The sequence below is a fragment of the Lactuca serriola genome, chromosome 3, assembly GCF_051521515.1.
Source record: "Lactuca serriola cultivar US96UC23 chromosome 3, Lser_US96UC23_V15, whole genome shotgun sequence".
Classification (NCBI taxonomy): domain Eukaryota; kingdom Viridiplantae; phylum Streptophyta; class Magnoliopsida; order Asterales; family Asteraceae; genus Lactuca; species Lactuca serriola.
Window position 1 is genome coordinate 32,479,465 of NC_136410.1, and position 72,089 is coordinate 32,551,553.

At 39.7% G+C, this 72,089-nt stretch overlaps 1 long non-coding RNA gene and 2 pseudogenes across 3 annotated transcripts; 1 reads left to right on the forward strand and 2 right to left on the reverse strand.

Moving 5' to 3' along the window:
* Positions 1-12,806: 12,806 nt before the first annotated feature.
* On the reverse strand, positions 12,807-18,836 carry LOC145095118 (uncharacterized; annotated as a pseudogene).
* LOC145091816 (uncharacterized) lies at positions 13,266-15,422 on the forward strand. 3 transcript variants are annotated; one of them, XR_013702284.1, is made up of 5 exons: positions 13,266-13,489; positions 13,839-14,179; positions 14,379-14,474; positions 14,546-14,646; positions 15,102-15,422. It is a non-coding gene; the product is annotated as an uncharacterized LOC145091816 (long non-coding RNA). The 3 variants fall into 3 exon arrangements; XR_013702285.1 differs by having other exon boundaries at positions 13,839-14,117; XR_013702283.1 differs by having other exon boundaries at positions 13,839-14,474.
* Positions 18,837-20,446: 1,610 nt separating the features above from the next.
* LOC145095119 (uncharacterized) lies at positions 20,447-22,882 on the reverse strand (annotated as a pseudogene).
* Positions 22,883-72,089: the final 49,207 nt, after the last annotated feature.

Consider the following 72,089-nt stretch of genomic DNA (forward strand, 5'->3'; position numbering starts at 1 on the left):
TACTTCTCCCATAAACGGGAGGTGAACCGAACATCGCGATCTGAAATAATAGACACCAGCACCCCATGGCGAGCAAAGATCTCGCGGATATACAAGTCGGCCAGCTTCTCGGCCGATGAACTCTCCCATATCGCTAAAAAGTGGGTGATCTTGGTCAATCGATCCACAATGACCCATATAGCATCATAGCCCTTCACCGTCCTTGGCAGCGTGGTGATAAAATCCATCGTGATCTGCTCCCATTTCCACATGGGAATCTCCAGAGGCTGCAGTTGACCATGCGGCCTCTGATGCTCGGCCTTGACCATCCTGCAGGTCAAGCACCTCTCAACATACCATGAAATCTCCCTCTTCATGCATGGCCACCAGTAACTCAATCGCAAATTCCGGTACATCTTGGTGGCCCCCATATGAATAGAGAAGCGAGACTTATGAGCCTCCTCCAGAACAATCTGTCTAACCCCACCAGACATCAAAACCCAGACCCGACCGCAACGGGTCAATAATCCCCGACTATCCTATACAAAACGGGTGTTCTTACCTCTAATCTTCTTAAGCTTTCAACTCTCCTGTCGCATACCCTCAGCCTGAGCTTCCATGATCAAGCTCACAAGTGGAGAATCCACTGATATCCTTATACATGTTGCCAGGGTAGAAGATCCGGCTGACTTGTAGCTCAGAGCATCCGTAAACACATTCGCTTTACCAAGATGGTAAAGGATCTCACACTCATAATCCTTGACCACGTCAAGCCACTTACGTTGTCTCATGTTCAGGTTCGGCTGATCCATGATGTGCCTCAGACTCTTGTGGTCCGTGTATATGGTACAACAGACCCCATTGAGGTAATGTCTCCAAATCTTGAGAGCGAATACCACCGCTCCCAACTCCAGATCATGAGTAGGGTATCTCGTCTCGTATGGCTTCAACTGTCGCGACGCATAGCCTATCACCCGTCCTCTCTGCATGAGGACCGGTCCCAGTCCTGTGATGGATGCATCACAGAACATTACAAAATTCTCAACTCCCTACAGGATGGTTAAGACTGGAGCCTCGCAAAGTCGCTGTCTAAGGGTCTTAAATGCCCTCTACTGCTCAGGGCCCCACCGGAAATCCACCCCCTTCCTCGTTAGACGAGTGAGGGGTACTGCAATCTTGGAGAAATATTGTATGAATCTCCGGTAGTACTCTTCCAATCCTAAGAAGCTCCTGATATCTGAGGGAGATTTCGGAACCTCCCATTATATAACCGCCTCGATTTTGGCCGGATCGACCAAAATTCCTTCCTAGTTAACGAGATGTCCGAGGAATTGAACCTCTCGTAACCAAAACTCACACTTCGAGAACTTGGCATAAAGCCGTTCTCGCCTCAAAACTCCCAATAGCCCCTGAAGATGCTCCTCATGCTGCTCTCGGGTCTTGGAGTACACCAAGATATTGTCTATGAACATGATGACCGAGCGATCGAGCATTGGTATGCAGACCCGATTCATCAGGTCCATGAATACCGCCGGTACGTTAGTGAGCCCAAACGACATCACCACAAACTCGTAATAGCCATAACGAGTCCGGAATGCGGTCTTCTCCACGCCCTCCTCCCTAAACCTGACATGATGGTACCCGGACCTCAGGTCTATCTTGGAGAACCAAGATGCTCCCTACAACTGATTAAAAAGATCATCTATCCTTGGGAGTGGATAACGGTTCTTCACCATCAACTAGTTTAACTCCTGGTAGTCAATGCACATCCAGTGTGAACCATCCTTTTTCCTGACGAAGAGAATCGACGCACCCCACGGAGAACTGCTCGGACGAATGAACTGCTTGCCCATCAATTCCTGCACCTGTGATGAAAGCTCCTACATCTCTGGTGGTGTCAATCGGTACGACGTATTGGTGATAGGGGCCACACCTGACACTAGGTCGATCTTAAGCTCGACCTGCCTCTCCGGAGGCACTCCGGGTAACTCTTCCGGAAACATGTCAGCGAACTCCCTGACTACTAGAACCTTTGAAACTAAGGGCTGATCCCTGACCCGCGTATCTACCACATACGCTAGATAACCCGCACACCCGTGCTGAATATACTATCGAGCCTTGACGGATGAGCACAACCCTGAAGCCGATCTGGTGCCCTTGTCAAAAATGACAAGTTCTCCCCCACTTGGGGTTCGAACTACCACTCCCTGACACTCGTAGTCGATCATGGCACCGAAGCGAATAAGCCAGTCCATACCCACGATCACACACACATCCACCATGGGAATCAGAATCAAGTCTATCAGGAAAGATACCTCGAAGATCTCCGACACTTAACCCCGATAGACTGAAGAAGCGGAAATCCCGTGTTCGTTGGCGATAGAGACTCACAATGGACACTCTATCTCTCCTACTGGTAAACCGAACTCCCTACCAAATGTCTGAGAGACAAACGACCAACTCGCCTCCGAGTTGAATAATACCAAAGCAGGTAAGGAGTTCACTAAGAATGTAACTGACATGGTACAACACATATAAGCCTAAAAAAATATAATTAGTAAGATAAGGGATTGAAACATACCAGCAACCACATCCGACGTTGTCCTAGCCTCCTTGACTGTAAGATGGAAGGCGCGTCCCTGAGCCTTCGGAGGCTCCGCTCTACCTTGGCTCACATTCGTAATCCTCAACGTAGCCGGTGCTGGGACCTGCGCCGGCCTAGCAGCAAGCACTGGACTGTTGGCCTTCACGTGGCCAACCTGATCGCAGTGGAAACATATCCTGGAGATGAGTGTGGGGGCGTGTTGGCGGCAATCCCTCTCTAGATGACCCTGTCGGCCACATTTGCGGCATCCTGATGATGACCAACAAACACCCTTATGCGCCTTGTCAAACTTCCCACAAGTACGACCCTTCCGGCCCCCGGATCTGGAATCAGCGGTCTTGAACCACTTCGGCGCCGGCTGCGCCTACACCGGGGCCTGCCTCAGCTCCCTCAGTTGTAGCTTGATCTCCAACTCACGCCGCCTGGTGGCCTCCTGTAGCTCCAACAAAGTGTCATATCTCTGGGTCGAAACAAACTGTCTGTTGTCGGTCTTGAGCATGATTAGATAACGGGTCATCTGAGCCTGCTCTGAAGCAAACTCTAGGTAGAAAATCGCCCTCTCAATGAACATATGGGTGATCTCCGTCACCGACTCCGAATCCTGCCGCAGATCCAATAATTCCTACGCCAGTCTCTCCCGCTCAACCCACGGGACATAACGGACACAGAACATATCTCGAAATCGATCCCAAGTAACCTTAGCTCGCTGCTCATCCAAATATGATCCAGTAACCAACCTCCACCAATTCTTCGCTTCGGACCTCAGCAGGTTCAAAGTGTACCTAACCTTCTAGTTAGTAGGGCAGGAGCATGTGAAGAAATAGCCCTCTACATCAGACAGCCAACTCATCGATACAATCGGATCCTGAGTCCCGTCAAAAGTAGGGGGCTTCATGTTGTCGAAGTCTCGGTACTGCAAAGCCCGACTAGCTCCTCCCCATGCCGTTGTTACAACTATTGTAGCTGCCACGACAGCCGTCTCAACGATAGCTACATAACACTCATCGAAATACTCAACCATGGTGGTCTTTATAGACCCAAACATCTCAGGCAACTGTGACCAGAACAATACAACAACCTCCTCCTGCAGGATCTATCAAATCTTGGCATCCATCTCGTCCGATCTCATTTGACCGATAGTCTCGGGTATTGCTGGTCCCTCCTGACCACTCCCTCCTGATCCTGACCCGGATCTAGTCACAAATCTCCGTGTAACCACCATGCTGAAAATATACCAAGAAGATATAAGACATTCCATATAATAATCCGGGAACCAACTCCCAACAAAGCCCTAGGGGTTGTGACCTCCTTGCTACGCGTATGGATCATGTGTTTTCAGTAGTACGGGCCCATATTACCTTCCACACATACCCATATTTGTCTCAAGTATCATCATAACGCCCTAACAATATACGTATGCATGGTGCACACTCAATCCTTACCCCTAGAGGAAGGCTAACTATCTCATAACTGGCCTATTGCCCTCACATAACTCAACCATCCATAAAACTTCCACCAACCCTGAAGCTCTCGTGTATGCTTTCCATACATAACGTTGGACCCTATAAACTTTCGAATACCTGATCCTACCCTAAGCCCTTCATTAGATAAGAACAGGAAATAAGGTCAAACCAAACATTCTCAGGCTATAAGATCTTAATTATGTACGGTCGTGATGCATACACTAAGCAACTACAGTAATGATGTCAATTTCATATAAGGAAAACCCTAGGCTATTAGGCATCATATAATCAGACATTTCTATCATGCAATTCCTGAAGATCCCTATCCTAGTACTAGCATGTTGTTCTAACAGATCATAATATCAAATATCTGTATGGTATTTTGGTTCTACTTACTGGCTCCGGCTGATCGTACACTCTGCATCCTCCTTTTGTATTTTGAAAACCATTTGAAAATCATTTTAAAAATCCTTTCCTTGGTTTGAGACTGGATTCACGCAAGCGTTCCTCCAATTCACTCAAACCAAGGCTCTGATACCAACTTGTAACATTTATAAAATTCAAGCAAATTTAAAACCTTTTAAAACATTCAAAAACCAATATTGATTGAAAATTTGTTTTCAAAATAGTTCCATATCAGAGTATCCCATAAACAAAGTCATAAAATGCGAGGAGGTGCACGATCACGTCTTCGCCTTCCCGCGATCATCCGAAGTACTTGAAACAAAATCCAAAACTATAAGCTCGAAGCTTAGTGAGTTCCCCCAAAATACTGATACACAACAAATAGCACATATACAAATAACATGTAATGGGTCCACAACTCTATAGACTGGATTACCCCTGAGCCCACAGTGTGAGTCTGGCTTGCCTTTCGGGCCCACAGCTCACATCTGGCTTGCCCCCAAGCCCACAAAATAAGTTTGGGTTGCTCTCGATCTCACATCTTATGATTGGCTTGCTCCCTCATTCCTTAGAGTGGAATACAAAAGATTAACCCACAGTACGATTCTGGCATGCCCTGCCCGACCCTCAGCTCGTATCTGGAATGCTCATGAGTCCTCAGTATGAGTCTGGCATGCCCTGCCTGACCCTCAGCTCATATTTGGCATACTCTAGGGTTTGTTGGCTACCGCACGAAGCAGTACAACCTCAACCCATCCACACAACATGTCGACATATAACTGCTAAAGGCACATACATATAACTAAATAGTAACGCATGTAGCCCTATAGATCTACCAAACTGACATAGAAACTATCATGCATAACTATCTCATACTCAACATATCATCAACTACTAGGATATCAGATCCAATGGGCCGGTCTTGGTGCCTTCGACCCCTAAGTATAATGAGGACAACTCACCTCGCAAGTAGCTCTGGATGATAAATGTCGAACTCCCCAAATACAGCTCCAAAATCAAACATCCACATCCACCAATGATTCAGTTTCATAAATTCCCAAATTACTAATATACCCCCAGAAGTCAAACCAGTCAACCATTGGTTAAACTAGTCAACCATCTGCTCCACCCTATTAAACCCAAGAGAGGGCCGATCGACCCTTTTAATTATCCAGTATTACGGGCTTAAATTTTGGATTTGCAATATGAACCCTCAAGTTTTCCATAATGGCATAAATAGTCCCTCAAAATGATTTTTCTTGCAACACAATGTTTTTAGGTTGCTAATTTCCACTCTTCATTAGCAAAATAATTACAAATCCCTCAATTACTAAATTCTTATATTATAATCATTTTATTATTATTATTATTAATAATCCTATTTTTTATACTTACAACCTTTAATAAATAATTAAATGGAAAATAGGGTGTTACAACTCTCCCCCACTTGAATCATACTTCGTCCTTAAAGTCACCATTAGCAGACAACCTTGTATATTGCACTCGCATATCTATCTCGGACTCCGAAGTCTATTTTGAAACCTTCCCGATGTTGTCTCGGGACCTTTACTAACTCGATCAACTTGTTGGACTAAGGTCAACTTATTTAGTGGCTCCAAGCGTAGCACTGCCTTCCCTACTCGAACAACAATATCACATGGGTCTTGGTATTGAAGCCCCAACAACCAGACGTCATACATTTCCCATCATACAACAGTTCAAAAGGTGGCATAGCGATATAAGAGTGAACGTTGTTATTGTGGTAAAAACTCTGCTAATGAAAGTTACTAATCCCAATTACCCTCATATTTTGAATCGTGCGTTTACTCAGACCCTCTGCTCATGGGTAGAACGATGTGCTAAACTATAACTAAATATCCATCTCCTCCTGGAACCTTTCCTAAAACTGAGACATGAACCAAATATCCTTAACAGGGACCATAGTAACTGGCACCCCATGCCTAGCTACGACCCCTATAATGTGGATACATTCTTTTTACTTCTAGTATAGGAAGACGAACTTGACCATAGTATGTCAAATGACTCCGACTGTCCCAATCAACATTCTAAATCTTGACTGAAAATCTCTCGCATTTGGCTTTCTCATTCAAAACGCCACTTCCTATGCCTTTCTCAATAGCTCCAATAGAAGAGTACCCGTTGTCACTTGCAAACATAGCTCCCGTAGTATCTCCCTAGCCGCCTTCCTACTAAGAGTATCAATAACTACACTTACTTTAATGCAGTGTTGTAAAAATACCGATTAGGTCCTGATTAATCTCCGATTAATCCCTAGGCACTAATTGACCGATTAGAGAGCGTCTAGCGATTAATCCATGCATACAAAATGACTGAAACAGTAGAACCCGATGAAATTTTAACACTTTGAAGAAGTTATATCTCAATAGAAACTATTTGAGGTATGATTAATGTTGTATTTATCATATTAACCTATTTTGTTATGATATTAGTAGTATTTATGAAGTTTTATATGATATTAGTCATATTTAGTTTTTTTAAAATCTAACAAATTAGCAATTAATGGTCCCCGATTAATCTCCGGCTAGCCAATTAATCCCTTGACCCCAGTCCACCGACTAGCTAACATCGAGCGATTTTTACAAACTTGCTTTAATGGGATAGTAAAGTATCCATCCTTCGAAATTCTTAACCACATTTAGCAACATAGGCCAAATCCTTGCCAAACTCCAATCAGTCTAGAATTTATGCTCTGAAACTTCCGATACAGACCCTCTAAGGCTAACGATCATCCTTACTCCATCATGCACGAAACAGACTAATCCCTTAACCAAGAACTCTAGCATTCCCAATTGAAGCAATATCTTCATCGAAACCTATTCAACATCCGAACAGAGACAATACTTTTGACATTCATCCATATGAAGCCTAACACTCAAACTATCTTTCTAAAAAATCAAAACTTCCACTACATGAACAAGTCATACCCTAAACACTGGCTAGCAATCTTCCATTGATACACTCAACTGACCCTCTTACATTGTTCCTCTTCGCACCTATGGTCTTTTATTTTGAACTGAACCATACAAGAAGGTACCCTCGTCAATCTATTACTACCCAAACAAACTAAATCATTCTAAACACACATCCAATACATGCCAATTATAAACTCACATACCATTCCTTTAGCTCACGACACCTCGCCAGTCTTGTTATCATCCTAATCTGGTCTGACTGGCTCACAATCAGCACCTTAATGGGCCTATACGTATAAAACCATCATCACATTGACCTAAAGGAACTCAACCATCATCCAACATCCCATAACAGTAGTAGCCAAGAACAAAACAAAATATCGAAACCTAGGAACCTAGATCTATCTAGTTTTCGGACCATGCCTCAAATCTCCAAGCCTTGATCAAACAAGAACAAGCAAGGTAACTCTCACCATAATCCGAAACCAGAGCTTATCTAAATGCTTAATACGTGAATCGATGATGAGGACTCAAGCACTTGACGAACACTTACTCGGACAAGCTGCACCCGCTATAGACGAACGAACCCGTGACATTCTTGAATACATAACAGACGTTAATGATACACCATTCTTGAATCGAATCATCCATTTTTGATAGTTGTCTTTTTTTCTCTTCCATGAATGTGTCACTTGATAAGAATAGAAATTTCAAAAACCCTGCAACAGTTGTCTCAAGTCTTCCCTACCATGAGGTTTGTGCAATCCCTAGACTGTTGTATTGGATGCTAACTCTCCCACACTTGGAATCCAATGAACATTTGGTATTTCCCTTGACTGACCGAACCACTTGGAATCCAATGAACATTTGATGTTGCCCTTGATGGATTAAACCCCTAATTATCTTAAATGGGCCATACAGTTCAAATTCTATGTAACTCTACATAATGTGTAACTAGGTGGAACTCTCTTTTCACGAAAATATCACAGATCTTAACAAGGTGAACCCTTGCAAACTCCCATACGACTGGCACATACTCATATGTCTTCCCTTCTACATTGTTGCACATCTCGACCATGAGTCCTTGCGACTATACATATTGATATACCCCGCTTATGAAATCAACTTGTACTAATTATTTTCCCATGCTTGGGTTTGAACTCATACTTGTTTGCGATGACAACCAAACTACACATCAAATATATCCTTAAAATACATCTCCACTATCATAGACAATCCTCACATCGCCATCATGGCCAAGTCGATCGGCCACCTCTAACTTCTGAAGGTGCTCCAAAACTCCCACCACAACATCATCATCTTGTTAAATGTAAGCGATACTAGGAGCAACTCGTTCCCAAGTCAAAATTGGTTTAAGCACCCATACACAACCTAAAATCGAATAGGCATTCGCATAACTAATTCTAAGGCTATGCGACTTAGTCGTACAACTTCCCAAACTTGGGCACACTATAAAGGATACAAAAATGGTTATACATACCTAAACATATGTAATTGGGACATAATAACAACATTAACATGAAGAAAACATACTAGCAATGTCTCGAGGCCCTAATGTGATCATAATTATGACAAGGGCGACATATCTGCACCTCCAATACAAAATCTTTTACGAACATGTCCTTTCCATCTGCACCTACTGCATTTGGACTTGCAGCACATGAACACGTAGGTCCTTCAACCCTTACAAAAGATGTTGTGGTCCTTCTGAATAGGGATGAAAGTGGGTCCAAACCCGGACCCGCAAAAACCCAGAACCGGTTAACGAGATTTTTTAGAACCGGAAACCGGACCGGTATATAGGAACCGGTTCCAGTTCGGTTCTGAGTACGGTACCGGGTAAAGTGGGTCTAAAACCGAAAAACCCGGAAACATCAAAGTGGGTAGTTTGGAACCGGATAAAGTGAGTTTAGAACCGGAAAACCCGGAAAAACCGGAATTTTTTTGGTAATTACTTACTACTTAGTGGGTTGAACTTTGAAAATTTTCATATTGATATCCCGACTTTGGGGGACTGTAACTCATTGAATATGAAACCAAAATTAACAAAATTATAGTCTAAAATTAGGTATAAACTCTAAAATACAATCTGAAAAAAACCGCATGTCAATTCAGCTTTAAATGAATGAGATATGCATGTGTTAATATTTTCATAGAATAAAAAGTACAAAAACAAATAGTTGAAAAGTTGAAAATGTTCAGTTTTGATATCCCGACTTTGGAGGACTGTAAATCATTGAATATTAAACCAAAAATGACAAAATTATAGTTTAAACTCATGTACAAACTGTAAACTACTAGTTGGAAAAAACCAAATGTCAATCCGACTTCAAACGAATTAGATATGCATGTTTTAAAACTTTCACCGAATACAAAAAAACTGAAAAACTAAAAACTTCCAGCTTTAATATCTCGACTTTGGGGGACTGTAAGTCAATGAATATAACACTAAAAATGGCAAATTTATAGTCTAAAATCATGTACAAACTCTAAAATACATGTTGGAAAAAACCGCATGTCAATCGGAGTTAAAACGAATGAGATATGCATCTTTTAAACGTTTCACAAAAACTGGTTCGATCCTAAAAGTGGTTCCGGTTCCTAACACTGGTTCCGGTTTTTAGACCCGGTTTACCCGGCCCCGATGGACCCGGACCCGGATTACCACGAACCTAGATAAAGCCAATTTTTAAACCCAAAACCGGAACCGGTTCTATATATTCTGGTTCTAACGGTTCCGGTTTCGGTCCGATTCCGGTTCCGATCCGTTTTTTCGGTTCTAAATCTCATCCCTACTTCTGACCTCCTGTTCTTAGCATAACAACGTCAAACTTTCTTGATATTTATTAACAGAGTCGGACCTTTTGCCCGTTTCCTCCTTCCCAGTTATGGCTGCAATCCACTCCTCGAACCAAAAAACTAATCTATCAGTGATTTGTGTAATGATACCAGACAACTCTTCTAATAAGGTCAGCGAGACCTCAACAACAATCCAAACATGCAATATTGTGTTGTCCGATCCAACCCTAGAGCCCTCAGCTCCATTTCGTGTAATCAGTATTATGTTTAGAATAAACATATACCTCATCACCACATATTCTTGTTTTAGTATTACACTATCCTCTATCTACTCGCACACTAGTATACCCGATCACAAATCCTAAAAGCATATGGTATCACTGCAGTAATCATTTATAGTATCTCATTGGCACTCAGTCCAGTAGCAGATCTTGCGACACCATTTCTCGTAGACACCATTCCGCAATCAAATGGGGAAACCTTAAGATTACTACAGTTAACAATGAACATATAACCATGTGATCATTAGTACACTCAGTTTCTTGGATCTCCCCTGCGACTTCTCTTGACTCGGGCATAGATCCTGTGCTTTCGATAGCAGGGGCCCTGCTACTATCGTCCACACTGATCCATGCTTGCTCCATGGTCCATCCTAAAGTAGCCAAGTCACTTCTCGCCAAAGACTCTAACGATGTGTCCTACACCAGCACATGCTAACACTGTTCCTAGCTTACTAGGACTCCTACCTCACCCTGCTATTCTACCGAAAAGAAACCCTTATTAATTCCAATTAACTATCTCGCGCATACTATTACATGCAACTAAAATTAAGCAGTCTTTCGACTGGAGATCTCACACTACAATGGTTGCACTCAAACAAGAGTTGCGAGATAGAGCTAAACCAACAATCTAAGGCAACTTAATTTTAGGCACATGCAACTTAACATATTCATCCAATAGCTAATTAATAATAACAAGGATTCCTAAGAGCACAAAGCATTCGACAATTAAGCAGTAAAAAATAACAGGCCATACTAGCATACACATAATTGATCTCATACTTAAAATAATAAAAGTTATGAACACTTTCCCTTTTTACCTATGGCCCCGACTGACTGTACACACTCGCTTGCGATCACCTTATCAAATCATTCAATTACTGTTTATAAATTTATCTTAGAAAAATAACTCTTGAGCCGCAAACTTGAGTTCATAACTCATTAAAGTAAGCCTGATTCTCTCAAGCTGTGTTGTGATACCAACTTGTAACATCCCAAAATTCCCAATAAAATTGAACTTTTTAAAATAACATAAATCATCCATTTAATGTATTTTATTCATACAAAAGACATACTAAACCCCAAGATCAATTTAATTTCTAAACATTATTAGTTATAATTCTAAAATTCATGAAAACATAACCAATTCAATATCAATTCCAAAAACCCGCCTTGTGCCAGTGTGTACAATCATGCCTAACCATCCTGTTACCTGAAATAGTATTTTTAAGGGAAAAAGGGTAAGCACAAAGCTTACTAAATTCCACACATACACATGTATGTCAAAGAACGAATCAGATTCAAACATATTCCTACTAGGAAACATTGGCTAGGCTTGATCCCCATTGCTCAATACATCGATCGATCCCCATTGGGACACACTGGCTAATCCCGATCCCTCGTACCAGAATCCATTGGGACACATTGGCTATACCCAATCCCCCTTGCTTAGGTCGTCAAGCCTTTGGGACACATTGGCTATGCCCGATCCCCATTCAGATGCGCCGACTCCTACCATGCATAAACCTCAATACGTGAGGCAATCCACTACACTCTACCCCGCCTAATAATACCCAAATAAAAAAATACAATACATAGCACACACGAGCTAATGTAAAGAATATATAACATAACACGGTGTAGTGAGAAACTCACCTCCAAACGCAACGCAACCTCCCAAGCAACCCGAAACCCAATCACACTTGTTTTCCCTTCACACTTCCTAATAATAACAAATTGAGTTGAGTTTAGTTACTAAATTGCCTTACTTTAGCAAATATACTAATGAGTAAAATGCCAGATTTCTACATAAAAATTAGGGTATGTTCATAATCTGTTCCCCCTCCCCCCTTCCCCCTTAACCTCCATATTTTTCAAAACTATGTCACATGTAGACAGACTAATTTCTTAGCTTTAAAATTAGTATTCACACACCTCTATCCTATTTTTTCAGCAATTTATGGCGAATTTTATAAAACTGTCTCACATAACAGTTTAATCCGGACCAGTATGGGTAAACGGTCGTTTTTACCCTATCTATCTTTGTATTATATGTCTTGCAACATAATAATAATGATAATGATGATAACATGTTACCCGTGAATGAAAATGAGCTCATGAAAAATAGAATAGTTTCCAACTCAAATATAACAAAATTTCCCTTTTAGTACTATCATACCGATGTGGATATATAAATAATCATATCAATCAAGTACATTATGCATAATATCATACCGATGTGGATATATAAATAATCATATCAATCAAGTACATTATGCATAAGTTGAAATGCCACAATTTGTCATAAGCCAATGCTACTTTTCATGGTCAACCCGACAAGCAAATCTCTAAAATCCCCGATTGGAATGTTCTCTATTATGGCGGCTCTCAAATCTATCTCATATATGTTCTTGTACAATTTTCTTATATTCTTCATATCATTCTCACTTTGACTCATGATTATACGTTCCAAGCTACTCTCATCCTTAGTTTTTCCTTTCATGCTTGCTTCTAGTGCCTTGAAATTAAAGTAAACAACTTAAAAAAACCATAAATATAAAAGATAATAGTTAAGATCATTTGTTGTTATATGTTATTTCATTAGATATTATATATCGAATAAACCAATACTACAAACAAAATGATAATCAGTGACACAATGTTATTATGTCATTTATTGTCACTTACCATTTATTGTCACTAATGTTCCCGCTTTTAAAAGATATCGAAGTGTTTTCCAAAATTTTCATTTCCCTCGTTGCCTCACCCCTTTCTTTTTCATTTCCCCCTGTTTCCAATTTTTTTCATTATCCTCTATTTGCCAAATTTTCAACTGCATCGATTAAACCCTAATTACACACATATATGTCACATATTCAACCTACTTTCTCTCCCAACGATTTTTGGCAGCTTCGTTCTACAATCGACACATCCACTCCAGCTTCTTCTCCGACCGATTTTAGCACCCTAGCTTCGCCGATCAAGGTACTCTCTTCTCGTTCTCTTCGATTTGCTTCAAACCTAACACATCACCTCTTTCTCCCTCTTTCGATTTTAGAACTATAACTTGAAATAGCATTCCATCAGACTTTAAATTTCTAGATGATGTGTCATTTTAACTACCAGCGATGCATTGTTCCTCAAAGCCAAATATTATCATGTTTTCTACATGCATAATTTTCTTTGACTTTTGATAATGGTTTTTTTCTTAGTGTTCTCAATCTAGTTTTTTTAGCAATCGAATATAGATGCATGATTAGTTGTTCTCAGGAAATGAATATTAGGGAAGAGCATTGCTAAGAAGATAACATTTTTGAGCTGTGTTTTTGTGCAGGTTTAGTGAGATATAACTGAGTTCTTATGAGTAAGTAAACTTCTTATTTTCTCCTAAGCCTAGTTTGTTACCAACGAAATAAGGTTAATGACTACTTCTATGTTTCCTGTCTAGCTTTAGTTTTATTTTTCTGATTAAATAACTTGATTCTATGGAAACTATTCATGGCAGGTAAGTGATCTATTGTTGTATGTTGTTTATCAGGACTTCAAAATATCTTGAAGATGATAACCAGATTGTTAACTTTATTCCAGTTTGGAAATAAAAGCCACCCTAAAAGTACATGATTCTTACCATATGGACAATTCCTCGTTTCTTGCTCTGTTAATGAGTTTATTGAGGTTAATTTTGTCATTTATATGCTATATTATAATTTAAATTATGAGATTCTCAATGATATGGAATTAGATACATTAATGTGAATATTTATCAGGTATGGGATCACATTTGTAGTAAGCTTAAGAAAGTTTGTGATACTTTCTTTTTACATTGTAATAATTTCTTATGTATTGGTTTCAATATTATGGTTTCCTTCTGTAGGAATCCTCCATGATGCATAATGATGTTGTTCTTTGTATCAATTTTAGTAGAAATTCAGAGATGCTTTCTTCCCGATCACTAGATGGGAAGATTAGAGTAAGTTTTTTAAACAATTTTACACAATTTATGCACGTGTAATTATAAAATTTGTTTAATTATGATTATAGGTTTAGAGAACAAGAAATGGACAACAGTTGGATATAGCTTGCCAGGTGGCAGGTAGTGCATTCTGTTTTGAAGTAGATCTGCTTACTTGTACAAGATGAAGGTAAGATTTTCTTTAATCTCATCTTAACCAACCTTACATTTAGTATATTCATAATGGTACCTTTTAGTTTGAAATTATTTCGATTTTGATGAATAAAAAGAGATCTTTAATTTTTTTATATAGAACTATGCTTTAGAGAGTGATCACCAACTTTTGGGTTTATGATGATGGTCATATACGTAAGGTCAGAATAATATTAAGGGAAATATCTAGGAAAAATATGTGTGATTTTCACAATGAAAATGAATCATGTAAATTATGGTCAACAAATTCTTGAAAATGGGTATGCTTTTGATATATTTGGACAAGCTACAACAAAGAGATCATGGAAATAGAACCCACAATTTGTCTTTAGCTTTTGAATCCCTTCTATTTGAAAAGGATATCCTCCCATTGGCCTTTATGATTATCAACAATTTTAAGTTAATAATTCTATAAATATATATGAATTACAGGGTAAGAAGATGGCGAAATGAGTATAGATCAAATGGGTTTATTCCAAGCTCCGTTAATCAAGATTCGTCGGCATCATAACTTTGGGTTAATGGATTGGACGAGGTGGCAACACGTTTAGACTTGTTAAACCATTAATCAATATTTATTGGATTGAAATGGGTTCTTTCAAGCTCTACTAATCAAGAATTATGTTTTGGGTATTATTAGGACACCGTTTAAACTTACTAAGCCTCTTGGAAGATAATCTTATGTTGAATAATCAGATTATTGTTGTAAAACGAGTTAATTTTTAATTGAAGTAATATTTTTGTGTTTTTCTATTTATTATAGTAATTATTTTCTTATTATTTTATATTCCATTTAAATTTATAAAAAAAAAATCGCAGCTAAGTTTCATATATAAATGTTTTTGTGATAAAGAATGTTTTTAATTTAGCAATTATATAGTGGCATCAAAAAGTGTTATAGGGACATAAAAAAAGTAACACTAAAACCCAAAAGGCTGCAGCGACACAATCAAGAAGTGTCACTAAAGGCCTTTAGTGGCACTTAGTTTTTGTGCTGCTGATACCCGGGAGGTTTTTAGTGGCATTTTTTCGGTTTTTAGTGACATTTTTTCTGTGCCACTAAATGTCATTTAGTTTGTAATTAGGATTACTTGAAGGGTATTGTTATTCCTACCCTATTTTCAATAATCCTACGCCTTTAATCATTATTTTTTAGATGGTATTGCAGCTTTTGAATAAATGTCACGGAAAAATCAATAAGCTTTTGTTAGAAAAACAAATCCTCAAGACAAGCTTCTCGAACTATGCGAACAGTTTTTTCTTTTTCTTTTTTTACACTTAAATTAATAACCTCTCTATTTTTAAAAAATGACATTGTTTACCCTTATATTTATATTTATATAATTTCTACATATATGTTTATTTATTTTAACAAAAGAACGTCAGACTTTTTTTATGATAAAATTACATACACTTTAAAAATTGTACATAATTAATTTTTGGTGTTTTTTTAATAGGTCACTTAAACTTTAAAAATTGTACATAATTAATTTTTGGTGTTTTTTTAATAGATTACATAAACTTTAAAAATTGTACATAATTAATTTTTGATGTTTTTTAATAGATTACACAAACTTTAAAAATTGTACATCTTTAATTTTTGTTAATACATGTTTTTTTAATTTTAAAAATATTAAATTATTTGTTTTTATTTTTTGTATATAGAGATGTTTAAATTATTTGGAATTAACGTATTTGCTCGAGATAAAGATACTTCTATTAAGAAATCGATATTCATTACGTTGGCACTCGTAAACGGTATTCATTATATGTCGGTATTTTTGAAAGGAAATTATCTAACGCCTCCTACCACAGTATATTGGAATGTCTGTAAAAGTTTGTCTGCATCTACATGACAAACTATATATTTGCCGCGTTTTGATTTATACAATCAATTTAGGTCTCGTACTTCTCAAAATATTATTTTATATTTGAACTTTTTTTTTATTATTTGTTACGTTGTGTCGGGTTTTATCTTTTTTTTAAATGAATAAAAATATTTACATATCTTTTATTTTATTATTATTGTTTCGTGTTCTTATTTGTTATGTAAAAATATTATTTTATTATTGTTGTGTCGTGTTTTAACTTTTTTTTTTTAAATGAATAAAAATATTTATATATCTTTTATAAAAATAGTATTATAAATTATCTATTTAATAAATAAAATAACTAATATCTTAGTAAATAGAATTTATGAATAACTAACCCTAGTAAAAGTATGTAATTATAATCTAATTATTAAAAATAATATTAATTAGGGGTTGGCTAAAAAGACACCCTATTTTACCATTTAGACAACCCTAATTAATGTTTGAAATATTTCTATTGGTTAAAATTGCATTGTTTTCAGAAAAAGTTGATTACAAGTAGTTGATTATAGGTTGACTTTTTAAAAAATAACTAGTAAGAGATGTCATGATAACCTAATTATTAAAAAATAATCATTAGGGGTAGTGATAAGTATAAAAAGGGTAGGAATAAATGATGCCTACTTGAAGAACTATAAAGTCGTGAATCTAGAGGGTGTTTGACTTTGTTTTTAAAACAACTTTTGGACTTTTAACTTTTCTAAAAAGTTAAAAAAGTCCAAAGATGTTTGGCAAAATAGAAAAAAACAATTTTTGGACTTTTAACTTTTCTAAAAAGTTAAAAAAGTCCAAAAGATGTATGACAAAATAGAAAAAAACAACTTTTGGACTTTTAACTTTTCTAAAAAGTTAAAAAAGTCCAAAAGATGTTTGCCAAAATAGAAAAAAACAACTTTTGGACTTTTAACTTTTCTAAAAAGTTAAAAAAGTCCAAAAGATATTTGGTAAAATAGAAAAATTCTTTTAAATCAACTTTTAGTCGACAAAAAAAAAAACCTTTTTAAAAGTCATGAAATACCATTTATTTGTGATTTTTGACTTTTATCTTTTAAAATTCTTAAAATCTACCCAACACATTTTAAATACCCCTTTTAGAAAAAGTACTTTTTTGTAAAAAGGACTTAAACATCCTAAATCTTATACAATTATTTAATTCCACATTTTAATGTGATATAAGTTAATTTAATATAATTCCACCTTTGCATAATATTTTGGAGAATTTTTTAAGAATTTCACCACAAATCGTAGGGCCTCTTCAAACTCGCCATGACATTTATTTTTGAAATGCTGCAATAAAAAACAAATTAATTATTCACCATGTTCGAATCAATTTATATAGTAACAAAAATTATCATGTGAAATAGTAGTCAAATGTCTGACCTTTGTATAGGAATGACCATAAATATGCTTATATATTGAAAAAGTGAGTTTGAGTTGTGGAATGCTTCTTTTACTTAGGATTTCAAGCACAACTCCCTCATCAATCTTGAACCCTCTACTTGTTGCTTCTCCTGTTTGGAATAGTCTTTGGGCGTCACACTTGCCAATGTGTACACTAACATCTGCACTATGAGCCATTTGTGATGCACTAAATGCCATTAAAATCTACACAAAAAAAAAAAATACTTCTAATCAACCATTTCCCATATGGGTTTGTGTACTCTTATGTATAAAGAGTTGTACTATATTGATATGTATAACTATTCATTCAGAGTACAATTACTCATGCACAAGAAAAAAATATCAAGTTTTTGGTCTGGGATGGGTTTATATGCTATGTGCGAAAAGTTGTGCATTTCACAAAGTACAACGATTTCTGTGCAAAGTACAACAATCGATGCACAAGTCAAGAAAGGTTACCTTTTGGTAAGAATGTGGGGGTTCAATGCTCATAATGTCTTGATCCAAATGCCTTCTGAATTTACTTTGATAAGCTTGTTGAATGAGGAAAAAATGGCTTGATTTCCTGCCGACATAAATCTCAATGAGAGCCTTGTAGTTGACACAACCCCTTTCTTTAAAGATTGCATTTTTAGCTACGATAGCATGGCGTTCATGTAGATTAATCATCAACAATGACAAGATTGTGCATGTTTTTGATCCCCCATAATCAATCTTGTTATATAGATGATCAAATAAATCTTCACCATACATCTCCATTTTCTCGGATCTTTTGGCATTCATGTTGCGTTGATAGACCCGTGAAGACCCGAACCAAGAGGCTAAAATTTCCCAAATTGCCATGACTTTGCTTGCAAATATTTTCAATTGAGCTTTGGGTTATTGGTTCTTCCATGGTTGGTTTAAGGTTCAATTCAATGTATGTGGTGTATATATAGGAAAATTATTACATGGAAGGCAAGTGTATGGTTTCATGGAGTCATGCGGTCCACTAGCATAAATGGTAACTTTTTTTTTTCTTGAGAAAGTTGTGTACTTTTCCCATGAGAAAGTCTATTCCAAGTGTGGTCAACTATGATTAGTAGAACAAGAGTTGCAGAATTTGATTATGTTTTATATACGTTGTATATTTTATTTGGTTAATCTTCAAATAAATTTGTTTAACAAAGAGGGAATATTATATGCTAATTCAAAGTTATATATTTTTGTTATACCAAAAATCGAACTTCCGAAATTATAATATTTTATAGACCAATACAACAAAAAATGAATAATGTGATTTTTTGCAACGGGAAGTGCATATTTACCTACGCATTGTCATTTTACTATAAATATTTTTATTTTAATGATCTACTTGATTACTAAATAAAGGGAAAAGTAAAAAAAAAAGTTTGTCTTTTATTTTCTTTTTTCCATTGTGTCGAGACCAAGTGTAGGGTGGCAAGTGATATGTGAGTGTACTTTCGTATTCTTATGCAAAAGTGCATCAAGAAGCTTTTGTATTCTAGAGATTTAATGGATTTCCTTGTAGACTAACCTCATCATAACTTATAAAATTTACTAAGTAGTCAGAATTTGTTAACTTAACTTAGAGATTTAACTTTATATATTATGTTTATGTATTATTAAATTAATATACAAAATACATTACGGCATTATCAATTAAATTATATACAAAATACATCAATAAATCATAAGGAGTAAAAAACCTGTAAATCAAAACTAGATCAAGAAAATGTTAGGTATGAAGTATCAAGTATATATGAATGGTTGTATGCCATGATAGTGTAATCCTCAAAGTACAGAATAAAGGTACCTTTAGTTGATAAAAGTGAGATGATGTGTGCATGGAAATGAAATAACATACATAGTTAAAAGTTGAATAATCTATTTTCTAGTCAAACGTTTAAACTGCAACCCTAATGATCATTTCGTTTTAAACTTTTAAAACATTACTGGTATAATGTATTTAATATTAAATATAAAAAGCATGTCACGGGTCCCACATGAACCACACTACGTCTCATCATTTTACGTGCATATGGATGACAAAATCTTCTCTTTCTTGTGTTTATTTTATTATGATCTTAGTTTAGTTTTTGGGGGTCGAGTTCTAAGATAAACCCGCACTTAACCAACTTTGATCGGTTTTTGCCAAATTAAAAACCACACCACCGATTTTTATATCATTAATTTCAGTTTGTTATGGTTTATTCAATTTCTTTTTATCGATTTGGTTTTTGCTTACAACTAGATAATATCTTGAGCAAATTAAATGTATGAGATATTTGGCTACCCAATACCCACAATAAGTCTCAATACTGACATCATAATGATATTAGAACAAACAAGATAATTTTATGATCATTATGTTTGGTTAGCCAATATGAATGGAATAAATTTTTCATATTATATGTACATAGAATATGTAAATTTAACAGACTTCTATTTATAAAAAAAATCAAAACATTATTTACAACAAAAATAGAATTACAAATAGTCAACAAAAACTAAACTGCTATACTTAGGAGAGGCCAAAAGCAGTCTTGACCAAAAGTCAAAATAATACCAACATCAACCTAAAACAGAAATACAGATTTTTTATTTCTTGGTCAAGAATAACTTATCAGCATCATGTAAATCACCATACACACACAACCCATTTATAAGAATGTTTTATGTAACTGCATCAGGCTTAAGATTATGTGACATCATTTCATCATGTAACTCAAACGCCTTTTCAATTTCTCGAGCTTTACAGAAAGATTGAATCAGAATGTTGTATGAAACTTCATCAGGAAAAATCCCATGTGAGAACATATGATTAATCTGTAACAGAGATTCTTGAAGCTTTTTTTGTTTACAAAGACTTCTTATGATTACAGTGTATGTGACATGAGTTGGTTCTACACCATTACTTTCCATTTCCTTCTTCATATCAAACACTTTTTGCATATTTCCTTCTTCACAAAAAAAGTTCATAAGAGTGGTGTATGTTATAGCATTAGGTACTAATCCATGATCCCCGATGTTATGAAATGACCTCATTGCCCCTATTAAATCTCTAGCTTTACAGAATCCATATATCAAAGAATTAAACGTGACAATAGTGGGATCGATTCCTCTCTCTGTTATTTGATCAAACAATTGTATACTCTCATGATTCATACCGAGTTTTGCATACTTACTGATCATAATATTGTAAAGAACAACAATATCTTGAATATCATCACCACTAGTTAACATATGAAACTGCTTTCTTGCTTCAAAGAGTGATCCTCATTCCTCTCCCACAAAAGCCCAATAAAACAGCTCTATGAGTGAAAACATAAGGAAAGATTCTATTGTTGCACATTTCCATGTATACTTGAATTGCTTTTTGAATCTCCCCTTGTTTGCAAAAACCATGAATGATGACAGAATACATAACATCAGGTTTTAAACCCTCTATTTCCATCTCATAAAGCAAACATAAAGCTTCATCAACACGCCCAATCTTACATAAACTACTAACCAAAACACTATATGAGATAAAGTTTACTTGATGCCCATAAGAAACCATTTCATTTTTCAAGTTCATGCTTTCATCAACTTTTCCTTCTTGACAATTCCCACATATGAGTAATGTATATGTGATACTATTAGGGTTCAACCCTTGCGATAGTGTTTCTTGAATCATCTTTGATGCCCCATTTATCTTACCAAGAACCTGAAAACCTTTAGCAAATGTGTTGTATGCAACTGAATCAGGGTTGACTCCATGTTTGACCATGTCATTAGTCAACTTCAGTGCATCTTGAATAGAACCCGCGATACATAGTCCATTGATAAGAATATTGTAACTGTATGCATCGGGTTTTACTCCAAATTTCAACATCAAACAGAAAATCGATTGAGCAATATCTACAAATCCCATTTTGGAGAAACTTGACATGACTGTGTTAAATGAAGCAACATGAGGTGAGGAATCTTTGACATGAAGAAGGGTTATTGCTTCTTGCATTAAGGATTGCTTACATAAGCCATCTACAAGGATGGAATTTGTTTGTTTGGTTTCTTGGATTCCACTCTCTTTGATGTCATTGTACACATCCACATGCTTTCAGAGTGTCTTAGGTTGTGTAATAAGCTGTTGTAGGTTAATATTGAAGGTTGAATGTTGAAATCTTTCATTTTGGCTATAATGCAAAGGGCATCATGAACCATGTTGGATCTAGAGTAAGCAAATGCAAGCATCTCCCAAACAATTGCATTTGATTTCCAATTCTTGAAGTCAACTGAAAGAAGCTCACAAAGTGAAGGCCCAGAAACAGAGCCTATCAGAAGAAACAATAAACATGCATGTTGATGTCCATGTATAAGGATGTAAACTAACAAGCTTGCTTATGATCTAATAATATATAAAATTCCATAATTTCGAATTCCAAAGTGATTTCTAACTATTTTTATGTACAGAGCAATAGAGAAACTTCAAAAAAAAAAAGTACCTTCTTCTTGAAGCATTTGCATGAAGTTAGAACGCAGCAACTTAAGCCTTCGCTGACTAGCCAGCACATGAGCAATAACGAGCTGAGAAACTCTCGAATGCTTAAACCCATACTCATTCTTCAATAATTCAAACAGCTCGACAGCAGAATCTGGGTCGTCGTTTCGCAAGTGATCTATAATTTCATCAACCTGAGTGGAATTCAGGTCAGAAACAAGGGGTTTCACACCGAGTAATTTGACACCAGAGCTACCCAATACTTTAAGTTTAAACAGGGAGAGGATACCAGAAGGAAAGGAACCGTTTGCAGCTGGTGAAGTGGTTGAAGGTTCTAGTTCAAGGGATTCCGCAGATAATAATGATGAACATTTAGTTAAAATGAGGGTTGAAGGACTTAACCAAGGAAAAGGAAGACGAAAAAGTGATTGACATTGATGCCCAATACGATTGAGCATGAATCGGTTGTGGTTCAGTCGAAAGGGGGTAGTTCTGGCGCCAATCGCATCATAGGCACCGACAATCGCGAATGAATCAACAAAGAATTAGGTGATGTTTCGTTCGCACAAGCCGAAGGAATTCCAATTGGAATTGGAAAAGGAATGTGCAGAATTTGAATCGAATTCCAATTCTTGTCGGCAGGAAGGAATTGAAATTCGTGTAAAACGATAGAATTATCTTTTTTTGTCTATGTTGCTTAAAATGACAGAAATTCAAAGTGGAATGATTAATTGTTTGTTTGGTTGGCAGAACGTTACCGAAGAATTAGTTCTACGGTCTGTTTGGTTGGCGGAATTAGAATTAATTCAGTGTTTGGTTTGCAGTAAATAAAATTAATTCTAGAATCTGTTTGGTTCACATCGTAATTCATGTAAAATGACAGAATTACCTTTCTGTTTGTTTTGCTTAATTTTACTTTGTTTTCTACGTTATATGTAAACATATATTATATAAATTATTAAAATAGTAAAATTTTAATTTATTGATTGAACATTCATGTTAACATATTATGAAAATTATGTTAATAAACATGATAACTTAAAGTCATTCCACTTCGCATCATAATAACGTTACCAAAAAACATAACAATATTTCGATCAACATCCTAATAAACATCCAAAAGAACTTAAAAATCCAAAATACGAATTAACATCCTAATAAATATCCTAATTAATAATACTACCCTTCCAAAATGTATTTGACCTAAACCTCTCTATCACCTTCTTCAATTTGCCACGTTTTATACGTTTATAGGATCACTTCTTATCTTGGTCAAAGCTTTGAATGTAATTTGCAACATTAAACATCACCATTCATTTTCACAAATGTTGATGTTAAAAAAATAAACAAAAATAGGAAGCAATTGGAATTCATGTAAACAGAATGATTATTGTTACATAATAGCATGGTTTTCAAAAAACAGAAAAAAAAAATGAATAAGCATCCATCTTCAAAAAAATTGATTTTTAGAAAAATAATTAACAAATTTGGTTTTCACTGAAATTGGTTTCACATATAAATAAACATCGATCTTCACAGATAAATACCAAATTCGACTTTCACACACTACAAAAAATGTCATTTAGTGGCACACAAAAAGTGCCACTAAAAACCCCAAAAAATGTCACTAAAGACTTCTTATATAATCCGTGGTACACATAATAAGTGTCACTAGAAACGCTCCCACTAAAACCATTTAGTGGCACATTTTGCTTTTGTCGCTGCAGTTTTTTAGGCTTTTAGTGACACTTTTTTATTTGTCACAATAAAATAATACTTTTTTGTGGCACATATTTTGTGCCACTAAAAACTCATGTGATTCAAGAATTCATGCTACTTTTAGTTACATATTTTGAGATTTTAGTGACACTTTTTATTTGTCATAATACACAAAAATATTTTGTGGCACATTTTGCATCGGTAAATACTCATGAGATTCTATAATTTTACTTATATCTATATAACTTTTATCTATAACATAAAATAAAATAAATAATTAAATTGTTATACGTAGAAAATAATAACAATTTTATTGTTTTTCATCAAAAATTTTAAACTTTTGAATCAAATATCTAAGTAAATGTCAAAAGCAGCTAAACATTTGAAAAATCATCTACATATCCTTGTGTAGTTAAGGTGTGGTTTACATTGGCATGTAGAGAAGCCTTCGTAATAGCAACATACAAAAAAGATGACAATTAGTTCATTTGACACCTCAAATGTCATATATCACATAAAAATATTATAATAAAAAACTTTCACCTTTAATCCATCAATGAGATGACCTGACATGCTTCCAATGTATGTCCTCCTGTAACCTCTAATGTCGGCTTTGTATTTTACACCGCCAAGATATATTCACATGAAATTTCTACCAAGATCAACACCACATATATCTTTTCAAATTACTATTTCTGGTCCCTCTTTGAGAATTATATTTTCCAAATTGGTTGCTAATCTTGCTGGAAACTGCACCTCTGTTTTCACATTTAGTTTATCCACCTCATAAATGATTAAGCAGATTAAAAAAGTAAATAAAATGATAAGTTAATACAAAAAGGGAAACCTTGAAGATGGTATGTCCAATAATGGGGCATGTCAGCATGAAAAAAATGGAGTGAGGAGATCAAATTTCTGATGCAAGGTTGAAAGACTAAAATATTTTTTTGTCAAGAATAAACATTAAGTAATTGATTGTTTTTGTTAATGATCTGACATAATAGATCAAAAAGCCAAGTACTTTATCTTTGGTACTTGTCATAAATATTAACTAACCTGATTGTTCATAAGAAGTCTTACCTTTCACAAGGGATATTTTTGAACAACATTTGATTCTGTCAAAATCATGAAAGAAGATACAATGTTAAAGTAAAATTAATGCAAAATACATAATATTTGAAAAGGGTATATCATTTACATATCAATACGTCTTCAAGATTACCAAGAAATGAAACATGGAATGAAAGATAAACATAATTTTCTATGTCATATTCTAATTAAACATGTAGAAACAAAAAAAAGTATAAATGATTAAGTAATACCTTTTCAATATCTTGCATAGATAATATGATTCCATATGTTTTGACATGTCAGAGATCATTTCAGAACACCGCTAGAAGTTAACAGCAATAGTTAAACATTGGTGAAACCTGGATAAAAGATATAAAACTAGAAAAAAGGAATGAAAATATAAGAATGCATGAAGTTTCAAATCTTATCATCCTTTAGGACTTAAAACTTCATCAATTGAATTGAGCATCACTCTTTGTGAATACTTTTTAAGTGTTATTCCCTTAGATGAAGAGAAATATTAGGTTTATCCATGGGGACACCACTGGTAGTTAAAACACACAAACTATTAACGAACACAAAGACTCAATAGAAACAAAAATATCATTTTTTCAGCACATAACTAAAGTAATACCTGTGATTTGAAGCTTCCCAATACAAAGACAATGTGTGACATCCCCAATTTCACGGTCAGAAAAGACCGATTTGTTTATGCTTTGTTTTATAAAATCAGAGTAAATCCCTTTGATTAAAAGAGTTGCGGAATTTGTTCCCAAAACAAAACATGATAAAATTTATCAAAACGTTTATCAAAGAGAATGTATTTTCATTAAATAATAAAACCTCGGGATGTCATGTTCCGATACAGACCAAAAACATAAACAATATAAAATAGACCTTACAACAGTTATTTGTAACTACTGATTTATAATAAAAAATCTCTCGTCAAGTCCACCAATTTATACTCTTGTGCCATTACCCGTAATGCAAAGAAAACTGAGTGGGTTAGGCTTGGGAGCCTGGTGAGCATATAGGGTTTTCAACCCACAATAATACATTTATTGTATTCAATTATCAAACAATCAACCCAAATACTCATTCCTATTATCTCCTTTATTTCTTAAGGATTTACCCTAAGAATCAACTATCCTTTATCCATTTATTCCTAAGGATTGACCTAAGGAATTGACACAAAGTCCACCACTGCCATGGTCCACAAATTAAGACTGGTAAGCACTTAGTTCAACATACTTAACAAACACCTAGTTCTAACACTCCTAGTGAACAATTAATTCAAAACATCTGGTGAATACTTAGTTCTAAAACACTTAGTGAACACACTCAGTTCAACAACACCAAGTGAACACATCTAGTTCAAAAATACTTAATGAACACATTGAGTCCAAAAATACCAAGTGAACACATAGAGTTCGGAAATACCTAATGAACACATTGAGTTCAAACACCAAGTGAACACATAGAGTTCAAAAATACCTAATGAACACACTGAGTTCAAACACCAAGTGAACACATAGAGTTCAAAGATAACTAATGAACACATTGAGTTCAAAAATACTTATTATTTCATCTCACATCAACTATTTCATCTACCCATGTTCTGCCCAACATATTTGTAGATGCAAAAACATATACAGTTTAAATCTTGTAAAACATTTATAAAACATTATTTCAACATCTATCTCAAGTAAACAAACAATGTATAAACACCTAGCACATACTTCATAGCAAATACTTCATATCTATGCAGTAGAAGAAAGTGAATATACATTCACACATATAACAACAAAATATACACATAACACGTATTTCGTATAAAATACTTCATATTTATGCGTTAGAAGAAAGTAACTACACACTCACTTGGTTAGACAATGATCGGACAACACTACAGCTCTAAGAGTAGTATTCTTCGGTGAAACCGCGATCACTTTGCACACTGGGCTTCTCGCGGGCAGAGCTTCGGCTCGGAAACTCTTTTCTTCTCGGGATCTTCGGGCTTTGGGACTTGCTTCGGGTCTCGGGGTTGATACCGGGGCTTCGGGGGTACTTCTTTGCACGTAAATCGATGCAATACAGGTGAGAGATGAGAGAATGAGCAACCAAACTCGGCTGGCCATTCAAATCTATTTATAGGGCAAAATTTGCCCTTCCCACGTCGTGGCACCTTTTTCCACGTCGTGGGCTTGGTCGTCACTATATGCATCATCACAAGTTGCACCTGGGGGACTCCCTGAGGTTTCAGAAGACTGGCCACGTCGTGGCACTGCTTGCCACGTCGTGGTATCTGACAGTTTTGGGGTTACGCGCCCCGAACTTCAGAAATTCATAACTTTCGCATACGAACTCCGTTTTCGACGTTCTTTATATCGACGCGAAGGTGAGATTATGTTCTACAACTCTCGTTTAGACTCCATTGGATAATTTTGACTTTATTTTTAATATATTATAATTATATTACTTATATATTATTTTTAGTAGGTCGGGAGAGGAAAACTACGTTATAAACTCATAACTCCTTCGTCTGACGTCCGTTTTCGTCCGTCTTTCCGTCGTTGCACTACTATCGATGAGATATTAAATTATCATTTAGATTGTTTTGGATAAATATCGCTCTAACGTAAATTCACTATTTACGTCGCGCTGTGTCGTGCCGGTTCTATCGCAAAACTTCGACAGGTCATAACTTCTTCGTTATAACTCGGATTTCGACGTTCTTTATATATTTGGAAACCTCGTAACATAAAATACATCTTAGTTAAGATTACTCCTTCTAAATAATATTTCCCAAAAAAGTCATTTTTGATGCTTATCGTCTCTAAATTTACTAGCCCTGATCTACGGGCGTTACACAATGGATACAAGAAAGGAGTTCATGAAGGGGGCATATGTCAACTTAAGTTTGACCAAACAAGAAAGACAAAAAAAGATGTCAGGGAACCATCAAAAACAAAAAAAGCCTTAATAAATGAAAAAAAAAACAAAAAAAACATAACAAAACAAAAACCTTTTTTGGTAACGGAGAACACACATAAAAGGGTATGATGTGGGTCATAGTGAGTGCTTAATCTTGTTTAAGCACCATTCATCCACAGATTGATAGAATCCAAAGTCTTTGTCTACAAAAATAGAGGCTGTATAAATGGAACATGTGTCAAAGTATGTGGATTCTTAGGTAGCAAGATTGTTGTGGAAATAAGAGATCAAAGATCATAGATGAAGGTGTAGATTACCGTTTAAATGTCTTCTATAAGACTTCCTAAAAGAACCCTCTCTTTTTTCCCAGTATTCATAATTGGTACCTATATCAATATACGCATACTTTGCATCATAAATTTAATAAACAAATGAAAGTAGAGCAATAACCAATCTCATCACTGTCTTTAACTCCTAAAGTAGCTACAACATCTAGACATTCCTCAATATAAATAATTTATGTGTTATCTTTTTGAATAAATGAATAATATTATTATTCTTGTCATTATATGATACTCAATTTATGTTACCTGTAGTTTACAGTTCATTTTATTTGCATACTACCTGAAGATCTCTATTGAGCAAGAAGAATCATCTCTACCACTTGGTTGTTGAAGCCTAGATATAGAAAAACAAGTCATAAAGCATGGAAAAGGTAATAAACGAATATTATATATATATATATATATATATATATATATATATATATATATATATATATATATATATATATAATTCAAAGAAAAAGACTAAAATGAGTGCACACACCTATAATTGCTTCATCAATCACTATTAACAGCTACAAATGGTTTCTAAGATCTTGTAATACATCTATATTGGCCTGTTTATGGAACATCATCAACCTACATACAAGAAAATAGGCAATCATTAGCCAAGATCAGCAATGTATGTCCTATAGAATCAACTCTAATAAACTATAACTAGATTTTAATCATAACATTCCTAACATTGTTCATTTTACTGTTACATGATATAGTTATCCAAAGGAATTTCGAAAATGTAGATGCTATTTTTAAAAAAAATCATGTTCAGATCAAATCTATTTCCTGGATTGTTATCCTAGAGAGAAAACGCATCATACATTCGTATTTAGCTTAACTGCAAATTTAAAATTATAAGCTAATCAATATATAAAAGTGAAATCAACACATTTCTCCATATCTTCAAATAAAAAACCGCCCATAAAGCATAATACAACAGTCACTGATCTGAAAGCTTCAAGAACACTGACACAAATCACTGTAAAATTGAAGTCTAGCGAAACAATCATAAATATAAGGAGTCAAAAATGAGATACCTTTCTTGGAAGAAGGCAAGAGTAGAGTTAACATCAAGACCTAATTGATTTAAATAAGCTTCGATATTTTTAGCAAAAGAAGCCGCAGGTAGTTCCTATAGTTCATACATATGGGTACTAGGATCATTTCTACCTTAAGCCAACTCCAAACTTAAAATTTTCGAGAAAAAAATGTTTACAGAACATTTTCACCTTTAGGAAAGTCATTTCTCATTTGAGCATTTCATTGAACATCTTCTCTTCATGTTTCTAAAAAAGAAGTTATTGCGATGTTCACCTTGAATTCACATTGATCGGCACTTCCATTTGGGTAGAATATGTTATTCATGTTCAGATTACAGAACTATGGGCTGTATCATCATGTTTGTAAAACCATTCAGGGGAAGAAACGTGTGTTTGATGAATGAACCGACGACGATGGATCATGTGACGAGAGTAGACGAATTTGGCAGTGATGGTGCATGAATGCAACAACAGTGAAGTAGGCTGTGGCGACGCTGATGCAGTAAGGACGATGGTGGCGGTGGTGCAGGGGAGACTATGTGATCTGAAGAGTGATTGTTTGAATAATACTTGGGAAGGGTTTGAAATGTGGGTGGGGTTAAAGTGTAAAATATATTAATGGTTAAATTGTGTATTTTGTAAAAAGTTGAAGGGTAAAATTGATTATTTTGTAAAAAGTTGATGTGTAACCAAGTCTCTTGGAGATTAAAAACAAAAGGACGTGGATATTAATCGGTGATAAATTCTATAATTAGAGTTAAGATAATAAGTTTACTAAAATACCCTCGTGTGATTAGTATATGGGAGGGTACAAGAGGATGAAGGTAAATAGAATAAAGACAGGGACGATTATGAGAAATACTAAAAAAACGGACCAAAGTTGTAATTTTCGTAAAGATTATGGATCATTTTTATAAGTTACCATTTTATTATAATAATTATACCATACGATTTTTTTTAATAAAATAGAAATTTAGTGGCATATTAAAACATTATGTCACTAATAATTATGAATATTAATGACATAAAATGTTAAGTGCCATTAATTCTATTAATTTTTATAGTGGCATATAAAATATGCCACTAAAAACATGATATAGTGGCACATCAAACATATGCCACTAAAAATGTATGTCACTAAATGACATTTTGTTTGTAGTGACATATTCAATTTTCGTATATATGGATTACACAGCAAAAAAACGGGGTTCAATAGTTGTTGCGATATATCGATTTCACAGCAACAAGTTCGAAATTGACATATCGATTTCACAGTATGAAAAGGAAAGAGAGACATCGTGATTTTTTACAGCGCCAAAGAACGAGAATGAGATACATGTTTTTTAGATCGATAGTTGTAGTAATGCACATACCTGACGAATTAATGGAGAAGACGAGTTGAGTGTAATGTAGGCTGCAATTCGATTTTGACAAATAGATAGATGAAGAGTCGATCCGATTTTGACGAACAGGAGAAGTGAGCTTGGTGTCGGCTGCAAGTTTGATTTGTTGAATACGTGAGATGATAAGGTTTTGGTTTTTAGAATTAAAATAAAAAGTTTATAATGAGAATGTTTCATTTTCCATGATGGTATGGAATTATTTCCAACAAAAATCATTTTGTTGCAGGAAAATATTTTCCTCCATATGAATTAATGTTTTTTTCATTTAGCATTCTCTTTCCCTTCTTAATGAATGTTTTCTCATTTGGCATTCTCTTTCCCTTCTTAAAGTAGAACCAAACATAGGAATTTGAAGAAACTGGAATCCTTTTCCTTCGAATTCCAATCATTTCCTTCTAACCAAACGTGCTCTTAGGTTTTTAAGAAGGAATTGGAAATGATTTTGGTAAAACGGTAAAACCCAATAAGGGTAAAGGGGGCAAGTAATATTGTTCGGTCAAACTACAAAGACTAGAGATGCAAACGGGGGCGGATATTAGCAGGGATTGTAAAACCCATCCCCGTACCTGACTTCCATTGCCCATACCATCCCTGTGCCCGCCCTGCCAAATACCCGACGGGTTTGTGTAACACCCGGAATCCAGAAGACCAAGAATGGAAAGAAAAACCTTAAGTCAAAGGGGTCAACTCGTCGAGTCCAGGGAAGAACTCGACGAGTCGGAGCGTGTCCCGTCTCGCGGATTAAGTGACCGACTCGACGAGTCGGGGAGACTGACTCGATGAGTCAGGTCTGGGTTGGGAAACCCTAATTTTGGGACTTGGTGCCCTATTTAAACGCCCTATTCTCACTTCTAGGGCTTCATTTTCAGCCTCCACTGTCTAGAGACGAAAGCCTAGCCACCAAAATACATTCTTGAGCTTGTGTGAGAAGATTAAGGTCCTTTTTGAGTGCATCTTGAAGGTTGTAGGAGGAAGGAGCTAGGAAAGGAGTATAGATCCAGAGTTTGGATGACATCTCAGATCATTTGAAGGTATGAAGCTTATACTTTGACTGTTAATCATCTAGATCCCCTTTTCTAGGTTGTATTTTTTCACATTTGGGCCATTTCTGAGGTTAATCCGAGTATTAAGCCCTTAAGGATGTATTGGACTTCATTTCTGGGCACTTTTGAGCTTAGGAAGCTCAGAATTGCTAGCTTTATCCAACTATGGGCCCATTTCATGACCTAGACCTTCATTTTAGCTTGGATTCGGTGCTCTAGATCCATAGCACCTTGCATGCACGTAAAGTTAGCAACTTTACGTGTGCTGCTAGTATTAGGAGTCCAGATATATGAGTTAGAGGTGTTGGAATGGACTGTAATCGACAAAATGAAGATGATAAAGGTGGACTCGGCGAGTCGGGTCGAAACCCTAATCCCTTCTGGTTATGAGTCAGACCAGTGAGTTGGGAGGTGACTCAGTGAGTTGGACATGACTCGGAGATTGGAAGACTCGACGAGTCATGGGGTGAATTGGTGAGTCGAGTCGCGACTTGTAGGATTTTCCGAGTTTATGAACTCGGCGAGTCAGTAGGCTGACTCGGTGAGTAAGGTCAACTTGGAAGGTTGACTTTGACCAGGACTTTGACTTTGACCATAATTGACTTGGTTTGACTTATGGAGGACAGTTTGGGGATAAGTGTTATTTTGATATTGGTAGCTCGGGGAGCTAGAGGAGCAGCTGTTCGGAGAGTTGTTGGATAGCAATCAGGAGGGTATCTGTAACAGCCCGGAATCTCAGGTATTACTAAATTATGTTTTTAGGGTGATTTAAGAGGGGACTCGGCGAGTTGGAGCCTAGACTCACCGAGTAGGATCGCAGACTTGGTCGCGGGATCGCGACTGGACTCGACGAGTCCAGATATGGACTCGGCGAGTCTACGCTGTTTAGCGAAAACCCTAACCGTTCAGGTTTGGGACGTATAAAGGAGACTTATTGGCCGTCATTGTTCATTTTAGCCTTCTGAGAAGAACCCTAAATCGATTGTGTGCATCTGGAACAAGGATTATAGGCCATTGTTGATTATAGAAGAGTGGTTGTGCAAAGAAGAGAAGGGATTGGCTAAAGGAGCAGCAAGGGAGTCACATTCTGAGGATTGGGGACACAGAGGATACATCATCCAGGTAAGAATTTGAGTATACTCTGCTATGTTGATGTGATTATGGAATTAGGGTTTATGGAACCCTTTTGTGAATAGATTGAATGTTACCCTAGTCCCCTAAACGATTGTAACCCTGTATTGGGACCTATGGAGGTCCAGAATGTCCCATGTCTGTGCATTTCGGGAATTGATGAAGGTTTTGGATTGGAATCCTTATGCCTTAGGTCAAAATGCAAATTATGAATCATATGGTGTATCATGAGCACTGAAATGAGGACTTTACGTGATGGATCAGCCTAGGAAGGCCAGACCTAGGAATGGTCGAAGCAGTTCTGACCTTAGGATGCAGTTTGAGCGGTTGCATGGCATGGACTCGCCGAGTCCGATGAACAGACTCGGCGAGTAGCTTGAAGATTAACTGGGACTCGTCGAGTCGTTCTTCAGACTCGGCGAGTTGAGTCAGGGTGGCCCCGCGATTCTTCCAGGAGTAACTCGTCGGGTCAAGGAGGATACTCGACGAGTAGATAGGGAATCTCAGAGAGTTGGAGGACGTCTAGACTCGCCGAGTCGCCATGGCACTCGCCGAGTCCGGTCGAGTTGACCGTTGACCGTTGACCGTTGACCGTTGACCAGAGTTGACCTAAGTCTGACTTCTTAGGGATAGTCACACTTAGAAGATATAAGTGTTAATGAGAGATTTGTGATGTTATAGGGAGGTTGTAGCTCGTCGGATTGTGCACGAGTGATTTCAGGATTTGCTAGCTTTCAGCATTCACGAGGTGAGTCTTCTCACTATACTGTACCCGGAAGGGTTTGACTGTGTGACCGGAAGGTCAGATATGATATGTGGTATGTATGCTATATGTGGTAATCTGTTTGTTATGTATGTTATGGGCCGGAAGGCGATTATGTTATGGGCCAGAAGGCAATATGTTATGGGCCGGAAGGCAATATGTTGTGTGATGGACCGGAAGGTCGGCGTGGGTAGGACCGGAAGGTTTACCCAGCAGGGACGGAAGTCCCCTGAGACACATGGACCGGAAGGTCAGGGCCTGGAAAGGCGTATGTGCGTAAGTTGTATATTGGGGAACTCACTAAGCATTTATGCTTACAGTTGTTATGTATGTGTTTCAGGTACTAGCGAGGACCGTGGGAAGGCGCCGGCGTGATCGATACACACTGAAGGATGTTTTTATGATCTTGGGATTTAGACTATTTGTATTTGACATAATACTTAAATTATTTATGCCTTGTTTTGAATGGAAATACTTTATTTTTAAAATGAAAAATTTGTTTGAAAATTTGCGTTGTTACAGTATCAGCCAGAGCTTCAGCAGTGCAAGGTGAGTCTCCTTACTGTGTGAATGGGTCTAAGGCCACAATGCCATCCCATGTAGTTTATGAGTAGGAAGACCCTGGGGTTAGCCCTAGGGACTATATGCTAGTATTATGTTCCGGACCAAGGTCCGATGACGGGCGGGTGCCCGAGGCAGGTTTATGTGTATGATATTCCAGACCAAGGTCTGATGCCGGGGTAAGCCCGATGTATGTTGCATGATAGATTATACTTGCTGTCTGTGTGATACTTGTATGTGCCTGGTAGGGAGATGAGTGTGGGCGAGGTCTCGTATCTCATCACTAGCAGAGTATGGACGGGGTTCCGTATCTCAATAGTAGCAGAGCAGGGGCGAGGCCCGAGATAGGAGAGAAGTGAGTGTGGGCGGGGGCCCGTACCTCACCAGTAAGAGGAGCATGGACGGGGTTTCATGACTCATCAGTAGCAGGATAGGGGCGGGGCCCATGATAGGCGAGGCCTCGGTACAGGACTGTTGTAAAGTATTGTAGCTTATTTGTTATGTGTTATTTATATGATTGTATATGCTTAGTGGGCAAGGCCCGGAGACAGGCGGGGCCTAAGAGAGACAGATCTGTAAACCGAGCAGGGCTCGATGCCAGGTGGGTCCTGATGCCAGGCGGGGCTCGATGCCGGAGCGAGTCTGATACCGGGCAAGTCCCGATGCAGCGGGCGGGGGACCAATACATGGATATGTGTATGGTACGTGGTAGGTTGGGGAACTCACTAAGCTTCATGCTTACGGTTTACAGTTTTGGTTTCAGGTACTTCCGGTAGCGGAGGGAAGAGCTCAGGGTGATCGCATGGCACACACCAATGTTTATTCAGCCTGGGATGTTACACTCTGATAATAATGTTTTGGAACAATGAGATTTATGTTTTGATAGAATGATTTGATGACTTGTGGTTTTATTATTAAATTAAAACAATTTTTTTTAAACTGTATTTTGGGATGTTTCAAGTTGGTATCAGAGCCTTGGTTTGAGGGATTCGGGCACGGTCTCGAGTGTGTCTGGACTCAAACTAAGGAATTGGTATGAAAATTTTCAAAAGGAAAATCATTTTTGGAAAAAGAGCTTTGAGAAAGGAAAGGAATTTCTAGAAAAAGAAAGGAGTTTTGAAAAGAGAAAAGAACTTTGAAAAAGTAGAAAAGGGGTGTGGTGCATGCAATCAGTCGAGCTCAAGTAAGTACCCCAAAATACCCATACAAGTTATGTTATGATATGTTTATTAGAACTGCATGCTAGATTAGGGCTAAGGATCTAGGAGGATGCCTTATGTGCCAGTTATATGTGGATGAGCTTTATGAATTGCATGCTAGTATAGATTCCTGAGTAGAGGATAGAACAATTTGATTGGATTATATGGTTAATTTATTTCCCATTGTCTGAATGCTGCTTGCTTTGTGCTTGTGCGACTCTTAGTAATGTGAGTTGGCTATTAAGTGTCACACCGCAAAACCGGAACGGCGGAAACATTCTGGGGTGGATGACGTCATGTCAAGTATCACAACATATGCAGTATAGTAATCAAAGTACAACAACCATTGCATTAATAGTAATAATTTTATATAGGTTACATTTCATAGCAACATCAAAGTAATACAAGGAATAATATAGATGCAGCTCGGTACTAGGTTGTCTCTGCAAAAAGCTCCCGGGATGTACCTGTCTATCGATGACCTGAGAATACAAGTTATTTTGAAAGCGAGTATCAGCATTTTTATAATGCTGGTGAGTTCGTAAGTATTTAATGTCATTAGTATAAATACACATTTTATTCAAAATGACTTTATGAAAGATAGCAATCTAGAATCTACAGTGTATTATCGTTCTTTCCAGAAAATCTTATATTTTCTAAATAAAAGAAGTCTTCTGCCAAGACCCGACGGATTTATGTTTTAAGGAGTAATTTTCCCCAAAAATACTATCATTATCAAAATACAGTATTGACGTTAAAGGAATAATGAGAAAATCACAAGTAAAAATACCAGGGGAAAATAATATATACCTCAGCAGTGATACTGTTGACTAAAACAAAAGATAACGTAGACTCCAGGAAAGTGTCTTATGAATAATATGCCTGGCTCAGTCTAACACAAGGAAACACAGACTCCAGACCGTACCGAATGAACGATACAGCTAGCAAAGTCTAAAACAAGAAAATACAGACTGCAGACAGTATCGAATGAACGATACAGCTAGCAAAGTCTAAAACAAGAAAATACAGTGATAATTCTTGTTACCTTAAGGCCATGAATTATAAGGTAAACATGGAGATACTCGTAACCATACTGATTGACAATAGAGTACTTGACGCCCTGCAAGCGTCAGAATGAATGTGACATTTGTCACCCCTTGGCTTGGTCGGCCGGGGACTGTAGCTAGCAGTCAGGGTGTGGGAGTGTTAGTGCCATATAGATCTATACACAGAATGCCCGCTCTCCCTCCAGGAGACTCTGGTTACCAACTTGACAACGGGGAAATCCGTGTCTAGAGGATGCATCTCGTAATTTCGAATTCTATTATAAGTATTGGAATAATGATATAGACTCACGAATGAACTGACTCCTTTGGAATTCTAGTACTGGAAAGAGTAAATAGAATCTCCTAACTATTCCTATAATATTTACTAACGTTTCAGGTCTATGAATGATGAATGGAAGGATGCCCTTGCTACCCAAGGGAAATGAACTGGTCGATGGAAACCTTTATGTCTATACATGTATACATGATATATAACTAATGTTTAAACGACCTTCGGACGGATAACCGATACCCACCAGACCACATCCCAACGAGGAAAAGGAAATAGGGCTAACTAGCCTTCCTAAGTCTTTTAAACATTATATATATAACTATACAAATACATGCATGCATTTAACGAAATAAAAGCATAGAAGAAAACTTTGATGAAAACTTTGGAAAACCTTTACACATAAGAAATTTACGACTTGATGTCAGTTTGTAAAACAAGTTTTGAAAATCTTTGGAATCTTTTGAAAAACCTTTCATAAACAGCTTTGAAAATGATTTTTATAAAACAGATTAAGTGAAGAAACCCTTTGGAAAACCTTTAACAAGAAATTACGACTTGATGTCTCTTTAGTAAGCAAGCTTGAAAAACCTTTGGAAAACCTTCGGAAAACCTTTCGAATACTTATGATAATCTAAAAGAGAAATTCATATTTTAACAAGAGTTGAAAGCGAGATTGGAACATCTTAAGCTGGATAAAACAGTTATTATGAAAAAATCTATTTTGCTATATAGTTATTAATCACATGTGATTTATCTAATAACTGTATAGATCAACTTGTATTCCCCCTATAAAAGCAGTTAAAATCATTTAAAAGGTTAATTCAGGGGTATGAACTCACCTGCTGTGGGTGGGTCGGATGGAGGTGTCGGTTGGGTGCTCGGTGTAAAGTGAAGACTTGAACACACTTATTGACCTAGTAACATATGAAGGCATATGTTTACATATAATTAGTGATGCTAATACTAATTAAACACATATAAGCATCCTAATGTGTGGAAAAACACTTTGGTCAAGTGCTAGGAGGCTATTGGGTTGCAATAAGGAAGTGTATGGCCTAGTTAGGGAGTTTACTCTTCAAGAGTAAACTCTTTATGGAGATTTCGGCCCTAAGACCATATCCCCATGAGTTTATGGCCGTAAACTCATGGGTGGTGTGTTGTTGGATGCTAGAAGGGTCTTACAACACTTGTGGAAATGGGCTAGGTTCAATTTAGGGCATATGAAGGGGTTAAGGCTCCAAATGAACTATTTAAGGGAGTTCACGACTGTAAACATAGAGTTTATGGCCGTAAACTCTCACTTGGTCCTTCAACTCATGATTTAAGGTCTTAAATGAAAGAGTATAAGGTTCTATGCATTTTTCCAAGCCAAAGGGGGAAGTTAGGGCATCATTTGGCCTTCTTAAGGGAGTTTACGGCCCAGGGACCAATCCTTGGGGGGTTTACGGCCGTAATTCCTAAGTTCATGGTTTCCTTGGTGTTTAAGGGTCCTACTTCGATGGTGGTTGGTTCTAGACATTACCTCAAGCCATAGGAGGTGTTTAAGGGGCAATTTAACACCTTAAATGGTGTTCACGACCTATGAAGAGGGGTTTACGGTCCAAGAATGTTCTTGGGCCGTAAACTCATGTTTACTCCTCAAAAGAAAAGTTTTTGGTGTTCTAAGCTCATACATGCAAGTCCCTAAGTCGTGGCTAAGCACTAGAAGTGATTTGGAAGGGTTTTGGGGCTTCAAAACCCCATTTATGGGTGTTTGCGGTCCAAGAGTGTTCTTGGGCCGTAAACACATGATTTTGAGGCTTTTGGATAATTTAAACATGAATTTTCATGTATATCAAGCTAAACAACAATCTAGGGTAGATTACTTACGATTATGGAGCTCGAAAGATGCGTTTTTGGATCGAAAGCAACTTGTAGAGAGAGAGAGAGAGTAGAGAGAGGATGGAAAGGTTTCAAATGAAGTCCACTCACCCTTATATAGGGTTTGAGTTTGTGGCTCGGTGGAACTCTACCCGATATAGACGTTAAACGGGGCTTTTGGTCGCACCCGATTAAATGGTTGTAATTTGACTTGATTGCAACTAAAAGTTTTCAAGGGAATATTGAGGGTGTTTATAATTTGTTCCAACCCTTATGAAGTCATAATAAAAGTCCCAATTTAATTAACCTAATCCAAAAGGTTAACGGACAATTTAATAAAGCGAGTTTTATTAACAGAAGAAGAGGTTAAAATGACAGGATAAATTTCGGGTTGTCACATTAAGTGAATATGCTAAGTCACATGTGGCACAGGCTGGATAATCTCAGAGTGATGGATTTAACCCTATTGCTCAACTCTTGTTTGAGTCTAACCCTTCTAGGGATGAATCTATTACTCGAAAGATTATCTAATCTTCATTGCATGTGGCTATATTCATGAGGTAGCTAGTTGACATTACTAGTAAGTCCTTCAGTAACTGAGGACGGAGTAAGTTAGAAGATACCCTAGGGAAAGCCTAGGATGAGATTAGTGCTGGGAGCAGTATTAGTAAAAGGGACTTGGTGGAGTCGAGGAAATTCTTGAGGAAAGTACAGATAGATGTGGAAGGTAGTATGGGCCCGTACTACTGAAAGCAGAGGATCCGTACTCGAACCAAGGAGGGCTGAGATGAGACCACGGAACTGGTAGTGTGTGTGGGATCCCTTGATATTATTGAGTATTCAGATGGTTGTTATGATATATTGCAACATGGTGACACTTCAGGGTAGACCAGTTGGCGGTTCAGGCGCCGATGAGTGATCGGGCTCAGGTTCAGGAGGCAGTCAGCTCGAGGAGCAGATGAGAGAGTTTGTATCAGCTGAGGTTACGCGCAACATTCTAGACCAGACTCCTGTGATATTTGGTTCGGTCAAGGAGGGTATACTGGAGATTTTGGATGAGAGGATGGGAGCCTTCCGTACTGAGATGATGGCTTTGGTAGGGGCGCATACCCAGACATTTTGAGAGTTCAGATCTTGTGGAGCACCAGATTGTCATGGGGCTAGGACCCTATTGCTAGCAGTAGATGGTTGGCTGAGGTTGCCAACGCTTTCCATACGATTCGGTGTCCCGAGGGGGACAAGGTCAGACTCGCCTCCTGTCTTCTGAAGGACCAAGCGCGGGATTGGTGGGAGGAGGTTGGTCATGCCATTGGGGATGATGCCGCGTTGGACGCAATTACATGGGGTGATTTCTCGGCCAGGTTCAGGGCTAAGTTTGCACCTGTGATTGAGGTGTAGTAGTTAGCACGGGAGTTCTAGGACCTTCAGCAGACTACTGAGACTGTGGCAGAGATCACCACCAAGTTCAGAAAGAGGGCTCTTCTTGTTCCGTAGTATGTGGTGGACGAGGAGATGAAGAAAGCCCGATATCACGAGATGCTGAGGAGTGACATCAGGCAGTTTGTGAGCAGGTCCAGCTGCAAGATGCTGGAGGATATCATTGCTCGTGCCAGAGAGAGGGAGATTGATTTGGAGATAGAGAAGAAGAGGAAGCCAGATGAGATTTAGACAGCTACAGGTTCGAGGGATTTTCGGGGCCGCAGTCATTGTGACAAGTGTGGCAGGACGCATGAGGGAGCGTGTAGGAGTGGCAGTGGTGGTGATTCTGGTTGCTTCACTTGCGGCCGGACTGGTCACTTTAACAGAGATTGTACTGCTACCACCACCCAGGGATCAGATCTGATTTATTTCCATTGCAGTTAGCGGGGCCACAGGAAGGCCCAGTATCCGAGTTTGCTTTCAGCAATACCGGTGATAGCACCTGCCCCTGCAACTTTGAGGATTACCAATGCCCGTCAGGGCCGAGCAGAGGCGCCTATGGCGATGAGCAGGGCTTTTCAGTTAGCTACAGTGGAGCCGCGAGCCGCATCGGATGTTGGAGGTGTGTATCTTTTACTTTCTTGTCAACGTTGATTCATGATTTTATTGTTATGGTACTGTATTGATGTTAGTAAGTATATATTTTGGAGTATTATATTGCTTGCCTATGAATGAGATTATATGTGATTTGCATGACATGGATGAGAGAGTAGCAGTCCAAAGATGTTTCCCTTTAGGGTAAGTTCTCAAGATGCAGTCACTGTAGCAAGTGTAATTGGGACTTGAAAGTTGCTCTGTTAGTTGGCAAGATTGGTTCAGATCTGGTAAAGGGTTAGATGGAGCGCCAGCAAAAGTAAGTGTGATTGATAACAGATCGACACTTCAGATGATAGGAAAGATTTGGAATCCGTTTCAAGCAGGGAGCAATAAGGGATTAGCCGGATCAAAGTGGGGGAGAACCCTCCGAGTATTCAGAGATAGTAGCATGCTAAAATTGGAAGAGTTAGTGATCTCCGAGAAGGGGAGGAAAGCAGTCTGAGGGGTTGCATGGATAGAGGGGTGCAGGAGTTAGAAGTTTGTGAAACTTTCCAACATTGAGTTCATGTAATTATGATTAGTAAATGATTGGTTTGGGAAAATAAGCCAGAGATCTTCTCGGCAGGACGCGAGTATAGCAAGGATATAAGACTACGGGATAGCCGCAGTATTCACCAGTAGGTAGACAGTGAAGGAAGTATGGTAAGGCTGCGAGAGGGCCGTAACATTTGTAGTTGAGGGATGGTTTGGAAAAATCAGGTCAGAGGATCGCCAACAGGACCCGAGTGAGTCGGGATGAAGATTATGTAAGCATCTGGCACGGGATGCCTTTGGATTAGTAGTCAGTGGCAAGGTGAGAGTGTGGTAGAATTGCGTGATAGCCACAACTTTCAGTAGAGGCCAGTCAGAGGAGTATAGGCGAGGGACCGTATCTCCTAGTTAGTGGAGCTTGGGCGAGACCCGTGTCTCCTATTAGCATGATAAGGATCAAGAAAGGATAGCAAGTTGAGATTAGAGGAGGAGTGGGAATGCATAGCTCTGGATAGGTGAGACTTGCGGGAGAGGCCGCTCCGAAGTATAGTTTTGGTGAGACCCGTGGGCGAGGCCCATGTACTTATAGCAGCAGGTGGGACTTGGTAGAGACCTTAGGGTTAAGGTAAGGAATTAGGGATCCCATATCATCTAGAGCCAGAGTGGCTAGGTTGGTAGGGCAGTTCAAGTAGTCGTGGTATCTTCAAAAGTCGCTAAGAGCGGCTACGGGAATGTTCTTGCGTTCGGTAACTGGTGGGGGATTGATATTTCGGGTAATGGTAGATCAGTTGGGACCAGGGTGGTCTCGGTTCATCTGGTATGCGGATGAGAGTCAGCAGGAGTTCAGGCAGGAATGATGGTAAAGGAATTGGTGCAAAAAGTTGTGAGCTGATCAGGTGATGCTAAGTTGCTCACCGCGGAATAAAATGATCTCGGAGTAAATGATTTGGCTCGGAGATGCCGTTCTCGTTTGAACCTTAAAGGTAGCAGAGAGGGATATGCTACTCAAAGGATTGTTTGAATTCTCATGCTGGGTGGAGTTTTCAGTATTGGAGCATAGGATGTGGGATTATTTCATGAGTATTGGTGTGATGGCTGGCACTGGGAGTGGCATGAATTGCAGTTCTATCAGAGGATTGGTCCTTATAGGAGATTGGAAGGGTTTGTTGCTTGTGGAAAGTTGCCTTGGAAAGGCCAGTGTCAGTGCAAGGTAAAGGGGTGACCCCCCCTTGTGTATCAAGTGTAAGTGTACTGGAAGTACCGGTAGGGTCACCGGTTGAGTAAGAGTGTTGCACTCGATGGATAGTAATGATCGGATTATATTGAAGATGGTATTTTATGGATTTGAATAACAGGCAAAGCGCATAGCCCATGGTAAAGTTGTAAGTGGATTATAAGGTAGTTAACCGTGTCAGACTTCGAGGACGAAGTCTAGTTTAAGTGGGGGAGAGTTGTAACACCCGGAATCCAGAAGACCAAGAAAGGAAAGAAAACCCTTAAGTCAAAGGGGTCAACTCTTCGAGTCCAAGGAAGAACTCGACGAGTCGGAGCGTGTCCCGTGTCGCGGATTAAGTGAGCGACTCGACGAGTCGGGGAGATTAACTCGATGAGTCAGGTCTGGGTTAGGAAACCCTAATTTCGGGACTTGGTGGCCGATTTAAACGCCATATTCTCATTTTTAGGGTTTCATTTGCAGCCTCCACTGTCTAAAGATGAAGCCCTAGCCACCCAACTTCATTCTTGAGCTTGTGTGAGAAGATTAAGGTCCCTTTTGAGTGCATCTTGAAGGTTGTCGGAGGAAGGAGCAAGGAAAGGAGTATAGATCTAGAGTTTGGGTGACATCTTAGATCATTCGAAGGTATGAAGCTTATACTTTCACTGTTAATCATCTAGATCCCCTTTTCTAGCTTGTATTTTGTCACATTTGGGCCATTTCCGAGATTAATCCGAGTATTAAGCCCTTGAGGATGTATTGGACTTTAGATCTGGGCACTTTTGATCTTGGGAAGCTCAGAATTGCTAGCTTTATCCAACTATGGCCCCATTTCATGACCTAGACCTTCATTTTAGCTTGGATTCAGTGTTCTAGATCCATAGCACCTTGCATGCACGTAAAGTTAGCAACTTTACGTGTGCTGCTAGCATTAGGAGTCCAGATATATGAGTTAGAGGTGTTGGAATGGACTGTAATCGACAAAATGAAGATGATGAAGGTGGACTCGGCGAGTCTGTTCTTGGACTCGGCGAGTCGGGTCGAAACCCTAATCCCTTCTGGTTATGAGTCAGACCAGTGAGTTGGGAGGTGACTCAGTGAGTTGGACTGGACTCGGAGATTGGAAGACTCGACGAGTCATGGGGTGAATCGGTGATTCGAGTCGCGACTTGTTGAATTTTCTGAGTTTATGAACTCGGCGAGTCAGTAGGCTGACTCGACGAGTAAGGTCAACTTGGAAGGTTGACTTTGACTTTGACCAGAATTGACTTCGTTTGACTTCTGGAGGACAGTTTGGGGATAAGTGTTATTTTGATATTGGTAGCTCGGGGAGCTAGAGGAACAGCTGTTCGGAGAGTTGTTGGATAGCAATCAGGAGGGTATCAGCCAGAGCTTCAGCAGTGCATGGTGAGTCTCCTCACTGTGTGAATGGGTCTAAGGCCACAATGCCAGCCCATGTAGTTTATGAGTAGGAAGACCCTGGGGTTAGCCCTAGGCACCGTATGCTTGTATTATGTTCTGGACCAAGGTCCGATGTCGGACGGGTGCCCGAGGCAGGTTTATGTGTATGATATTCCAGACCAAGGTTTGATGTCGGGGTAAGCCCGATGTATGTTGCATGATAGATTATACTTGGTGTCTGTGTGAGACTTGTATGTGCCTGGTAGGGAGATAAGTGTGGGCGAGGTCCCGTATCTCATCACTAGCAGAGTATGGATGGGGTTCCGTATCTCACTAGTAGCAGAGCAGGGGCGAGGCACGAGATAGGAGAGAAGTGAGTGTGGGCGGGGGCCCGTGCCTCACCAGTAGCAGGAGCGTGGACGAGGTTTCATGACTCATCAGTAGCAGGACAGGGGCGGGGCCCATGATAGGCAAGGTCTCAGTTCATGATTGTTGTAGAGTATGTTAGCTTATTTGTTGTGTGTTATTTATATGCTTAGCGGGCGAGGCCTGAAGACAGGCGGGGCCTAAGAGAGACAAATATGTATACTGAGCGGGGCTCGATGCCAGGCGGGGTCCGATGCTGGAGCGAGTCCGATGCCGGGAAGTCCCGATGCAGTAGGCGGGGACCTAGTACGTGGATATGTGTATGGTACGTGATAGGTTGGTGAACTCACTAAGATTCGTGCTTATGGTTTATAGTTTTGGTTTCAGGTACTTCTGGTAGCGGAGGGAAGAGCTCGGGGTAATCGCATGGCACACACCAATGTTTATTCAGCCTGGGATGTTACACTCTTGTTAGAACTAAGTACTCTCAGGATCGAATGATTCTATGCAAGTTAATGAATACTAACGTAATAAAGAACACGAGAATTGCACTGAATATGTCGAATGATTATTACTTCAACACCTCAGATGAGGTCGACAAAGAACTTCAACTGTAGAGGTGTTTAGGGTTACAAAGATAAACGTGAAGAACGATAACTCTATCATGCATACATGCATGCATATTTATATCAAAACCCTATTAGCTATCCTAGATGACTATCAAACTAATCTAGATAACCATGAATGGACAGGCCCAATCCGGATACAAAACTTATGGCCCAAGACGCAACACAAATGGATTCAACAATCTCCCCCTTTGCGTATTTGGAGCCGAAACCTCATTCTCTTTTAACAACAGAAGGCTTCTTCACAGTCTTGAACACCTTCGGTATGATGGCTAACAGTTAATGGCGAAATGCACCGAAGCATGTCAGTGAAATTCTTCTTATCAGCCTCTGAATTCTGCTTGCATCGATGTATGAGGTTAATGATATGCTCCAAGCAATCTGTTGAAAAGAGATGTTTATCAACTAGAGCAAACAGAAACCTGTGAGCTTCACCCTTCGTGAACATGACAGTAAGATTTGTTGAATCTATCTGTCCCATTTTCATCTTGTTCACATCACCAGGTTTTGGTGTAGTCTTCTCAGTCGGCTTCTTATTCATCACCTTTGCTATCTCCTGATCCACAGTAGCAATTTCATGGATGTAGGAGGCCAACATTCTTTTCAAATGTTCTAATATAGGCTCATATTCCTTTGGATCAGAGAGCAAAATGTAGAACAGCAGAACCCAGTTCTGTTGTGACTTTCGGTTGAACACCTTCTGCTTTCACACTTACTCTCGGTTGAACAACACGAGAACTACACTCTCCCCCTTGTTTTGGAGGTACAACTCCCTCTGAAACACCTTTCATTTCTCTCAGTATTGCAAGAGCAGGAAGGAGTTTGGATGTGAGATGATTGGAAATGGTAAGAGTCAAAATGGGATCATGAGCTTCAAGCAAATTTGTCAACAAATCCTTCACTTCACCTGCATAGCTTTTATACACGGCCCGTTGAGTTTGTAACAAAGAGATTTCTTTTTCAGCTTGGGCCAGCTGTACCTTTTGAACATCAATAGTGGCTTTGTGTTTGGCCAGATCCTCCTTCAAGACACTTTCGGTTGCCAGATTAGCATGAAGAGCATCAAAAAGAGAATCCACTAATTGTAAGAAAGAAGTGGTCTCGGTTTGGAGCGATGAGCATACATCGTCGAACTTAGTGCTCTCATCGTTAAGGGACTTAGAAAAGGAATCCACAAAGGATTGTACCTTAGCTGCATTGGTGTCAGCATGAGTTTTCAACGAATCAAGAAAAATATGAGTTGTGTGAACAACCTCAGTAACCTCTGCTGTGGCCTTTTTTCAAGTAGAGGTAGACTCATCAACTGCGTTAGTAGAGTTGTCAATGGCCTTTGTATACTGCTCTGTGGCAGTCTCCAAAAAGGCTTTAAGAACCACACCACCATAAGCTTTGCTATCTTCGAGCAATCGATCTAACTTGTCATTAATGCCCTGTAAATGTTGACTTGTAACAGGAACATCAGCATCATCATCAGTCGGAAGCCTGTAAGGACTGAAGTAGATGGAGTCAAAATCCTCATCTTCTCCCCCAAGAGTAGCACCAGAATCAGTAGAATTGGTTGGTGAATGAGGTTTGGTGATGATAGGAGTTTCCGTTGCAGTAGTAGCCCCCGTATCAGATACGTTGACTTCCACTATGGGTTTAGGAATGGTAGTGGTTGTGGATTCTATAATGATTGGAGATGATAAAGGAATTGTGGAAAAAGGAATAGAAGTAATGGGAGGTGGGGGTGGTAACATAGTTTCTTTAGTTGTGATGGGTGGAGTAACAATAGGAACAGAAAGAGGAATGGTTTGTTTCGGTGATGGAGGTGGAGTTGGAATTCGGTTGTGATTTGGAGATTCTGTTGGAGTAGGAGAACGGGGAGGAGTATTCTCTCTAGGTGAGTCATGATGAACCTCTTCTTCCTTATTCTCTTCATCATCATGTTCTGAGCTTGGAGGAGTGGGACTTTTAGACCTGCGAGCCATCTTCTTTACCTTCTTTTTCTTTTGCTGAGAAGAATCCCCTTCATCAGATTTACGTTTAGTTGATTTGGAGGATTTAGACTTTCGCTCCTCTTTTGGTTCTTTCTTGGAAATTCGCTTCCCTCTGTTGTTAGGTTTATCCAATGCATCCAGGGCGGCCTTCTGCTTTGGAGAAAGTACTCTCTGTTCGATAGGAGGAAGTTTCCTATAATCTGCCATAACATTGCTCTGTTGTGCAACACATCGATACATAGTTTTCGGAATAGATCCATTATGAGGAAACTTTAGTGGATCCGAAAGAATGATCTTCTTCGTGTGGAATGTGGCGATAGAAGCAAGTAGAGCATCCTTCATAACTGGAATCTCTAAAGAATTAATAGCTTTCCGTGTAATCAGAGTCCAAAATCGTCCACAAGAGACCTCAGAATGCCTCGTCGACGTATGTAGGCTCTGCACCACCTGAGACCAGATTATTGAACCATAATCAAGATTGATTTCGTTGTAAAGTCCGTAAAGAATGGTGAGGAAACCCTTGCTGGTACCGTCTGAACCACCACTTCGTTCTGCTAAACCCTTAATTAGTAGAGTGAGCAGGCCATTCCACTGAGACGGTAAAAAAGATTCTTTACTTTGGTAATTGTAGTGAGCACATCAGTATATCCCAGCTCGTACATCATCGGGAATAGCTGATTTGTTGTGATAAAGTCCGGTGAGATTACAGAGGAATCGATGGCAAGATTCAAAACCGAAGAAAACTTCACCTTCGAAATTGATGCCTTCTTATCGTGGAAGACATAGTAGATGCGTTCTTTGTTTTTGTCATAAGTCGCCGTAGAATAAACCTGTGATAATAGCGACATTGGTGCTGCTTCAACCTGGGTTAGGGCTAAAACCAAAGGGGAATACTTCAAACATTCCACTACATGCAGCATATATGAATCATACAAGAACGGATTAAGTTCGATGATCATATTTTGGTTAGGTTTAATGGTGAGCAAGGATGATGATGCCGTCTAATCATGTACTAAAGAAGAAGTCGCCATTGATGAATGAAGAAGAAAGATGAACAGTGTAAACTTGTCGTGAAAGTTTGAGAGAATTTTGTGCTGGTAAAAGACAAATAAAACGAGAAAACCTTTATATACCATTGCCAGGAGAGAGAAAACCATGATGATAATGACGTGATCACTAAAACGTCGCCTGAAAAAGCGTGATGTGACAGTGTGGTTACTCCCAAGGATACGCCAGCACGCATGGGTTTAGAGACCGTTCAAATTCACGTGCCTTAATCTTATCTTCAATCGTCGTTTGAAATTTCATGATAACCCTTTGTTTGGATCCACTAGATAAACCAAAATTCAATCCAATCAGTAACCAAAATGTGGGAAAATAGAAATTTTTCGTGCATTAGTGTGACAAAGATAAAGAAATAAAGAAAATGTGTATGGGATGTGAGTGATGTCTCATCTTAGACAGAAAGCAGAGGATTCCGGGCAAGAATCACTTCCTTCAAAGTCAAGAGAGACTTGAAGTGCTTGTGTGTTTCCCGAAAAATACGATCAACTGTTTGTTAATAAACATTGAAAGGCTTCTTTTAATCATAGGCTTAGGGTAGCTTATCTTCAACCGAACTTCGAGTCTTAACATAAAACTGAACGTTGGAAGAAGTACCTGTGAGACCGATGTGATATGTTGAACAGGTAGGTTGGATATATTATTTAGTGACAAAAGAGAAAGCAGAAATCTCAAAAAAATAAATAAAATGGATCTCTTTGGGAAGAAATGCCTTGGTAGTAGACAATTTCATAAAAGATCACTCAAAAATAAAAAGAGATTTCATTAGGTACTCAATAAGTGCTTGAACAGTTAATTCACCGTCAATTCATTATTGGTGTTGGATTTTGGGTTTCACTCAGCACGTGGTATACGTATCTAAGATCATAAACACAGATGTTGTGTAACCATAAACCTCAGCGGTAAGAACCGAGAGTCTCAAGGGTTACATTGGTGAACCGAGAGTAAATGGAGAATATAAGGGAGGTGGGTAAAGAAAGAAAAGTACCATCTGCTAGATAGATATGACAAAGCAGAAAAAACTCTTAACTCATATGAGAAGAGTAAGGTAGCTCTAGACGAAGTAGTTGTGATCAGCCTGATTGGGAAGAAACGATAGGTATAGATCGAATCATTAAGGGTTGCTCAAAGCCGTAGAGGCTTAGGTCAACATGCATCAAGATGCTTCTAGGGACCCTTAACTAGTTCTTATGGAAATTAAATATACCTGCCTTAGATCCACATTCTGTTGTACTGGTACTCATATCACCTAAGAAGAACAAGAAACACACCATACAGACCAAACAGAAAAATAACGAGACAAAACAATATTTATTAATTTTTGAATTTTTCTGAAAAAGAATGAAAACAAAAAGATAAAATATTTTTGGATTTTTGAAATTTTCTGAAAAAGAATAAAAACAGAAAGATAAAATATTTAAGTTTAAATCAAATAAAAGACATGAGAAAAGAATGTACATGATATACAACCGAAACCTCATCTTAAATGAGTGAAGCGAAATAGACCGAGCGTTCGGTTCATTTCGGTTCCTTAAAATTCTAGAGCCGAAATAGACCAAGCGTTCGGTTCATTTCGGTTCCAGAAAATTGCGGAGCCGAGATAGATCGAGCGTTCGGTTCATTTCGGTTTCCTAAAATTCCAGAGCCGAAACAGACCGAGCGATCAGTTCATTTCGGTTCCCGAAATTATGGAGCCGAAATAGACCGAGCGTTCGCTCCATTTCGCCTGTCTAATTTTTAGTGAGAGATTTGAGGATTCGGTACTGACTCTCCTTCCATCATGCTCAAGCCTAGTAAAATTTTGTTAAATGTAGCTTCAGGTAAGGCTTTAGTAGAGATGTCAGCCAGTTGATCAGAAGATCGAACAAAGTGTACTTCCACGTTCCCATCTTCTACAAGATCCTTGATAAAATGATATTGAAGTGCAATGTGCTTGGTTTTTGAGTGTTGCACTGGATTGTGACAGATCCTAATTGCACTTTCAGAGTCGCAATAGAGAGGAATCTTCTTTATGCTTAGCCCATAGTCTCTCAGTTGACTTTGAATCCATACCACTTGAGAAGTGCAAGATGCTGCAGCAATATATTCAGCTTCGGCTATGGATAACGAAACACAGGTTTGTTTCTTGGACTGCCAGCTAACAAGCTTCCCGTCAAGAAATTGGCATCTACTTGTAGTACTCTTTCTGTCCAGTCCACAGCCTCCTAGATCTGCATCAGAAAAGGCTTGAATGAAGAATCCAGATCTTGCAGGATACCAGAGACCAAGAGATGAGGTTCTCCTTAGATAACGAAAAATGTTCTTTATAGCAACCATGTGAGGTTCTCTTGGATTGGCTTGAAACCTGGCACAATAACAAACAAAAAACATAATATCTGGTCTACTAGCTTTTAAATACATAAGGGACCCTATCATTTGACGATATAGTGTTATGTCTACAGCAGGTTTATCCAGAGATGGGGTTAGCTTAGTGCCAAATGCCATAGGAACCTTCACTTTTGAATCACCCTTCATACCGAATTTCGCCAGCAAGTTCTTTGTATAGGCCTCCTGGTTGATAAATATACCTTCTGGTCCCTGTCTAATATTCAAACCAAGAAAAAAATTAATTGGACCCATTGCGCTCATTTCAAATTTAGTCTCCATCAACTTCCTGAATTCAGCTGTTAAGCTAGGATTCGTGGAGCCGAAGATGATATCATCAACATAAATCTGAACGATCATCAAATGTTCTCCTTACTTCTTACGAAAGAAGGTTGGGTCAACTGAACCTTGTTTAAATTTTGACATTTTCAAGAAGCGAGTTAGTGTATCATACCAGGCCCTCGGTGCTTGTTTTAGAACATAGACAACTTTATCTAGTACATAGCAATGATTAGAGTATTTTTCATTTAGAAAACCAGGCGGTTGCTCAATGTAGAATGTTTCTTCTAATTCTCCATTTAAGAAGGCGCATTTGACATCCATTTGGAAAACTTCGAAGTTTTTATGAGCAACATATGCCAGAAAGATTCTGACAGATTCTAACCTTGCTACTGGAGCGAAGGTTTCCTCATAATCTAATCCTTCCTCTTGACAATATGTAACGCCCGCGTTTCCAGGCTAGGCATTATCATTGATGTAATAGTCTAGGTTAACCCTTCTAACTCATTTTGGAGTATTAATGATGAAATATTTGAGTATTATGTGTATTATGTGAATTATGTGTTTATTTTCTTAATTATTATAATTTAATGAATTAAGAATTAAATAAGTGTCAAAATTAAAGTATGAGATTAGCCCGATATCTTTGCATAAAGATGTAGTGGTCGAAACAAGGATTTCGAAGATATAAAGAATGCCGAAATCCGAGTTATAACGAAGAAGTTATGACCTGTCGAAGTTTCGCGACAGAACCGACAACATTAAATGACGTAAAAAGTGAAATTTACGTTAGAGCAATATTTAGCCCTAGTGATCTAAACGAAATTCGTAGATCTCGTTAAACCGAGAGCGTGCATAAAAAGAACGCCCAAATCTGACTTCGTATGAGGAGTTATGATTTTTCGAAGAACGCCCGAATACTCGATTTGAGACCGAGCGGTTTTTAGCCAAAACAATCTAAATGAGAATCGAAGATCTCATTAATTGTAGTAAAACGATAAATAGATAGGCGAAAACGGACGTCGGATGAAGAAGTTATGATTTTATAACGAAGTTTTCCTGTCCCGGCCTACTAAAAATAAATAATAAAAATAAAGTAAAAATTAGCCGACGGAGTCTAAACGAAAGTTGTAGATCGTAGTCTCACCTACGCGGGGATATAAAGAACGTCAAAAACGGAGTTCTTATGAGGAAGATATGAATTTTTGAAGTTTATTAAATATTTTCGATATTTAATTTAAATATATATTAACCGATATTATCCTTGGGGGAGTCAGCGACCTTATCGTCATTATGCCCAGTGTAATTTCATATTACGCCCAGCGTAATTTGAAGTTCCAGCCCCTATAAAAGGAGGTCGAGGACAACCGAGTTCATTGCTCATTTCTTCCCTTTTTCTCGCGTTTTTGCATCGTTTTCGTGCAAGAATTATCCCGAAGCCCTGGTATCATTCCCGAGCCCCGAAGCAAGTCCCGAGGTCCCGAAGATCCCGAGAAGTAAGATTCCCGAGCCGAAGCTCTGCCTGCGAGGAGTCCGGTTTTTGTGAAGATCTTCCAGATCTGCCGAAGAATACTACTTCTGTAAGCCGTAGTGCTGTCCGATCATCTTCTGATCAAGTGAGTGTGTAGTTACTTTCTTCTAACGCATAATTATGAAGTATTTTATACGAAATACGTGTTATGTGTATATTTTGTTGTTATGCTTGTGAATGTATATTCACTTTCTTCTATCTTATAGATCTGATTATTTCTCTATGAAATACGTGTTATGTGTGTGTGCCTCATCTGTTATGTGGAAAATGTATTGATTGAGCATGCTATACAGGTTTTAAAACTATGTATAAAAATGTATATTTTATCTACTAATATGTTGGGTAGAACATGGGTAGATAGTTGGTGTGTAATAAACAGATGAGAGGCCTCGATGTTGTTTTGATCCAGTCATCTAGCGGAATTTAGATGACGACCACAGACTTTTCTAGACAGTCCAGTGGAACGCTAGCAGGCTCATAACCTGTAGGTGTTAATGAACTTGGGTGTTCATTCGCTGTATTCCATCCCCCTCATGGTTGCCTTATTTGACTTATATTGCTGAGGAACCCCCGAAGCATGTGTTGTCGCCCCGATGAAATATTCTTAGACTAGGTCCCTTATGTTAGTTGTCTTAGGGACGTAAAGTGAGAATAACAGGAATGGGTAATTGGGTTATTGTTGGTTGGTGGAAATTAAATATAATTATTTATTGTGGGTTGAAAACCTTATATGCTCACCAGGCTCCCAAGCCTGACCGACTCAGTTTATTTGTATTACAGGAAGTGGCGCAAGGGCATAAGATGGATGAATCATCAAGTTGTTTTGTTTACAAGTCTGTATATGTATATATTTGTTGAATGACTTGTAATGTTATCGTTTATGCTTTATGGTCTATATCGGAACATGACATCCCGAGTTTTGATTATATAATGAAAATACATTTCTTTATGAAATGCTTTGGTAAATATTATTTTATCACGTTTTGTTTTTGGGAACAAATTCCTCAACTCTTTCAAATCAAAAGGATTTACTCTGAAATTATTTTAAAAGCATAAATAAAAATCGGTCTTTTCTGGACAAGATTTTGGGGATGTCACAGTTGGTATCAGAGCATTAGTTTAAGCGAACTAGGAATTTGTAGGATTTCAAGACTTAAACTTAGAATGCTAAGTGAAATTTTGAGATATGTGTCTGTTATGTTTTAGACACGAGCACTAGTTTATTTTAGGAAAGTTGCCTAAAGTGCTTTTATGTGCTAAATGTTATATGTTGCCGTATATGATATTATTTGTTCGGATCTATGGTCTGTTGCCGACCGGATCTGGAAACCTTATGTGTGTAGGATTCTAAGCGTACGTCTACAATATTAGAACTAGCATGTAAACGTTTCGGAGTGATAAGGATGATTTGAATATCTATCGTGAATGAGGATCTAATTTCACCTTATTCAGTGTATAGATCAAAAATGGTGAGAACAAGAAGTGGAGTTGGAAATGCTGATGAAAACAGGAATCAACCACCAGTGATTGAGCAAATACCTGTCGTAGCAGCAACACCTGAGCCAATAACCATGGCTGGTGTGCAAATGATGATTCAAACAATGTTGGATCGTCAAATGGAGGAGACTAGGCGGTTGCTTCAACAGAATCGTGAAGAACTGTCAATTCATGTGGAAGAGCCTGAATTAAATGAAGGGCACTCGGAAGGTGGAAACTTCAGTGGGTCTATTGGTCAAGCCAACCCACCGATAGTTAGGCAAAACAACCATGATGGAAGGAATGATGGAATGGGATGCAAGTACAAGGACTTTCTAACATGCAAACCATCGACCTTCAATGGAAAGGAGGATCTGATTGGAGTTATGGATCGGATCTCTGAAATGGAGTTAGCTTTCATGACTTGTGGCTGCAGAGGCAAGTTGCAGACTATCTATGCAGTGCGTCAGTTCCGAGGTGGAGCCGTTCGTTGGTGGAACACTCTAGGGAAGACTTTAAGCCCTAATGAGCCACTGCAATTGACATGGGCAGAATTCTTGGTGCAGTTCAAGCGGAAGTTCTGCTCGGCTCAAAATCTATTGGAATTGGAGAATAAGTTTTTGGCATTAACGAAAGGCAGCATGTTAGTTGATGAATACACTAATAACTTTACCGATAAGATGGAGTTTGCTTTGCTCATTGTGCCAGATGAACTGACAAAGGTTGACCGATACGCAAAAGGACTCCCATGGGAGTACGAGGTGCCAGTACGTCAGGCACATACTCTAGAGGCAACTATCTTGGCTGCCAAGTCTGTTGAGAACATGATTAAAGGGAGAACCACCGACAAGGTTGAGGTTGGTGAGAAGAGAAAGTTTGAGGGAACATCTGGTTCCGGTAAGAAAAGCAAATTTTCGAAATCTGATTCGAAAAAGTTTGGTGGAGGAAAAGGAGGCGCAGCGAAGTGGTGTGATAAGTGTAAGAAAAAGCACTTTGGGAAATGTAGCGAGGATGTAACCTGCTACAAGTGCGGAAAAATTAGGAATTTTGCCAATGAGTGTCCGAACAACAAAAGGATGTGTTTTGGTTGTAATGAAGAGGGGCATATTTTGAAAGACTGTCCGAAGAAGAAGGAGGCAGCTAAGCCCAACATTCCACCAAAGCCGAAGGCGGGAGCCTTCCAGATGACACTTGAGGCTGCGAAAGATGAAGCTGATGTCGCTTCAGGTACCTTTCTCGTAAAAGAATTACCTGCTCAAATTTTGTTTGATTCTGGAGCCAACTACTCCTTTATTTCGCATGAGTTTGGTAGGAAACTAGGTTTGCCTGTTGATAGACTAGATAATGCTTTATTAGTCGAAGTTGCTAGTGGCAAGTTTGTACCTGTTAACCATCGTATGAAAAACATCTTAATCGACCTTAATGAGAATAAGTTTCACGAGGAATTATTGCCTATCGAACTTAATGGTTTCGACATCATTTCGGGAATGGATTGGCTTAGCGCCAATGATGCCGAAATTTTATGCAAGAAGAAGATAGTTAAAGTAAACCCGCCTGGGAAAGATTCGTTTATGGTGTATGGGGACAAACGCAGAGTGAATTCTGGAATCATTTCCCTAATGAAAGCTAGGAAGTGTTTGACCAAGGGATGTACATCATATTTAGCATTCGTGATCGATGCTAAGAAGGAAAAGAAGGTGATGCAGAGTATTCCAGTGGTGTGTGATTATCCGGAAGTATTTCCTGAAGATCTGCCTGGATTACCACCTTATAGAGAAGTGGAGTTCAGAATAGACTTATTACCAGGAACCACGCCAATAGCAAAAGCACCGTATCGATTAGCACCGACGGAGATGAAGGAGCTGATGATGCAACTTCAGGAGCTATTGGACAAAGGTTTCATTAGACCTAGTTCATCACCCTGGGGAGCTCCGGTGTTGTTCGTAAAGAAGAAAGATGGAAGTATGAGGATGTGCATCGATTACAGAGAGCTGAACAAGGCAACAATAAAGAATAGATATCCGTTGCCGAGGATTGATGACCTATTTGATCAATTGCAAGGTTCGAGCTATTTCTCGAAGATCGATCTTAGGTCAGGATATCATCAGCTGAAAGTAAGAGAGCAAGATATAGAGAAGACTGCATTCAGAACACGATATGGACACTACGAGTTTTTGGTTATGTCGTTTGGACTAACCAATGCTCCGGCAGCATTCATGGATTTGATGAATAGGGTTTGTAATCCGTTCCTTGATAAATCCGTGATAGTGTTCATAGATGACATTCTGATTTACTCGAAAAGCCAAGAGGAGCATGGCAGACACGTGCGAGAAGTGTTGGAAGTCTTGAAGAAGGAGAAGTTGTATGCGAAGTTCTCCAAATGTGATTTTTTGGATTCGAGAAGTCCAATTCTTGGGTCACGTGGTCAACCAAGAAGGGATAATGGTTGATCCAGTAAAGATTAAAGCTGTAATGAAGTGGGAACAACCGAAAAGTGCCACAGAGATCCGAAACTTTTTAGGATTAGCCGGATATTACCGAAGGTTTATCCAAGGCTTTTCTTCGATTGCTACTCCATTAACAGCTTTGACCCACAAAGGAGCTACTTATGCTTGGAGTGATAAGCATAAAGAAGCATTCGAGAAGCTAAAGAATAAGCTAGGCAAGGCACCGATACTTTCTTTACCCGATGGAGTTGAAGACTTTGCTGTTTATAGCGATGCGTCTGTGGTTGGATTGGGTTATGTTTTGACCCAAAGAGAAAAGGTGATAGCATATGCGTCTCGACAGTTGAAGGAGCATGAAAAGAATTACCCGACTCATTATTTGGAGTTGGCAGCGGTAGTTTTCGCTCTGAAAATATGGAGGCATTACCTTTATGGCACGAAGTGTAAACTTTTCACTGATCATAAGAGTCTCCAATATCTCTTCAATCAGAAAGAGTTAAATATGAGGCAACGAAGCTGGCTAGAGTTACTCAAGGACTATGACTGTGAGATACTTTACCATCCCAGTAAAGCTAATGTTGTTGCTGATGCTCTTAGTCGGAAAGTCAATCTTGAAAGGAAGAGGACAAGAGCGTTGAGAATTGAAGTTGTCTCGACAATTGTGGAAAGTATAAAAAAAGCTCAAGAGGAAGCTTCTGAGAAGAATGACCGAAAGGAGGAACGTTTGGGTAAAACGTTAGTGTTCGGTATAAACAGTCACGGACTGAAGGTGTTCCAAGATCGGATTTGGGTACCTAAGTCCGGAGGAATTAGAGATCTTCTGATGGAAGAAGCTCACAAGACCATGTACTCGATTCATCCGGGTAGCACTAAAATGTATAGGGACCTGAAACCCTACTACTGGTGGCCGACGATGAAGCTTGATGTTGCAAAGTATGTGGCCGAGTGTGTGACTTGTGCGAGATTCAAGACACAACATCATAAACCATATGGGAGTTTAGAACCTTTACCTATGCCTATGGGTAAATGGGAAGACATTGTGATGGATTTTGTCACTAAACTACCCAGAACAAAGAGTGGTCACGACATGATTTGGGTGGTCGTTGATCGATTCACTAAGAGTGTGCATTTCATAGCAGCCAATGAGAAATGGTCGATGGAAAAGCTCGCGAATTCTTACAGGAAGGAAATTGTGAGGCTTCACGGTGTTCCGTTAACGATTGTGTCGGATGGTGACAGCCGTTTCACCTCAAGGTTTTGGAAAAGTCTACAAGAGGAAATGGGTACCAAGTTGTGTTTAAGTACAACTTACCATCCGCAGACTGATTTTTCGAAGTTTCGACTTAGCGGTATGCAGCCCGAATACTCGATTTGAGACCGAGCGGTTTTTAGCCGAAGCAATCTAAATGAGAATCGAAGATCTCATTAATTGTATTAAAACGATAAATAGATAGGTGAAAACGGACGTCGGATGAAGAAGTTATGATTTTATAACGGAGTTTTCCTGTCCCGGCCTACTAAAAATAAATAATAAAAATAAATTAAAAATTAGCCGACAGAGTGTAAACGAAAGTTGTAGATCGTAGTCTCACCTATGCGGGGATATAAAGAACGTCGAAAACGGACTTCGTATGTGGAAGATATGAATTTTTGAAGTTTATTAAATATTTTCGATATTTAATTTAAATATATATTAACCGATATTATCCTTGGGGGAGTCAGCGACCTTTTCGTCATTACGCCCAACGAAATTTCATATTACGCCCAGCGTAATTTGATGTTCCAGCCCCTATAAAAGGAGGTCGAGGGCAACCGAGTTCAGTGCTCATTTCTTCCCTTTTTCTCGCGTTTTTGCATCGTTTTTCGTGCAAGAATTATCCCGAAGCCCTGGTATCATTCCCGAGCCCCGAAGCAAGTCCCGAGGTCCCGAAGATCCCGAGAAGTAAGATTCCCGAGCCGAAGCTCTGCCCGCGAGGAGTCCGGCCTACTCTCACTATAACGCCCTGTTCCTAAGAGTACCTAATTGTGAGTCCCCGGGATTTAAGAGAAGTGGTATTTTGATCATCTTGTGGGAAAAGTGGAATAATGAGGGCCAAGTATGAAATTTGGGGACTCGCCGAGTACGCCCAGCGTAAGCTGGGATTACGCCCAGCGTAAGGCGTAAGTGGACGCGGGTGCAAGGTTGAGTACGCCCAGCGTACTCTCAGAGTTCTAAAACCCTAAAATTAGGGTCAGCCGCTCTATAAGGAACATGTTGGTGCATACCCTAGCCTCCATAAGCTCTCGCTTAACCTCAGAAACCCTAAGATAGCCATCCCACCTCCTTGATTGGGTGTCTTTGGTCTTGGAAAGCTTGGATGAGCATAAAGGAAGAAAGGAGAAGTTGTCAAAGAAGGAGAGAAACGACTGGAGCTTATAGATCTGGGAAGACATCATCCTTTGGAGCCTATTTGAGGTATAAAGCTTCTTGCTTGACATTCATATTGTGTAGATCTATGTGTTGTGAAGCTTTGACACCATTCTTGTCCCAAAAGTCATCATTTTGATGCATGTTTTGAGTTGGTCGAGATTATCTGGCCTTTCAGACATCTGGAGAGGTCTTGAGTGAGAAAAATGAGGTCCCAAGGGCTGTGGTTGTTCCATGTGTGAGATATGAGGGTCTTAATGGATTAAGACCTTGGATTAAGTACTTTGTGGACGTCCCAAGTGATAAAGTTTGAGACTTTATGAATCTTAGGCATGTTTGGCCTAGGGATCTGAAGTTTAGGCTTAAGAGCTTAAGCCATTAAGAAGTTATGGGGACTTAATGAGTAGCGAAGTTACGCCCCGCGTAACATATGAGTACGCCCCGCGTAGCGAGTCAGTGCTCTGATCCCCTGTTGCAAATCGGCGTGTACGCCCAGTGTACCAAGGAGGGTACGCCCAGTGTACTCCCTCTGTTGGGTTTTCATTTTGGGCCTTAGGATTTGGGCTGTTATTTGGGCTGCTGGATTTTGGGCCGTGACTGGACATTATGGTTAGAGTATTGTGGGCCCATTGGTTGTTATGGATCATGAGTTTAGGCCCATTTGGTGAGGTGGGCCCAATTTAGTACATTGGGCCAATAGTGGGCTTTGCTTTGGACTTTTGGACTTTGGGCCATTGATGGGCTTGGGAGCTTACCTAGTGTTGGGGCCAGATTGAGTTAGGGGTAAAATGGTCAATTTACCCTTGGAAGAGTATTGTGCTTGGCCTAATGTTTATTTGTGCTATGCTGGCTAGTTCGGGATTTTCGGTGAGTCGGTGATTCGAGAATCTGCTTCTTCAGTTCAGAGTTTCGGCAGTGCGAGGTGAGTTATCCTCACTATATCAGCAGGGTCTAAGGCACCAAGGCCGACCCTTTATGGGATTGAGATCCGGGTATTGTTGTTATGTTATTGCTTTGGTATGTTTGCATCCTGGTAGTTAGGATGGTGTATGTTAGAGACCTGGTTGAGGTCGGTATCCTGATATGTAGGGTGATGCTATGCTAGTGACCGGTTAGGTCGGTATCCTGGTTAGGATGATGATATGCTATGTGATCTGTTTGATCGACTTGTTGACTGTGAATTGATATATGATTGTATGTTTATGTGCACATGGTTGATTGGAATGGAGTTGGGTTGAGGCGGGTCCTGCTTTGTGCTGTAGGCCAAGATACCCAGGGCGGACCGGTTGTCCCGAAGGCCCAGCGAGCGGTCCGGATAGGTTGTAGGCCCCAAGAGGGCGGACCAGACGTGCCGAGGCTCGGAGAGTGGACCAGGCCGACTGAAGGCCCGGTGCGGGCGGACCAGTCATACTATAGACTCAGAGAGTGGACCAGGTGGATTGAAGGCCCGGTGCGGACGGACCAATCACACTGTAGACTCGATGTATATGGCTAGACTCGGAGGGTGGACCAGGTTGACTGTTGGCCGGTGCGGCGGACCAGTCACATAGTAGACCCGAAGTGCATGGCTGTTCTGTGATCGGATATGATATGACATGTTATGCGTGTATGGTATATGTGGTTGGTATTTTGGGGATATCTCACTAAGCTTTCGGGCTTACAGTTGTAGTTTTAAAATTTTCAGGTTCTTCAGGAGACCGTGACAAGGCGAAGGCGTGATCGTACTGCTCCTCATGTTTATGTTGTGATGTGATTCTGGGAATACTCTAAATAAATTGTATTGAAAACGTTTTTGTAATAATTTAATGAAATCGGGTTGTTTTTGAAAAATTTAAATTGGTTAGAATTTTTCTGTCGTTACAAGTTGGTATCAGAGCCTTGGTTTGAGTGAATTGGAGGAACACTCGTGTGACTGCAGTCTCAAATCGAGGAGGGTTTTCAAAAGAGAATTTAAAATGGTTTTCAAAATGAGTAAAGGAGGACGCAGAGGTACGATCAGCCGGAGCCAGTAAGTAACCCCAAAATACCATACATGATATTTGTTTTGAGCATTGATAGAACAACATGCTAGTGCTTGGCTAGGGATCTTCAGGATTTCATGATAATGTTGCCTGATTTATGATGCATGTTAGCCTAGGGTATCCTTGTGGGAGATTTCTAGTGTTCCTCTAGTAGTGAGGGTTGAGCGCTTGATTTGTATGTTTTCACTAGGGTGTTGTGGTAGTACTTCATACAAATATGGGTAGGTGTGGAAGGTAGTATGGGCCCGTACCACTGATAGCACAAGACCCATACACGTATCATGGAAACCATGACCTCTAGGGTTGGGTTGAGAGTTGGTTCCCGGGTTAGTGGGAAGTGTTTGAGATTTTGTGGTGTTTTTCAGTATGGAGATTCCGAGGCATGCTGGGAGTGGATCTGGGTCAGGATCGGGAGCAGGAGAAGGAGTTCCGGACGGGTCAGTACCGCCCGAGGTACTTGGTCAGGTGAGCACGTGCGAGTTGGATGCGATGATTCGCGAGATCCTGCATGATGAGGTTGCTGTGTTGTTCCGGGCTGAGTTGCCGGAACTATTTGGGTCGATCAAGACCGCCATGGTTGAGTATTTTGATGAGCGTTATGCAGCTCTCACAGAGACGGCTGCCGCGGCGGCTATAGCAGCGGCATGGGGAGGAGGCGGTCGGGGTTTTCAGTATCGGGACTTCGATAATACGAAGCCTCCCACCTTTGATGGAGTTCAAGACCCGATAGTTGCTATGAGATGGTTATCGAACGTGGAGGGGTGTTTCTTCACGTGTTCATGCCCTGCTGATCAGAGGGTGAGGTGTGCTCTGAACCTGTTGAGGCTCGGGGAGAAGGATTGGTGGAGATTGACCACGGGGTCATATTCAGATGCGCAGAGGGCTGCGATTTCATGGGATCAGTTCAGAGAGATGTTCAACACTCATTATGTTCCGCGGGTTGAGAGAAAGAGATTGGCTCAGGAGTTCCTTGAGCTGAAGCAGGGTTCGGAGCAGGCTCAGATGTCTTGATATCTGAGCATGCTCAAGAGGGATATCAGACAGTTTGTGTCTACGCAGAGGTGTGAGACTTTGTTGGAGTTGCAGGAGGCCGCCAGGCGGCGTGAGTTAGAGATTGAGTTGCAGTTGCGTGAGCTGAGGCAGGCTCCGGTGCAGTCGCAGCCGGCGCCGAAACGGTCCAAGACCGTTGATTCTAGGGTGGGAGATCAGAGCAGCCACACTTGTGGGAAGTGTGGGAGGGGTCACACCGGAGTTTGTAGGTCCGGTGGTGCATGCCGCAAGTGCGGAAAGGAGGGGCACTATGCGAGGGACTGTCGGCAGTCATCACCGGTTCGGGATTCGAGGATTTGTTATCATTGTCATCAGGTTGGGCACTTGAGGGTCAATTGTGCACAGCTTGCTGCAGGACTGGTGCAGGCTCCAGCACCGGCCACTTTGAGGATCACGGGTGGAGGTCAGGGTGGAGCGGAGCCCCCAAGGGCTTAGGGTCGTGCTTTTCAGCTTACAGTAGAGGAGGTCAGAGCAGTGTCGGATGCAGCTACGGGTATGTTTCTTTCTTGATGTCTTGTTTATCTTGTGGTTATTGTGGAGTATTGTTTATCTGCTAGTCTCATTGTGTGGTTTTCGGTGTGGTATTCGTTGTTCTTTGAGGGTTATGGTTTGGTTATGGGTTAGTGTTGGGAATTTCGTTGGTTATCATTCATGGGGGTTATTAGTGGAAATCTGGCGTCTGATTTGAGGGATGGGTAGCATCTGCATTCCGAGGAGTGGTTAGCTGCAGATTGAGTTTCTTTCGAGCTCGGGTCGATCAGCATTGATATGTGTTTTTGTGAAGGTTGTTTGCGCTTGCGGGACGCAGTTCGCGTGTAAGTGATAGTGTTGTGTAAGGTTGTTGAGGGAGGTCGATGATGGCGACCGGTGATTGATAGTCAGTGCTATAAGTGGGGGAGAATTGGAAGATTCTCCGGAAGATCAATGAGCATGTGAGGTTGTTTAGCTGTTTGGGATTCAGCAATATTCTGTCAGCCAAGAGCGTAGGCTGGTATGAGTAAGTGGCAGGCATGCGGAGCGGGATACAGACCAAGGGTACTTGATTGTGGAGGGCCTGGGATCAGACCGGGATTGAGTTTGTATGATGGAGATAGAGTTCGGAACCCCTAGAGGGCTAGAACAATATGCATGGGAGGAATCTCCCAGAGAGATAACTTGGAATGATGAATGCTAGTTGAGCGGTCCGGATAGACTGAAGGCCGGTAGGCGTACCATTCAGGCCGAAGGCTCGGAGAACGGTCCAGCCAGGCTGAAGGCTCTGGAGGGCGGTCCAGATTGGCTGAAGGTTCTGAGAGTGGTCCAGATTGGCTGATGGCCTGGAAGGGAGTTCCAGTCATGCTGAAGATTCTGCAAGTATTGTTAGATCGGTTTGAGGAAATGGATTGAGTATGTTGCGGTGTGTTAGCATTAGAGGGTCTGGCCCCGGGTATTGATCTTGATTAGTGGAGATGGTGCATGGACTCAAGAGTCCTTGCGAGCAGATTCAGAGCATGTGTGTTGCATGGATAGCGGTTATGCTATAAGGGAGTGGTGTAGCGTTGGGCGAGCACCGTGGCACTTGTCGTAGTGACAAGGCGGCCAAGTGGATTTCCTTGGTAAGGAAAGAGAGAGGAATGTAGTTCCGAGAGGGAGTGTAAGTTCACAGAAGTGAAAGCAGCAGCGCAGAGTTATGTTTGGAGTGGTCCAATTATGGTAATTGAACAGCATGATTGCGGCAGTGGTATGGGATCGCATCCGGAATGGATGTCTGCTGAGGTCGCGGAAGGGATTCCGCGGGAGTAGAGCCGAGAGGCTCGGAAGGGGTGCAGGGATGGGGTCTTAGATTCCCAGTTTGATTTTGATCAAGGAATTGTGTATGTAGTGGTGATTCATCCTGGGGGATGTTTGGGGGGTGTCGTCAGTGTGATGGGTTTCCCCAACCGAGGGTGCTAGAGCTAGTTTGGTATGTGCATGCGATTGCAAGAGGAGAACTCATGGGAGTTGCTGTGAGGATGAAGAATGTGTCATTCTGTCAGCATGGGTTGGACTCGGATCGGGAACCCGGTGGTTCAGGGTTATATCAAGCTCGTAAGAGCCAAGTGATTGTTGTGATCAGGATCGAGAAAAGTGCCATGGAGTGGTACTCGGTTGATAAGTGTAGAATCTGATAAGTGTGGTTATCAAAGGGTGAAGCCGGTGGCCGGCTTGAGGCGGTAGTCAGGACACCGCTAGAAAGGAGAAAGTGAGTTTCGGGTTTCGATGGTTGCATCTTGAGGAACCTGGTTAGGTTAATGCCAGGTGGTGCGTGGCGGGAGAAGTTCTGGAGTAGAGATGCCGAAGGCTTCGAGGGCGAAGCCTAATTTAAGCGGGGGAGAATTGTAACGCCCCGTTCCTAAGAGTACCTAATTGTGAGTCCCCGGTATTTAAGAGAAGTGGTATTTTGATCATCTTGTGGGAAAAGTGGAATAATGAGGGCCAAGTATGAAATTTGGGGACTCGCCGAGTACGCCCAGCGTAAGCTGGGATTACGCCCAGCGTAAGGCGTAAGTGGACGCGGGTGCAAGGTTGAGTACGCCCAACGTACTCTCAGAGTTCTAAAACCCTAAAATTAGGGTCAACCACTATATAAAGAACATGTTGGTGCATACCCTAGCCTCCATAAGCTCTCCCTTAACCTCAGTAACCCTAAGATAGCTGTCCCACCTCCTTGATTGGGTGTGTTTGGTCTTGGAAAGCTTGGATGAGCAAAGGAGAGCATAAAGGAAGAAAGGAGAAGTTGTCAAAGAAGGAGAGAAACGGCTGGAGCTTATAGATCTGGGAATACATCATCCTTTGGAGCCTATTTGAGGTATAAAGCTTCTTGCTTGACATTCATATTGTGTAGATCTATGTGTTGTGAAGCTTTGACACCATTCTTGTCCCAAAAGTCCTCATTTTGATGCATGTTTTGAGTTGGCCGAGATTATCTGTCCTTTCAGACCTTTGGAGAGGTCTTGAGTGAGAAAAATGAGGTCCCAAGGGCCGTGGTTGTTCCATGTGTGAGATATGTGGTTATTAATGGATTAAGACCTTGGATTAAGAACTTTATGGACGTCCCAAGTGATAAAGTTTGAGACTTTATGAATCTTAGGCATGTTTGGCCTAGGGATCTGAAGTTTGGGCTTAAGAGCTTAAGCCATTAAGAAGTTATGGGGACTTAATGAGTAGCGAAGTTACGCCCCGCGTAACATGTGAGTACGCCCCACGTAGCGAGTTAGTGCCCCGATCTCCTGTTGCAAATCGGCGTGTACGCCCAGCGTACCAAGGAGGGTACGCCCAGTGTACTCCCTCTGTTGGGTTTTCATTTTGGGCCTTAGGGTTTGGGCTGTTATTTGGGCTGCTGGATTTTGGGCCGTGACTGGACATTATGGTTAGAGTATTGTGGGCCCATTGGTTGTTATGGATCATGAGTTTAGGCCCATTTGGTGAGGTGGGCCCAATTTATTACATTGGGCCAATAGTGGGCTTTGCTTCGGACTTTTGGACTTTGGGCCATTGATGGGCTTGGGAGCTTACCTAGTGTTGGGGCCAGATTGAGTTAGGGGTAAAATGGTCAATTTACCCTTGGAAGAGTATTGTGCTTGGCCTAATGTTTATTTGTGCTATGCTGGCTAGTTCGGGATTTTCGGTGAGTCGGTGATTCGAGAATCTGCTTCTTCAGTTCAGAGTTTCGGCAGTGCGAGGTGAGTTATCCTCACTATATCAGCAGGGTCTAAGGCACCAAGGCCGACCCTTTATGGGATTGAGATCCGGGTATTGTTGTTATGTTATTGCTTTGGTATGTTTGCATCCTGGTAGTTAGGATGGTGTATGTTAGAGACCTGGTTGAGGTCGGTATCCTGATATGTAGGGTGATGCTATGCTAGTGACCGGTTAGGTCGGTATCCTGGTTAGGATGATGATATGCTATGTGATCTGTTTGATCGGCTTGTTGATTGTGAATTGATATATGATTGTATGTTTATGTGCACATGGTTTATTGGACTGGAGTTGGGTTGAGGCGGGTCCTGCTTTGTGCTGTAGGCCAAGATACCCAGGGCGGACCGGTTGTCCCGAAGGCCCAGCGAGCGGTCCGGATAGGCTGTAGGCCCCAAGAGAGCGGACCAGACGTGCCGAGGCTCGGAGAGTGGACCAGGCCGACTGAAGGCCCGGTGCGGGCGGACCAGTCATACTGTAGACTCAGAGAGTGGACCAGGTGGATTGAAGGCCCGGTGCGGGCAGACCTATCACACTGTAGACTCGATGTATATGGCTAGACTCGGAGGGTGGACCAGGTGGACTGTTGGCCGGTGCGGCGGACCAGTCACACAGTAGACCCGAAGTGCATGGCTGTTCTGTGATCGGATATGATATGGCATGTTATGCGTGTATGATATATGTGGTTGGTATTTTGGGGATATCTCACTAATCTTTCAGGCTTACAGATGTGGTTTTATGTTTTTCAGGTTCTTCAGGAGACCGTGGCAAGGCGAAGGCGTGATCGTACCGCTCCTCATGTTTATGTTGTGATGTGATTCTGGGAATACTCTAAATAAATTATATTGAAAACCTTTTTGTAATAATTTAATGAAATCAGGTTGTTTTTGAAAAATTTAAATTGGTTTTAATTTTTCGGTCGTTACACTTACTCTCTTTCTCCCCCTCGACTGGTGAAGTGTGTCCTGAAGCCACATCAGAGTCTGCATCGCCTGTGGGATTTTGATTCTCTCCCTCGATTGTACGACTACTCGATGGTTTTGAATCCGTATATTCCTTTTCATCCAGACCTTTATCCATTGAGGAGGTAATTGACTTCTCCTCCTCGACAGAGACTTCAGTTGTCTTTGGTGCTGTCGAGCTCTCCCCCTTGAACGTTGAATCTTTGTTTGGAGAGCCAGTTGATGACGTAGTACCTGTAGGTTCACTTTCCATCTCTTTAACATCTTCGTCTATTACCTTTTTGAGATTATCGATTTTGTTATCTGATGCTTTCGCTTCTGAATGAATCGCCTTTTCTGGTTCATCAAACAGCCGAATGTATTCCTCGAACAGGTTGGATATTGGAACCGAGACTTGTCCAGATTCTGGGAATATGGCATCTAGGTCACCTTCAGTCCTCTGAACCTTCTTCATATAATTGTCATCAAAGGTGACATAATAAGTCTCTTCAATCTTTTTGGAGCGTTTATTCAACACTCTGTATGCTTTTGATGACAGAGAATAACCCAGAAATATTCCCTCATCAGCTTTGATGTCAAACTTATTTCGGTTCTCTTTAGAGTTGAAAATAAAGCACCTTGAACCGAAGATGTGGAAGAATTTGACATTTGGTTTCCTATTGTTTAAGATCTCATATGGAGTTATAGAGAATCTCTTGTTGAGCAAGGACCGATTCTGAGTATAGCAAGCAGTGGCAATTGCATCTGCCCAGAAGTATAATGGTAGGGAAGCGAAACTGAGCATGGTTCTGGCTGCTTCGCATAACGAATGGTTTCATCTTTCAACAATCCCATTCTGTTGTGGTGTATAAGGGGCCGAAAAGTTGTGAGTTATCCCCTTATCAGCCAGAAAGTCCTCAAAATCTTTGTTCTTGAATTCCAGACCATTGTCACTTCTGATGTTTCTCACCATCTTCCTTAGCTGTACTTCCACTTGCTTGATGAATACCTTCAGCTTGGGAGTTGCATCTGATTTCTGCTTAAGAAAGAAAACCCAAGTGAAGCGTGAAAAATCATCTACAATGACAAGTATGTACCTACATCCACCGATACTTTCTATAGCCGAAGGTCCACACTAGTCAATGTGTAATAGTTCAAGTGCTTCAACAATCTTCGTATTTTTGCGTGTGGGGTGGCTTCTTCTGTTCTGTTTGCCATCTCACATGCAACACATAGATGCTCTTTATCGAACTTGAGAAGAGGAAGGCCTCGAATGTGATCACCAAGCACCAATTTGTTGATGTCTTTGAAGTTTAGATGCAATAGACATCGATGCCATAACCAGCTTTCATCAGTGTTTGCCTTTGACAACAGACAAATAGCTGGTTTCCCTCGAATTGGGTTGAGATTCAGAGGGTACATCTCTCCTTTCGCCCAGATTTCAGCAGAACCTTCTTGGATTGTTTTTCAATTATTTCAGACCCCTCATCATCAAATGATATCTTCAAACTAGTGCCCACGACTAATTGGGACACGTTGATGAGACTGTGTTGCAATCCCTCTACATACGCCACCTTTCTGATAGAGAAGTATCCGTTAGTTATCATGCCATATCCTTTGATTGTTCCATATGAATTGTTTCCATACTTCACACTCCCACCATCTTTTAGGGACCGAAACTCCCTTAGTTCTTCCTTCCTTCCTGTCATGTGACGCGAGCAGCCACTGTCTATATACCATTCGTCGTTAAACTGCTCGTCACTGATTATCTGCAAATTCAAGCAGATTTAGGAACCCAAAGTTTCTTGGGTCCTGGTGAGTTTTTCACAGAGAAAGGAATAACAGAAGAAATATCAACCAAATATGTTCTTTTTAATAAAGTGGTTTGATCTTTTCTTTTAATGGTATACACCTTGATTTTTGTTTTATCTTCTTTAAATTTTGGTGCATTTGTTGGTGTGGTGTTAGATGGCTTAGGATTTTTCTTTTGATTCCTAGGGTTAGCTGGTGATTTCTTATTTTCCATCTCAGAGTCTGGTATTAGCTTTCCTTTTCCTTTAATTCCCTTCATATAATTTGTTTCACCTTGGGACTTTGAGGAACCGAAACTAGGTTTAGGACCGAAACTGCGTTTAGGATTGAAACTTCGTTTAGGACCGAAACTGGATTGGGAACCGAAACTCGACTTTCGGTTCTGGGACTTGGAATAGTAGGAATTAGGACTGAAATTTTCCTTTCCATTGTCCATTGATCCTTTCCTAGGAGGCTCGTAGTTGGAGTTTTGAGAATTCCAGTGCCTTTTTCATTCAATGAGATTCTTGGCGTGTCTCTGATTTCTCAAACGTTTCTGTTTAGCTAGATCCTTCTGAGATTTGTGGATATTGAAGCTGGCCTTTGGTTTCTCCTTTTGAGTTTTGGTTGTCTTGTTGGACACTTTTGTTTCTGCACTTTTCGTGTTTAGAACTTTCGGTTCTTCACTTGGTTCCTCAAGAATCTCTTTGGTTCCACTTGTGCTTGGTTTGTCGAAACCGGAGGGTGAGTTGATTGGTTCTGCAATGTATCTTCCTTTAACCCTCCATGTAGTCTGCTCAGATAGGCCAACGGTTTCGTCTGCGTTGTCAATTGGAGCAGACTAGAAGTATTCATCGCATCTGTTGTCATTATCTTTGTCGACCAAGATCCTTAATTCTGCCGTTTGCCTTTGAGTGACCCCAGTAACAACATAAACCTGATTTGGCACAGTCTGAACCTTTTGATAGACCATTGCCTTTTCTTTGAGTTTTGGTTTCTGTTCTTTTTACAGACGAGCAAATTCAACCGAGTTTTCTGATATTAGTGGTTTTTCATTCTCGGTTTCATTTTTCATAAACTTAGAGCAGTCAACTTCGTCCTCCACTGAGATTTCACTCATCTCGCTTTCGTATTTTCTAAGTTTATTTTATGTTCATTATCAAGTTTGGCAGTTGACAGATCGAATAGTTTCAGATTTAATTTTTAGCCTATCATTTTCATCTAAGATATCTTTTAGCATGCTTTTGTGTTCCTTAGAGTCGATGAAGGTTTCTATCTTGTCCATACCTAGCCTATAAGACATAGATGTCTCTTCGGAAGACACTTATGATTCACATTCTGCTATGATCTCATCTTCCTTAAATTCAAGAAAGGGCAATATCATTTTATGAATTTTTCTTTCCAATTTCACAGCTTAAATGTAATTGAGCAATATTAGTATAAAGACACTTAGCAATTAAACAGAAAACATTTCTTTGTTTTAAAAACTTTAAATTGTCTCTTTGCAAATAAATACTTTCGTCCCTAGCTCTAACTAACTCTGCTTCCTTCAGCTCAATCCACATTCTTCTTTCCTCACTTTTTGAAGACAACATGTTGATTTGGTCAGTTAGGTTAGAATTCGCTAAGCGAGTTTGCATGAGGCTAATACTTAGGTTAGAAAATTTAAAGTTTAATTCATTTAATTCTTCTTGATAATATGTTTTTGGAATTTTAAGAGTTTCAAGAAGAGATTGTACCTTTTTGATCAATCGATCACAGTCGTTGATCTTCTCACTCACTGGCTTGGCCGCAAAACACTTATTCTTGGTCAGGTTCGGTTTCTTATCTGCACTTTCGATTGATGGATCGGCAGTGAAAATAAAGCACCTTCCAGCCGAACTTTCTTCCTTTTCCATAAAAGCCTTTCCATGAGTGGGCCTTCTAACCTCTTCATCTTCAGAGTCGGTTGACCAAACTTCTACGCCACCGAACTCATCTTCCCCAGCATTCTCCTGTATAATCAGGGCATTCATAGAGCTGTTAGTCGCCTTTTTCTTCTTGATTTCCTCTAACTTGCACATATAATACGCCTCATCATTTTCATCCTCTCTCTTCTCAGCCATTTTTCTCAACATGCAATCTTTGGCAAAATGGTTCTTGCCATGATAGTAGTTACAGTCGTATCCAGAGTCTCCTGCAAGCTTGCTTTCCTTTTTCTCTTCATCTTTTTGAGAGGAGACTTTCGGTTCATCCTTTATCTTCTCAGAACTATAACTTCCCTGCCAGTTTCGGTTCTTGCTGACAAAAAATTTTCTCCTTGCAAATTTCTTTGGATTTGTGACCATCATCGCATACTCCTCACTTGTAAGGTCACATTCAGACATATCTGACTCTTCTTCTTCTTCTTCAATACTTTTTCCTTTAGAGACAAGAGCCAACGATCCCACACCAGAAACCACTTTCACTTCCTTGGTTACTACATTTTCATGGGACTTAAGTATCCCTACAAGTTTAGCCAGAGAATAGGACTTAAACTGTTCATGTGCCTTCACAGTGGAAACTACGACCATCCATTCCGGTCTCAGTCCGTTCATGAACGTCACTTTCTGTTTGATCAACTTTCTCTCTATTCCTTGCTTGATCATCTTACTTAGGAGATGAATGAACCGATCAAAAGTTTGTATAAGATTCTCTTCAGGTTTCTGTTCGAAGACTCCAAATTCTGACAGTAGCAAGGTTTGAATGGAGTGTTCCAGATCTTCATCAGTTGAGTAAATTTCCTTTAGCCTATCCCAGATTTCTTTGGCCGTTGTGCATGAACCAACTAACCGAAAGGTGTCATATTGCAGGGCGAATCTTATCATTCGCATGGCCTCCACATTACACAAGAGCTTATCTTTCTCATCCTGTGGCATCTTCTCTACATCCGTCACCAGCTTGCTGTAATCTGTTTGGGACTTAACAGTCGTGTTCGTTCCTGAATGTACAAACGGTCCAAGAGTGATAGTTTCCCATATGTGATAGCCATTATCTTTAGATCCAACCACGTAGTCTTCAAAGTGATGAGCCCATACTTCGTAGTCTTGAGTATAGAGTATGGGTACCCTGGTTGTAGATCCAATGCTGTTTGAGATGTTGATGGGGTTTGTATGCGAATCATCGTGAGACATGGTGAGCTGCTAGAATCAATCCTGTAATCTTGGGATTAGGGTTTTATCAGAAACTGAGTTACCGTCGATATGAAGAATACGGCTTCTATTTATACGATAAAAGCGGAAACCCTAAAGTATTATGAATACAGAAGGAATGTGTATTGATCACACAATCTCCTACTCTAATACCAATTGCTAGAACTAAGTTCTTTCAGGATCTAATGATTCTATGCAAGTTAATGAATACTAACATAATAAAGAACACGAGAATTGCACTGAATATGTCGAATGATTATTACTTCAACACCTCAGATGAGCTCGACAAAGAACTTCAACTGTAGAGGTGTTTAGGGTTACAAAGATAAACGTGAAGAACGATAACTCTATCATGCATACATGCATGAATATTTATATCAAAACCCTATTAGCTATTCTAGATAACTATCAAACTAATCTAGATGACCACGAATGGACAGACCCAATCCGGATACAAAACTTATGGCCCAAGACGCAACACAAATGGATTCAACAACTCTGATAATAGTGTTTTGGAACAATGAGATTTATGTTATGACAGAATGATTTGATGACTTGTGGTTTTATTATTAAATTAAAATGAATTTTTTTAGACTGTATTTTTGGGATGTTTCAGTTTGGGTAAAAATATCCCCGTTGGATACGGGGAACCCGGTAGATACCCGTTTTGTATGAAAAGTGTGACATCCCCAAAATCACGGCCAGAAAAGACCGGTTTGTTTATGCTTTGTTTAAAAATCAGAGTTACATTTTACATGAAAGTGTTGCGGAATTTGTCCCAAAACAAAAATATGATAAAGATTTATCAAAAGCATTTCCATAGAAATGTATTTCATTAAAAGACTCGGGATGTCATGTTCGTACAGATCAAAAGCAT